Raw genomic sequence first — 57,223 nt, 5'->3', positions numbered from 1 at the left:
GCTACAGGGGGGACGGGACAGCAGCTGGGAAGGATACATTTTGATACATTTGGACCATAAGACGCAGGGACTTTTTCCCCCCACTTCTGGGGGAAAAAAAGTGCGTCTTATGGTCCGAAAAATACGGTATTTACAATTTATTGACTTTGCATGTCCCATTTGCTGTAAATGATTTTTCTTGGGGATTCAAAAGACCTAAATATTATGAAAATTGTTATCCAGGGTAAAAGCAATCAACTTCTAATAATTTTATCTGTGTATTTAATTGTGTGCCTGGGGTTCAGATTGAAGCTTGCACATTTTTTGACTTACTTGTGACTAGTCTGTCTGTTCAGATATCATTATATAGCAGGTGGTATATTTTGCATGAAATTGTATCACCATATTGTAATGCTTAGAAATTAGAGGGTGGAGTTTCTGAGTTAATAGTTTTTTCTATGGCAATACTAACTGCTAAACTGACCCAGACTCTTCTACATCCTCCAAATATATGTTCACTGATTGAAGAAAGACAGATCTCCCAGGGTATGTCACAAATTACTTTTATTGGAAGGTAAAATCACTGGGGCAAAACCATCTAGCAATTAAGTATTTATTCATGCGAAAAGTTATCTGTCCCCTTCTGTCTTTGCCATCGTATCCCAGGAGGCTCCAAGGCAGAACTGCAATGTAATAAATGCACATCTCACATATGTGCAGTAAGATCAGCAGCTTTTTTTTACATTTATAGAAGGAAATGTTACCCAATTTCACGCCTGTGCAGTGTGAGATCAGGTGATGTAGGCAGAAGTGGGGAGATGAAGGAGGAAGATGGAGGAGTCTGGTGGTTCCTCCACGGTGGGATGAAAAAAAGAATCTGGGACAGCATGAGAGCAAATTGAATTCAATTGTGGAGGTATCAAGGGCTCTGCAAAAGTAGCTAAGTGTATTTTTTTTATTTCAATAAAAGTTCCACTCTAAGTGGACAGGGTGGCTGCTTGCTAGATATTCCATGCGAATTCAGCCTTTAATTCATTCAAATGCATGGGGATATGTGCTAGCAATTAACTGAATAATTTAGGTGTGGTTCGTCTATGACTATGATTAGAAGATATATAACATGTTAATTCATTAAATAATTATCTATTACTACTGTAGGCTTCCCCAAACATGTGATGTATTCCAAAATTAATTCAATGGATTACTTAAGTAAGCAATTGCAAATAAATTAAATAGTTATTTCCAGCTCCCAGCTAAAAAAAATATTTATTCCCATTCTATTCAGATTGGGCCATATTGGAAAAACCGGCCCAACCATCCGAGTCGGCTCAGTCCTTCTTGAACTGAACAACAGTGTTTCCAAAGCTAACCACTAATCACTGTGTATGTTAACAATGAGTTTTCATGACTGGTGACTAATGTAAACATCAGGTTGTGTGTGTTGTCAATGTAAATAGCTGTCATGACTTCCATTGGTACATCTTCAGTCACAGTCCAGTCTCCTAATGACCAAAGCCAATGGAAACCCTGCCTGTTTTTTTAATACAAGCCAATATTAACATTGGATGCAAGCAGGGAGGAGGTAAATGTTATTTCCGACAGCACTCATCAGCGTCCTGCTGTGCGTGTAAAGAGTGTTCCTGTGTTGTTTATCTTGCCAACCAAATGGTTTTAAAAGAAAATCATTTCACACTTGGATATTCTGAATCAATATTTTTATTATAGTTCAGCTGAACATATCTTGAACCTCACTGAGACAAACTTGAGCAATATTATTATTATGGTATCAACAGAGCTTTGTGTTCACTTGTGGTTAGAGAGATACTGGTGCAGTCAATGAACCCACAATAAAGGGAATTATAAAGGTAAATAGGAATTTAACTTTGAACCACAGTGATTTCATTTACTTACTTACCTGTTGTGATAAAGGCAGAATTTAACTTGTGTGGCACAGTGAGTTATCACCTCCACATACTGGGACAGAAAGGGATAGTAGGCTTTTGAGCCTTTCTAAAATTTTTTTTGGTTTTTATTTTTGGCACTAATGACCACTTAATAATTTGCCAGGTGAACATATACATTCATGGGTCTTTTTTGTGTGGAAGGTCTTAAAAAATTTGTTCAATGTACATGTATAATATCACTCTTATTTCCTGTTTATGGTAAGCAATCTAGTAAATTTGATATCGAAATGTATTTTTACATTCAGTATATCTCCTGGTGTCATTTTACTCCCAAGAATACTTTACAATCTAATATCCCTACATGCCATTTCAGTGCATTTAATGCAAATTCAAGAAACATTGCAATATAACACATTTTACTACTGTACATGAGAATGGGGTAAAGGGTGACTCTGCAACGCGCTCTACTAACCCATGTCTGCCAACTCACAATCTATGACTAGCCTGTGTTCACGTTTCAAGATTAATATCATAAATAATAAAGTCAGACTTAGAAACACATTATTGAGATTAATTACACTTCATACAGACAGATTTAGAATTCTACTGGCATAACCAATGGGTGAAAAACAGGTTTAACAAAGATACAATCAGAGAAAGGTTGTACAATCTAAGTTTTAGGTATGTGAGCTAAGGATGAGCAAACTGTTAACAAAACTGCACACAATTGAATGAGTATGCAATAAAGGGGGCAGCTTGAACATTTTTTAATCATACATGAGAGTCAATACCTGTTCATAAAACATATTGGGTACAATTACTCACTTTTGGTAACATCCTAGCACAAATAAAACATCCAAAAATGAATTCTAACATAATATCAGGTATTTGACATTTGGGGGTATTTTTGATACGTTTCTTTGCATTAAACATGGAAAACAATCTAATTAAATGTTGTTAGAAGGGTCTAAATATACCTTATTTCAGATAACGGCTTTCCCAAGAAAATAGGTACATTGCTTTGCAATGGAATCAGAAAATTCAAAGCAAATAACCTATTTAGCCCAAAGTGAGCCTGTTCTTACAATAGCAGAAGCAATACCACTATGCAATCAAGTAGTTTACAGCAGGAAGTATTGAAAAATCCCCAAAAGGTGTATATATATATTTTTTTCTTAGACTATAGAATAAGGAGGGGTTAGAGCTGATCACAACCAGTTCCAGGGAAAAACACACACCTTTTCTGTTTCCTGTACAAACATCTCAGGGACAGGAAGTGAGGTAGAAATCTTCCCAGTGGGGTTAAAGGCCACTAGGTACAAAACTGACAACATTTTGGCTGATATTAGGCTGTAAATGAGACCTTGAACTACAAAGCAAGGTTCACCTAATCAGAATAGCTCCATGACCACAAGCTGCACAGAAGTGATTTATATTCATGGGAGCTTTGAATAAATAAAGGTAATTTTAGGGTCTGCTTTACATGCAAATATTTAAATATATCTAAATTAAGAACACCTATGAAATGTATTGGAGTGAACAAGTAAATATAGGTGAAGGCTGCATTGTTGTCATTGTTTCCGAGAAGAATGGAATATGCATTTGAATCTTGTCAGAAATGCAGTATCCATGTTCTAATTTTGTAAATATCAAATTGCATCTCCTCCCATGTAATAGAGATCAATAGGGCAGATCTGTTTGTCCAAGTCCAACCTGGGCACTTTCTTTAGACACAGAACACTAAGTGAGCATAGCCCCCTATAAAATAGGAAGTGTGCTATTTATTTTAGGATTACCAGAATAGAAATGGTAAAAAAGAAAAACTAATGCAGCTATCACATCCTTAGACTGTTAAACTGTAATTTATTAGATTTTTGTTTTCAGCTTTTATTACATGTCACAATCAATGACTTGATGTTACAAAATCTGCCATACAATGGGCTAAATGTTGTAATGAATTTAAAGGAGATTGCATCTATAGTAAGATATTTCATTACAGGTACTGTAGAGAACATGTAGGCTGCCATTACTGACTATCTCCTTCTAATTATAGATACCAGGTTATCCTCAATACTTTGTCACATTATCTAGAGTCCAGAACAAGCATACCAAATGGTGGCTCCCAGTGAAGTTGAAACCCCTGAGCTGCCATTCTGTTCCTGTTCAGCATCTCAGAAGGTCATGTAATCAGTCGATGGGCATGAAAGTCAGGCAACTAGACTCGTTTATAACACAATTCCTATTGATCTCAGAAGTGAAGATAAGACATACAACTTTGCAAAGCTGACAATATGAAATGTACATATGTATACTGTATGCAGTAACAATGACAGAAGTAGAGTTGTTCAACATAGCAGTTCAATTATTACAGAAAACAAGGTATGAGCTGTGTAACATGTATAGGCATACAAATATCCATTCCTAGTAATAATACACATTGGGTCTGCTTTATTAGTGATGAAGATAGACTGATATTATTGAATTTAGGGGATCCAAGGCCAAATCCATTTCAGATTTGACGGATCACCCTGGTTCACCCATGGATGGTGATGTATTCATTTAGTTGTATTGTAAAATCATTATAAGCTTAAAATAGGCTTTCTTGTAGAAATGTTTTAATGTATTTGGGGCTACGTAGGTTCCATTTCCATTGTTGTTAGATGTTGTTATACATTCCTCATAAAGTGGAAACTCCTTTACCTTCCTGCCAAATCCTCTTTCATTTTGTTACCAGTCTTCCTCAACCCCAGATACTGCTGCTCGCAATAGTAGAATTTCAGCAGAGGCAGTATTGTCAATTCATTAAAAACAATAGGAATGACTAGATCTAGACAAGTGCCAATTAACAAGGTATATTCTTACATATTAGCAGTCACAATGCTGATATGAGGCCCCCTAAAACATTTTTACACAGTCTACATGAAAGCAACTCTGTTCTAAATTTAGGAGCAGTGCAATATAATTTCCACCCCATGGCAGTAAGTTGCATTATGTGGACATCACTAGCTGGTTCAATAAGGGCAAGAGAAAACTATACACGAGTGCAGATAAGCCCATATTTAATGCTCTAGAACATTTTTTTTTCAAACTGTTTTTATTAGTTTTCAATTTTACAAATACAGTCAAAACAACAACAACCAATAGGGGAACAAAACACCGAGGGGAAGGGGGGGGGGGGGGGGCCTGGCAGAAATTTTTGGCAAAAAAAAAAAAAAAAAAAAAAAAGGGGGGGGGGGGGGGGGGGGGGGGGGGGGGACACTTATAATCTTTAGGTACACAAAAAAAACAACAACTAGTACAGAATCAGCCATTTAAACTTGTAGCATAACATGTGGACTATTGGCCAGTCATATTTGTGATATACCACGTGGAGTATTGGAACAGATTGAGGATCGATGTGCTTTCCGAGTTTGTAATAGCATAGAGCAAAAATTGGTACCACTGTTGCCAAAAACGAGTTATACAGTCATCACCTTGCAGTTGAGCATCCAACATCTCTCTATGAAACAAAACTTTAAGGGAAGTGAAGACTTGTTCCAAAGTGGGTGGAAGAGGTTGAATCCAGTTGAGCATAATCGTTCGCCTGGCTGCCAAAAGGCAAACATTAGTCCATCGCTGCATAGAAAGTGATATATTGTCCTGGTTTATACCAACCCATGAACCAAACAGGAGCAGGGAAGGGGTATTGGAGATATGATGACCAGTAATATTTGATATTATCATAGTGATTTGACGCCAGAAATTGGTTATATTTGGGCAAAACCAAAAGCGGTGTGATAAAGAGGCATTGGTACAATTGCATTTGGGACATTGAAAATGCCATTGTTTTGGCTGTGGATTAGATGTGGAAGGTCTGAACACCTTATAAGCCCTGTGTAATATCATGAATTGGGATTCCCTCCATACCTCATTCACAACACTCTTCCTAACCGTTAGGTAACCTTGTATAGCAGTATCCACTATGTCTGTGGAAGTCTTTTTGCCACATTTTCACATTGGAAACTGATAGGGGTTTAATAAAAGTAGGCAGCAGATAGGCGTGTATATTAGAGATATTTGGAGGAGACAGCGACAAAAGCTTGTCAAAACCATTGGGACGGAATAACTCAGCATAGTGAAGTACCAATGATTTAAGATAGGACATAGCCTGGTTATAGTACAATGGATGGAGTGCCCATCGAGGAATATCATACTTGACCTGTAAATCCGTTATGGATAGCTTAGACAGATCTTCCTGCCAGAAGAGGTCTCTAAAATATATCAGACCCTTCCGTTTCCATAATTTAAATGCTGCGTGTTCCTGTGCCTGTGGAAACAGAGGGTTACCACAGATGGGCAAATACTGAGACAAACGGACCGGAAGTTTAAACCGTTGTCTAGTCACCTTCCAAGCAACCACTGTATCTCTAATTAATATGTTGTGTCGCAGAAAGGCTGGAAGTATTGAAAATCTGCAATGTAATAGAGCACATAGATCCCAGGGGTAAGACATAGCACTCTCCAGAGGTACATTGGAATAACAGGACGTCCCTTTAAGCCAGTCTACAACATGTCTGGTTAAGCAGGCTAAATTGTAGAGTCTGATATTAGGAAAGCCCACGCCTCCCTCGGTCTTGGGCAAGTGCAATTTCATAAGCGAAATTCTTGGGCCTTTACCAGCCCAAATAAACTTCATAAAAGCCCTATTAAGAGTATTAATATCAGTATGAGTCAGTAGAAGAGGTAATGTTTGCATAGGATAGAGTAATTTTGAGAAAGACATCATCTTTATCAGGTCCTAGAAAGGACAACGGCAAATTTTCCCACATTTTCAATTCCCTTTGTATTTTGGTTACTAAGGGAGGGTAGTTTAATGAGTACAGGGAAGACGGCAAACGTCCAATACGAAGCCCTAGATAGACTATAGAGTGCGGTGCCACTTTAAAAGGTACCTGTGCCCTCCAGCTTTCAACAGCCTCCATAGATCTGGCCAGGGACAAAATCTCACTTTTTGCAAAATTTATTTTCAGCCCTGAGAAATGTTTATAAGTACGAAATGCTGTTTGGATAGTATTACTATCACTTCTGGGGTCAGAGGTAAAGATTAAGATGTCGTCTGCGAAAAAAGCAGTTCGCAGCTCGCTATCTTGTATCGGGATGCCGTGTAAAAAAGGAGTATTATCCAAGTGTCTAACCAGTGGCTCCAGTGCGAGATTGAACAGGAGGGGGGACAAAGGACATCGCTGTCTGGTCCCTCTATGTAGGGTAATGGGACTGGACAAATACCCAGGTGTGTGTATATTGGCTTTTGGAGATGCATACATTGCCTCCAGTAATTTAAGAAATGAGCCCCCAAATCCAATATGATTAAGTACCCTATAAAGCCATGTTATGTTTACCGTATCAAAAGCTTTGTGTGCATCTATTGCAATAATAGCCAAATCTAGGTCGGGTTGTCGTTTTGCAATTTCCAGAGCCACCAATATTTTTCTGATATTAGTTACCACTGCTCTGCCTTGAACAAAACCCACTTGTGAAGGAGAAATAGGAGAGGGCAATATATTTGGCTAGTCTATCTGCAAGAATTTTGGACAGAAGTTTTGCATCCATATTCACCAAGGAAATGGGGCGGTATGATACCGGTTCACAGGGATTCTTCTCTTTTTTCAAAAGGAGCTTTATGTATGCTTACTGACCGGACTGAAAGTATCAGTTTCTGGAAGAGAGTACAAATTTTGAAAATATTGTGCCAGGCACTGGTTCACCTCCTTAGGCGAAGTAACCATAGCGCCCGTGGATGAGCGCAATTTTGGAATATGTGTTGGCTTATAGCCAGTACGTACCAGGTTGGCTAACATTTTGCCTGATTTATTACCATATTTATGAAATTCCAGAGATCTATACTTGGATTTCAACTGTTCATATTGGTAGAGCCATAAGTCAAATTTACGTTTAGATTCATGCCATGTTTGTTTAGTACTCGGGGTGGGGTTGTCTGTTAGTGCCTGTTGCGCTGTTCTGAGCTCCTGCTGAGCTGATAAAAGTGAGATAAAGTCGCCTTTTTCCTTTTAGCCATAAAGGAGATAATTTTACCCCTCAGGAAGGCCTTACCCGCTTCTCAGAAAAGTATCGGTTCATTTCTATGAGCCGCATTGTATTGGACATATTCTAGCCATGCAGATGTCAATGTTCCCTGGAATTCAGGGTTTTTGCACAAATAAGAGGGAAAGCGCCAAGGTATATATTCACCTTTGGGGTATTGATCTCTTAATATAATAGAGACAGGGGAGTGATCTGAAATCCCCATTATATGGATCTCTGGAGATTCAATTCTATCCAAAATGGCGTCTGTACAAAACAGATAGTCCAAGCGAGCTTGCGCTACATGAGCTTGAGAAACAAATGTATACTGTCGTTCCAAGGGATGATACTGTTGCCAAATATCATTTAGAGACATGGCATGGACAAAATCCGACAGCACTGAGTGAGATGTGGGTCTAGCAGTACTTGCACTCGAACCAGAACTTCTGTCTTCAGAGTGCACCATGACTGAATTAAAATCGCCCCCCAGTATTTTATAAGGGGTGGGGTCTTGGGCTACCCAGTTGGATACTTCCTGGAAAAAGGAAGAGGATGGCGAATTTGGTGCATAGATATTGTGTATGGACAGATCATAATCGTGAAATTGAATAAGTATTTTCAGAATACGTCCTGCGGAGTCACTCTGAACTGTCTTAACCTTACCCTGGAGAGACCTATGAATCAGAATCATTGCCCCAGCTTTCCTGTCTGCAGAGGGAGTACCATAAACTTCCCCAACCCATAGTTTTTTTCATTCTATGGAAATCGCTATCACCTAAATGCGTTTCCTGTAACAGCACAATATCTGCCTTCAGCCTTTTCAAATGGCGGAGTACAGACATGCGTTTGTTAGGGGAACGCAGTCCCTTAATATTCCATGAGATTATTCGCATACAATTTGGAGAGAGGGCTTATACATGTAAGAAACAGACCAATTATAATACAGCAGCAACATAATAAGTACATGTGGTAAGTACAAACTCAGTGAAAAGTCATACCCACAAATTATGATGGTAAGTAACATAATCAGCGGACCAAGCCTGCTGTGAATGGCAGGGGTATAACATGCACAATATTTGTAATGGCTGTGTGAACAAATAAAATGAGTGCTTCCAGGAACAACAATAATAAAACGGAGGGGGGTCATCAGGCGAACATGGGGGGGAGAACAGACAATACGTAAAGATGACTTTCCTTTTTTCCTCGCAGAGCAAAAATGAGCAAACCAAGTCAGTGACATTGGCAAAAGCATCACAATATCAATGAAGGCGGGCTCACACCCAGCAAAATGGGAATCATAAAGGTGCAGTTTCAAAAGAAACAAAAAATAAGGCACTTTTAAGTAGAGCAAAACTTGATTCAATTTATCTTGCCTTGGGCAACATCTCAGTACGGTGAGTATCACGAATCCTCTTAGTGGATGGATGTCCCGATTGCTTGGATGATTTTGGAGAATACACCGGGATTAATGAACGCTCAGCCGAGCGTGATGGGGAAGTACCTGAATTTTCTGATGGTGTAGAAGGCAGGTCAGATAACAAAGCGTGCACCAGACTTTCTGCCTCCTTGGCAGATGTGAGCGAGTACTTTCGCCCTTGATTATCAGAGAAATGGAGGACCGCGGGATAGGCCAGAGTAATAAGTAATAAGTGTAGGCTACCAGTACTGGTCTTGGACTAGACCTTTCCGTACGAACCGGACCCAGTCTATGAGCACGTTCTACTTTGCATGACAATTGAAGACCCAGTAACTGAGGTAGTATATTAGAACAAAGTCAAGTAGCTGTGAAGGTTTAATACTCTCTGGAAGACCTACAACGTGCAGATTGTTGCGCCTAGACCTGTTTTCTAGGTCTTCTATTTTATCTTGTAGTGCTTGTGCTTTGGCCTCCAGCATGGAGATAGTAGCTCTGGTGGACATAACATCATCCTCAACCAGAGTGATCCACTGTTCAGTATTATCTAATCTTTGAGACTGTTCCCTTAAATCCTTTCTTAGGGATTGAATACCCTTTTGTACTGCAGCATCAATAGCTTCCTGTAAAGTGGGTTTAAGCAAGGCAGCTACTGCATCTGCGATTTGTGTAGGATGAGAGACATCAGTAAGATCATCAGAGTGTACCTGAGAAGGAGCAACGCTGGAAGCACGTGAAGAGAGAGACGCTGCGGCTATCTTGGAAGGCGTGGCCCGGATTTTATCTTTTTTCCCCATGGATTCCTGGCTGGGTGACATAGAGGAGCGCTCCAAGAACCGGTCCATCCAAGCACCAGTGGGTCAAGCGAGAGCTGCAGGCGGGAGAGAAGTGAAAGTGCCGGTTTTGTAGCGCGGGATCCCGGAGGTGAGCAGGAGCCGATCTCACATGCTGCTGGCTCGCGAGGCGCCGGAACCGGAAGTCCCAGAACATTTTTTTTAATGAGATGCTACCTACCATATTTTCCGGCGTATAAGACGACTTTTTAACCCCAAAAAATCTGTGCCAAAGTCGGGGGTCGTCTTATAAGCCGGTTACTTACCAATCCCCTGAACCGGGAGAAGATCCGAGCTTGGGTTGCCAAGAGTCAGTGTCAGAGAGCTTCGGGGAATGCTGTGAGCCATGCGGTATAGATTTATATGCTTGTTAAAGAATATTGTGATTTACAAATCAGCCACTAGGTGGCGCTGTGCGACTACTTCACATAGAAGGGTAGACAATTCTATTATTTAAAGTAAAAATTTTCTTTGTTACTGTTTTTTTTTAAGTGCAACAAACTCTATATTTTACCTGGAAAAGCTGGGGGTCGTCTTATACGCCCAGTCGTCTTATACGCCGGAAAATACGGTACATATTTTGTTAAGTATACTAACACATTCCAGGCAACTAAACAAACATAGCCACTCGAGAAAGGAAGTTATATATTTTTCTAGTTGTGCATACAAGCAAAGGTTTTTTATAGGTTTAAAGTATGAATGGCATTTGTCACATTATGGTGAGTAATGCGTATCTACATATACCCATTCCAGCATGGGAGTTATACCGTCCCCTCCTCTTAGTAATTGTTCTTCTACTGCTGGCATGCAGGAGAAAGTGATAATCTAATTAGCTATATATTATATTTATAGTTATTAATGTATTCAGTATATGCTTGTATATATGTTTAGACAGGCATTTAACATATATATATATATATATATATATATATATATATATAAAAAAACACCACTGGTATGACTACTGGGCAAGTAACCCTTGCGGCTGCAGGTATTGGTGGGACAGGGGGTCTGTATGGCCTTTTTTTTTCTTGTTTCCATCGTTTTTATTTTTTTTTTATATAACAAGTTTTTTTTTTTTATAATAAGTATAGAAAATGTCCATACATATAAACAAAATAATACAAGTTTCAATTTTCACATCAATTCACTGAACAATATGGGTCAGGGAAAGACAGTGGGGTGGTGTAGGGGAAGATTAGGTAGGATGGGGGAAATATAATACTTCAAAATCAGTTAAATTACTTGAAACAAAACTGTAGATTCAGTTTAAACACAGCTTTTATAAAATAATGTATACAGCAACCAACCTGTGAGAACCAGTTCTATGCAAATTCAACCATGATAACCTTCTAAAGGAGTGAGATATAAACATAGATTCTCTTCACTTTTTTCATCATTTTACCATATGAATATAAAATGTATACCCATTGGTAATTAGGATATAACAGGGAAAGAGGGGTAACCCTGTAGCCCTAGGTTTCATGTTAGGAAGGGAAGTCAGGTTAGGGAAATAAAAGATTACAAAAGGTAGAGGGGTCAAATCCACACCCCCATCACTAAGTAGTGATGTTATCGCTATGCCATGGTGTCTGGTATTGGGATGATTCTTAAACTGATCCCAAGCTGACCATTTCAACAAGCAATTCCATACTCTGTATCTTTTCCAGTACTAAGAACTATTTTCTCATGGAAGGCGCCGTGGTTTGTTGGATAAATCCAACCTGGTCGGGATGTATCAGTGAAGGCATGTATGGGGATAGACGGTTGGCTATTAACTTAGAAAAGATTTTTTCATCTACAATGATTAGCGAAATAGGCCTATAATTTGAGCACATTAAATGGTCCTTACTGGGTTTGGGGAGGACCGCTATGTTTGCTTCAATACTTTGTAAGACTTTTCTGGGAAGAAAGTGTCATCGGCTATGAATGGAAATACCCTTGTCATGAATGGTACAGGGGTAGCTGCATCTAGCTTGTAAAATTTTGGGGTGAACCCATTGGGGCCAGGGCTCTTGCTCGCTGACGTGGTCTTAATGACTGATGACACCTCCTCCTCTGTAAAAGGGGATTCTAGACTGGTAATAACTTGAGTTTAGTTCTGGTGTAGCAGCAGTGGAAGCAATTTAGTCTCGGAGGGGCTGGGTAGGGTTTGATGTAAGTTGGATATTATACAAGTCGGAGTAGTATTGTTGGAACACTTTCAGTATTTCTTGGGGTAAAGCAGTGTTTTCTCTAACCTTGTATTTTGCATGGTCGGGATGTAAGTAGTTGTATTTCTTGGATGAAGCCCCCTCGCTAACAGATGGCCTCAGTTGTCCCCGTATTGATAATATAGTTTGCGATATTTATCTCTGCATTTTTGGTGGGTTTTGTCGTATAGCTGTAATAAGTGTCTCCTGGCTGTAGTAAGTTCAGTAAAAACATCTGAGAACATATTCTGTTTGTGCAGGCGTTCTAACGACCTAATATTGTCTATTATGTTGGCTATGTCCTGTGCTCTGTCCATCGTGCCCCTTGTTGTATCAGCACCCCACGTAGAACTTCCTTAACAACTTTACATTGAGAGATGTAGGGTCTGACTCATGGACCTTAGGAAAATTTTTAATAGTGTCAACCACCACCCCTGCACAGACGGAGGCTTGAAATAAAGAGTCATTGCATTTCCATTTCCACTCTCTGGGACCCAAGTGGCCTATCTAGAGGGTTAATGATACCGTGGCATATTATGACCATGGGCAACTGTCTATAGCAGATTCTGGGTGCCAGTCTAAGGTTCTTTGGCTCATCAGAATAAAGTATCTGCGTAAATACATTTGGTGGGAGTTAGAGTCGGATGTATAGTCTTTTATTTTGGAAAATGGTATTGAGGTCTTTCCAGTAGGTCTATGTGGGGATCCAATAGAAAGTTTAAGACACCTCTGATTATCATGGCCTTTTTTCCATATTATTGCTATACCAATAAAACATTAACCAAAATTAACTAAAGTTATGTTACCATCAGTAACTGTATAAAGCTTCCAAAGGCATTAAAAAGTGCCATAAAAATATGTCTGCCAAAAAAAGGACTTGCTAGATCAGATGACGCTTTGGGCTCCATTTATGAATTAATCCCCTGTCAGTTCACTTTAGATTCATTGATAATTTTTGCTAACACAGAAACTTTTTTCTATTGTGACAGCTGTGCACTTTTGGGATTTGCCACTAGATGGCAGAATGAGTCATTATTTTTAATAGGAATTGAAAGGATCTATTTTACCTAAAGAGATAGGACCATAGAAATGTCAGGGGGAATCATTTATAAATAGAGCCCTTTGACATTGTAATGAGTCATGCTGCTTGGCTTGATGTAAACCATTATCCTCGCCCAGATCTGTTTTGCACAACTGTATTGTAAACCTAAGCAACATTATTTAAAAATGTGACCAGCAGGTCTTTTATTGTAGCAGGGACAAGCAATGTTCTTTCTCCAATAAAATAAACTAACCCACCTGATCTCATGTTTTTAATAGATTAACCTGTCCTTGTTCTGTCATCGGTGCCCCCATTTTCACCTGGTCCTCTTCCAGGTACCGCATCTTTTGCCATCCTAAATGGCCAATGACCTAAAACTCTTATTGCATTAACAAACGCTCCAATCATGCAACTACAGCATATACTGCTTAGTAGAGTTAAAGAACTAGAAATAAAGATTGGTGGAACTGAATGTATTCTCCAAAAAGGAAATTGACAGGAGATATCATCATCCTGTATGAAAGCATAAAAAGCCTACATAGTAAAAATGTTAGTAAATTGATTAATTTAGGCAGCACTATAATGGAATGTTCACTTACACTCTCTGGGCCCTTCCCTAAATCACCTTCTCAAAGAAATGTGTAAAATGTAAGTGAATACATATGAGTTATACTTGCCTTTCCCTATATTCTGTATAATGGACATCACTGTCCTTCTGAAGGGAATGCAGAGCAGGCAAAATCTTGTGAAGAGTGAAGTGCCAAGAATCATAGATGAGTGTAAGGTTAGTAAAATTCTATTTCTTTTAGGTGCAATTGTTCATCTTTGTTTTAAAGCAAGTGGGAGGGTGATTACAGTGGGAACCTGTCTATGCCTAACTACCTCCTGCTTTTACCTGGAAGATATAACAAGGATTCATTGGTATAGATTACTCAGATTCTTAATTCTGTACCATGTAGGATTTAGACAATGGGGCATTAGGCTTGGTACATGTTGTTCACTGTCAAGATTAGCTCACTCAAATGACTTTTCACTCAATTGGAACACCCAAAACTCAGCACTCCCATACAATACTCTACCATTCCAATTGTAGGGGAGGATTGGACAGGACAGAATACAATATATGATTGGCCACCTGTTGAATTCACTTTAAATTTATTTCAGATCATTTATGTTATCTGATCATCTATGAGGATTTGCTGTACTAGTTCTTGCAAACTTTGTAATAACTGGACACAGAAGCACTGGTAGAAAGATTGCTATACATGAGTACATATTGAAGCATGTGGGTGAGCCAACCTAGAAAAATGTGAAAATTTGATGCCAAATTCTTCATTACAAACCCATGAGCATTTATTAGTTTAGTTTTATTTATTTATTTATTTTTAAATATTATTTTTAAGTTTAACAGTGGCAAACAATAATACACATGGAATCAAGTACAACATATTATATAAAATTTGCAAGACACAAAGGACAGTGTAATAATCACAATCCACATTCAGGCACATTTCCGTAAATAATAATGTAGACAAAATAAAGTCTTAAGTGTCATACAGAGAATACAATTTACAAACGATAGTGCGATTTACCAAAATATATCAGTTAACATGTAACTCACATCTTAACATTAGAATATTTAAGTGCTCCTAAGTACCATGTGGTGTGTCAAAAACAATTGTACAGTTTAAGATGGCAAGCACACCAAATATTTAGCAATAACATTTTTGTACATATTAAGGGAGTTGCTGAAACACTAATAATAGTACTCATAGTACTCTTTTTGACTGAAAATTGTTGAAACACTTCTATCCTCCCCTGAGTAAGGGAAGGTACTAATCTTACAAAACCTGAACAGATACAAAGCCAGAGACATCTTGCAATAATATAAACATGAGAACTGGGTATCATATAGGGGCAAGTGGAACCAAGATACTACACTTTGCAAAACAGATTTAATTTTTTTTATTTTCATTTTTAACCCAATTGTTAAAACTGCAAAAGTGAATAAGGACACAGAACATTGACTTCACCTAAACCAAAGTTGTAGAGAAAACCAATCATTTATAATGAAAAGATAGCATGCCTGCCAGACTGCCCCAAGATTTTGTTATCGGATTGTAAATCGGTTCTCAGAACTCACATCATCCCCATGAAAAAAAACAAAAAAACAATGAAACATATTTAGGCTTATGTTCTACTACAGAATGTAAATTGCAGTCCTTTTAAGGTGCATATGGCTAGTTATTATACATTTGCTGTCATCTCTCACTTCTCATTTGTGGTTTTCACTCAGAAAAGTGTGAAAATGATACCAAACCAGCTACTATCAGGAGGTCAACCGAAGACACCTCAAACCTTTGAACTCCTGCAAATTGAAAGTGGAATGTATCTCCTTTAAAATGATTTTCATCAAAGTATTATCTTTAAAGTAAAATTACAGTCATACTTTGTACTTATTTTTGGGTAGAGTTATGAAAGGTTTTAATACCAGGATTCAATATTGTCTGTGTCATGATTGGGAAAATTAGCCTAGCACTAGGTCCCAAAGACACAACAGGAAAATAAGGAATATCTCCCTAAAATGAGGTTCTCATTGAAGGTGAGGAAATGAGGATAAAGCAACCCAATAAGGTCACACATTCAAATTCAGGTAAATAGAAAATTTTATACAGGTAGATTTTTTTACTACAACCTATCTCTTTAAGAATATTGAAATGTTGCTGACAAGAACAATTATGGGCACCCACCGGTCTCTGAATACCTTCATTAAGTTTTAGTTTCTTGCTTCACCCAAACAATAGGTTGTTTATAGTAGCCAAAGCTCCAAAACTTTAAGTTTGTCATACTGATAGCATTATGCAAAGAAACCCCTGGATTTTCATGTATTATAACTAATTTAATATTATTAATATAATATAAAAAATAGTATTGAACATTGTCTATGCTAACGATACCATAAAATGCTGTCACTATAGAAAGCTCACAATTTGTTTAATAATATTCCTTTATAGGAAACCCCTGCCATTCAACAATCCTTTGATAAAACCTTTACTGGCTGCTGAGGTTATGGCATTGGGTGGTGCGTGTTTTGGCATACAATATTAATAGCAGGCAGCATGTGGTGCTTGCTTTATAGCAGGACTGAGGTTATAAATCAAAAAAGAATAATTGGTTCTATTCTTAAAACCAGTAGAGCCATAGCTGGAAACACTCCCAAAAGCTATGGCTAATTAATTTATTTTGTGGGTCTGCAACCCAGTGAGTGTTCCCAACATTCTGCCATCAATAGCAAGACTGTAATAGTTACATCAGTGCTGCTACTTCTGTCAGCCGACGGCCAGGGTGACAACTGTCGAGTAGATGCAGGAGAAAATCTCTTCAAAGTGAGGAAACTTACATTATAGACAGCTGTCACCTGGAACATAAGTTTCCTTTGGAAGACTTTTCCACTCCTGTTCTGGAGTCCAGATGAATCACAGAAGGCAAAAACAAAAAAGATTAACATTAAACTATTCCCCACTTTGTCCAAAACAAAACAATCTTTCTGACTTTCTGACTTTCTTGACTTTGTCACAAGCCTTTGCTGGTCCTGATTTATAACCCGTGGAACTTGATGCACAATCACATATTCTTTCATTTAGATGCCTGCCTTTCACATATCCTACATATCCTGAAGAAGTACTCCTGTGAAACATGTTAGGATTTTAGGATTCCTCCACATCTAAAACTCAGTACATAACCTATGTATTGGTCTATCCTTTGATATATTGATGTATCTTACCTAAAACTTACAGTCAGGTGGAGTTTTGATAGTATCCCACTACAACAATAAAATATTTGTTAATGCATCTTTTATCTGCACACTATAGTATTTATTTACATGCGTATATAATATGACTAATATGAAAAAACTTCTCTCTCCTCCCATTAAAACCTTAATAAGGTCTATGGTTTTCTCTTCCTCACATTTATACACAAGAGGGTTGGAAACAGTGGATTATTTTATGGTACCACCTAGTAATATGCTGCTGTATGCTAATGTTCCATGTTGATTGAAACACAACATACATAGCATTTCATCACTGCCAAAGCTCAGCCATTGTAAATTTATATGAATATGGGGTCTGCTTTTAGGAACAAGAACTGTCCAGGAAGCTGGCACTCTACCCTATTGACCAGCCTGTAATTGTCAGCTTGTAAACCAGTAAAGTTTACGGCTAAATTTTAAACTGAAAACACAAAAATGCAAACAAAGTTATATTTAATGTTTTTATCAAGAGTCATTACCTTTTAAAGTACTTGCAAATACATTAAGGATCAGAGACAACTTTACTTGTTCAAAAATATAAACTACATATTTTGCTGCTTTTGAACCATCAATTTAACTACGTAAACCAGTTGGCATTGCTGTTTCAGTTCTAGCCACATAACTAATAAAGTCTGGATAAACAAGGATGGCTTCTCCTTTTGTTAGTTTGAATGAGTTATCATTCCTTTCAACTTATTTTATTATTTAGCAAAACTCAGCTGGAATTTCTTTAATTGTACATTTACCAGTCATTTTTATGTGTTAAAGCATTGTCACTTTAGTTTTTAAAGTTCAATTTTGTCCAAGTAGGCTTCATAGTCTAGTTCTTCATTTGAAAAGGATGATCACAAGTTACCAGTGCTTAGAGGTTCATCAAGTAGTTAAGGTGTTTCAGGTAGTAATCCCTTCATGCAAACTGCTATGTCATAGAGTGCCTTTTCCCTACAGCAATTTGGTCACCATTCAACAAAATTCGGCTCATTGGATCAACATAAATAGCAGCTAACGAGAACCGATTATCCATTAAAAGACCCTCACTTTTCTTCATTGAAGATACAATTCCATCAGCTAATAACCCCCACTTTTGTTCAGGGAATGATTCAAAGTCTTCCATTCCAAGTAAAATTTGCAAAGTGTTAAATCTTCATATTGCAACCTCCTTGTGGCAGTATAGGGGTGAAAAACACTTTACTTGCACCCAATGACTTTCAGTTAACCATCTGGGCATTTACGCTTAGCCCTGAGCTAATATTACATATATTTATGTATGTAACTATCATGTTATACAAGCACTGCAGTCCTAGTACATTAGATTTCTTATTTCTTCTATTGCACTTAATATGTGTTTCCCTAGTAATTAATTGATTCATCCTAGAAATACAATCCTTCTCCTTAAACCATCTTCCGTCTACCGCGCATGCGCAAACCAGCACGCATGCGCTTCTGTCATTTCCGGACACCAATCTCCACCACTCATTTAAACGACCATGCAGCAACTTTCTCCTTGCTGCTGGCCTTCCACAATAGCACTACCATCAGGCACCTTTTTACAGAAGCTATTGACACCATCTATAGCAGCAGTTGCCAACCTATCTGGTTTCGCGGACCACTAAAATTACCGGCTCCTGACCGCGCATGCGCAGGGAGCCGGTTGTCAATCAAAGGGAAGGAACCTCCCCCATAGTGATATCATAACGTCATAACCCCGCCCACTCTGCAATCGCAGATCTGAGCCTGCGATGGGAGAGTGGGCGGGTTGTGTCATAAAGCAGGCCCACCCACTTCCCTGAGCCAGGGATTTGCACAGGAGACGTGGTCCGCGGCTCTGACCGGTGCATCCTCCGGCGGGGTCTTTCTCCTGACCCTGCTCAGAGGGGGCACCGACCAGAGCAGCAGACCCCTTAAATCTTTGTTGGCGACCGCTGATCTATAGGTAAGGCTTTTTCCTGAGACAGCTGTCCACTTTGCTTTTCTATATTACAGTACTGCATCCCCCTGCAGTTAGATGTATTTACCCTTCTGTTAAATGCATTTTTATTGCAACTATTCCCCGTCTATATATTTGATATTTATATTGTTTTTCAAGTATGCATAAGACCTCTTCATCACTTATATGATATTTCTATGAACACTTTAAGCCTGATTTAACAAAAGAGTATGTGGAAGCTCGGCACGTGTGTTTACACACCTATATACGAGGCGTATTTCCACGAGCCGGAGTCGGAGCCGAGTGCTAGTACAATCGCCTTCACTTGCCAGCCGGATTTCTGCCTTGATAAATGAGCAATAGGGGTGGAGATTACGCCAATTATGGCGATTAGTTTGCAGCTGCGTGATTCAGGAGGATCTGTTAAGCTCTGTCAATGGTGAGGTCAGAGCAATTAATTAGCGCAAACCTGCTCCCTGTTCTGTGTGTATCCACAGTCCATTACAGGTCAATTTGAATCTTTAATGCTTCCTCTTCTTTTGGGCAAGTGCTACAATTTTATGTTACATTATACTCATTCACAAAATTGATTCAGTTATTGTTACATTTGTTTCACTGATTTGTAAACTTTTTGGTTTGCTTTGCAACACTGCAAACTTATTTCTATCAAGCTGTATATATACTAATTAGCACTTTATAATATGTCATCACACAATAGTATGAATGCAAAAAATATCACCAAGCATTTGTGATCTGAATCAAAGTTCATTCTAGTTTGGCTTGATAGAAATCAAATATTTGAAAATAGGATTGTTGCCAAAGATGTTTTAACCACCTGGGCGTTTCACTGATGTCTGGATTTCTGTACCAGAAGTGGTACACTGTTTTTCATGAATTTTTTTTTTTTTAAATTGTAGACCTGTAACTTACAGAAATATGTCCGAACAGAGGTCTAGTAGATATCCTGAATATAATAAAGTTTGAAACACACAATCATGTAAAAAAAAAAAAAAATTAACTTTAATAATAAAATTAAATAAAAAATGTACAGTAGCTTATATAATATATATATAATACAATTATATATATATATTATAAAGATTTCTTTGTATTGGACTCCATACAGCTTTTTTGTATTGAGTTCAATACAAAGATATTTAAATTTCCCGCCTGCACCTACGCTTGCAGCGACGTCACCGGGAAACCCCAGAGATCGTCACTGCACACGCCGGATGAAGACTGAAGAGGACAGACGCCTCCGGAGGAGCTGCGGGGACAAGGTAAGTATTTTTTTTCAGTTGTAATCCGATTGTCATACAATTTTGTATGACAGATTGCATTGTAACGCGTGTTTATATTTTTAGCTACCCTGGTTCAGGGTAACCGATAGTAGCAAGTTTTCTTACCCTGAACCAGGCGCGGGCTAACTACCCAGGTGGTTAATATATATATTAAGAAACATTTAGTGATTTCACTTGTGTGTGTACGTGAAAAAACATTTAAATGCATATAAATACATATGCATTTTCATTATTACTATTTTAACTGGACTGGTTTATATATATATATATTATATATGCTACTGTACAGATATATTACAGGTTTCAGTATTTTTATGCAATCTTATTTTAACAGACTTTTGTATTTTTTTTATATATATAAGTTGTATATATATTTTATATATAAGTTTAATAATAAATTTTAAAATTAAATTTCCATGCAAAACAATGTAACGCTTTTTTCATGAAAATACGGAAAGAATTAGAACGTCAGGGGGGTAATGCAAGTCTATGGAGATGGTTTTGTGGCCAATTTGCCCATAGGAGCTATATGGAGCCTCAAAAACAGACCCATACTTATTCCTTTTACATTTTTTTTTACAAAGCAATTTGAAGCACTTGCAGGCTCTAAAAACTCCTAAAAAACGCTTTCAAACTGAGGTATGAACGAAGCCGAACTTGGAAGGCAAATGTCATCAATTGAAGAAGTGCTACATGGTGCAGCTCTGGATTAGATTGCAGACAATGCAGTTTTTTACATTTTTAACTGTATTAGGCTGCATTTTTTGTAATGGACTTCAACAGCTACCTATATCTACCAGAGATTATGGCTCTCTGTTATATTTCCTAAGGTTAGGGGTCTCACTCACTTTTATATAATTTATTGTAAATTTAAATCCTTACTGAATGACAATTTGCCAAAACTGTTTATGTATATTAGGAGTGTATAAAACAGCATTTTGCCTTCTTTTCCTCTTTTTATTGTGCGTCACAGTGCTGTTGATTCCCTATGTGCTCCTTGCAGTCACTTTCTGTTCTCTCTAATACTCTCTCTGTGGCATGTCGCTGCTCTAAGTGAGCCTCCTGATAGAGACAATGGAGTAACCCGCCTGTGTCAACAAATGGCATGACTTGTAGAAACATAGACCTTAATTTCATAATTACTTGATATTATTTTAATGAATGCTGTAAAATATAAAAGATTAAACTAAACTACATTAATGTGTTATTGCTTATTAGAGATTTTAATGACTGGATTTAAATCTACTTTAAATAATAATACATATAGCCAAAGCCAGCTTGTTTAGGACTGTTCAGCTTTCATTTCAGACATTTCAGGGTTTCTTCTGAGCTGCTTTTAAACTTTCAACTGACTGAACCACTTTTGGGAGTATGCCCGTTTATTTAAGCAAGAGGGAATTCCAGCTGGAAGAGTGAGAACCCCTTCCTCAGGAGTTCTCAGGAGGGTTTTATCCATAAAGTCCCTAAGAGATGTAAAAAAAATGCCAGGTTACTTATTACTGCAATATTAGCCAAATATCACTGTTAGGTGGACAGTACCTTTAAAGTATAAGTCAGGTGCATTTTACATTTACAAGAGGACATACTGAGCGCATAAAATGTGTATTCTAAGTACATGACATTCAGTAAAGGTTTACATCTTCTTTATCAAATCTTGCTTTGTCTATAAACTGTTCCACTCCCCAGCATTTGCCAGCAGCACTCCCAACACTTACACAGACAGGGCACCTGACCCCACCCTTTTATAGAGAGGGGAATGGCTTAGCCAACCATCCTCCTATTGGCCATTCTAAGTCAGCTGAACTAAGGATAGCCTTTGAAGTTAAAAGGTCAGGAAGTGCAGTTCTTTGGTAAAAAAGTAATGTGATGATTTTTTCACAGGAACTTCAAATGATGTGCTTTGTCGAAATTTACCACAAACCCATGGTAGTGGTAAACCTGAGAGCATGTTCAGACTTGCTTCGGGGTCGAGTAATCCGACATGGCCCCTGGCACCGTGCAGGTTGCTCAGTCACATATTGTGGTGCTGATTCCTAAAGGACCAGCATCTGGACATTTGACAGCTGGTGGCAGTGGCACTGATACAACTCACTGCCACCCCATTTATTCTCTGTGTGGGGATCTTTCATGATCATTTCCAGTGACAGGTGAACGCACGAATTTGTATGTTTGATGGATAGGGGCGGATGAGATAAAGGCACCTGCTGTGCTTTCCTCCAATAAAATGCACAGTGGCTATTTCCAATTGGTAATTCATTGATCCGTTGGGACTGATCATTGAACAACATCAGGGGACCATTTTGCACGTCAGTTTTTTACCCCCAAATGTCACCCCATGACAGGAAGTTTGTTATGGGTAGGTTGACCAGGTAAATGGCTTGTTAAAAGGCTAAAGATACGATAGAGATAAAATGGGGGCTGACACTGCTAGTCTCTACTAAAATGCAAGAAACCTGGCTGTCCTGCTGATATACTTTAAATCACTCACCTGAAATATGTATTCAGACTTTTTAAATGCTACAGCAGGTGTGCAGACCCAGGAAACTCAAGCGCAGTCTCTTAAAGATAAGTAAACTTGCCATATAGTTTGAGATCGACCATGCATCGACCATGCATTTTGCAAGGTACCTCTATTTAAAGGACCCCTTTACCTCAACAGAAAATACTAGTACATACACATAAATACAAATCTAGACATTAGGAGATAAAGAAAAAACTTTTTTTTACCTTACACTACAGATTCCAGGTTGCTAAAAGTTTATGATGTCATTCAACCTTGAACTGGTCTACTAGAAAAACTCAGGATGCCAAATCTCACAAGTATGTACTTCTGGACTGTGCAAGAGCACAAATAATACTCAAAGTGAACACAGCTTTATCTACTTTTGCAAGGAAAATACACTTTCTAAAGAAGCAATATTAGGTCTTTGACAAAGATGAATTACCCTAACATATGTTGATTTGTTTGGAATATAAACTGATGTTTGTTTTTAAAGTCTGAGGGAACCCCTTCTACAAACGAATATAGCTTCAGGTAATGGTACATTTTGCATAACCCCTTGGTATTCAATGATAGAAGGGCCCCATACCTGTAGCAGAAATATTTCAAGTTTTTTTAAGGTATTTTTTAGCTTGGCACAGGATATAAAACAGTTATAGTAGAGTATCTGACTTTATGGCAATGCTGCTTCTATAGGGTCTGTGATATTCTACAGTCTTGTAATCACTGGGAGGTTTTAGAATTTGAATTTGAAGTTTTTATGAACCTGTAATACAGTGATGAATATGATGATCAGGTGGAGCTGAGCTGGGAAGGATTTAGTGCATGCTGACATCAGTATTAAAAAGGTCCGGTTAATGGTTCTTGACCATACTTTTGTAGAAGGGGAATTATTTTTTTTATTATTTCAAATCTATTTTTGCTTTGTTCTGTTTTAATTCTCACCTTTAGCATACATATATAAAGTATGCATATACCGGGATACACAAATCACATATATATGATATTTGTAAGTAGCAAAAATCTTACACCTTTTTATTTCAATCAGACCTTGGCCGAACAGTGACTAGTGTTCATTTCTTTTAAAATCAAACCAAGTGACAGATGTTTGAGTAAATTTTGTATTTGTCCCAAATCCAAACAGCAACACTAGTCCCTGCTAAGTAACATCACACACAATAACGTATAAAGCAAAAAGTTTGCTGCTATGTTCCCCAAAAAATACGACTGAGCATTTAACAGCATTTGTTTGACATTTTTCTGTCCAATCTCATACAAATGAAAGACAGCAAAATTATGTTTCACACTGTTACCACAATGAACAGAAATTGGGTATTGTTTATCTTGACATCAACTGTAAACAATACAACACATTTGGAGACAAAGGAAATGGCTTTATATTTTTTTTCCCCACGGTAGCTGACACTATTATCAGGTAACGATTCAGTAGCAGAAACTAATAAAGCTAAATAAATAATAAATCTATCCTCAGTTCTTGATAAACTTATTAGAACTTGTTATTTGTGTGTATGCCCACCTAAAAACTGTTACAGTTTGGCTTTGTTCACACTATAACAGATGTTTGTGATAATGGCCCCATTTATTACATTGAAGGCAGTGCACAAAAATGGACAGAAAAGACAGACCTGGAGCAAAGGGATGGTAGGAGAATAGTGGAAGGCCTGCATAACTGGGGGAGACAGGGAGCAGGCAGTGATAGGTTAATAGGTTAAGGTGGAGTTGTCTTGGAGGAAAGATAGGGGTGGGTTAAGGTGACTAGAAGGGATGGGGGTGAAAAAGGTTTAAAGGGCAAGGAAGAGAGAGGAAGCGATCAGACTGTGAAGGGACAGAGAGAGGGAAAAGTTTTCCCACCCTCTCCTTTTTTTTGGGGTATGTTAGTGGATTGCGGAGAGCTAATCGAAGGAAGTTGGTTTGGGTTGTGGTTTCAGGGGGGTGGGAGATCCACCAATTACATTGTTGTGTTGGAGGATCATGTTTAGAAGGGTTGTGGTTGGGGACTGTGATTAGTGATGATAATGATCCCGAGCCTGGTGATTGTGGCAGGAAGCATACATATCATGGTGCACAGATCCTAAAAAGGGGTTAGTGTGAAGGGGAGACCTTCGAGGACAGGTAACCAAAAAGGAGAATGCTAGGTAGATTGTTATTTAATTGTAACGGGTTATTGATATTACAATGTTCAATTTGTTTTGTTATTGGGAAATTCATTACAATGGTATGTTTATTTAAGAAGTTATTTATTTAATTTAAAAAGGCCTACGGACCATTTAACCAAAGTTGGTGTTTGGGGGGTGGGGGGTGTTTAATAACTCCGGTACTCTGTCATGTATGCAGCAGTGTATTGTAGCAATGCACTGTACTGTACTGCATCCTGTATAATTTCTGTCTGTGCAATGTCTGATGTTCTTGCCTATCAGACACTATGTAAGGGGCAGGGTACCACATTGTTCCAGACACCGAGCCTGGATTTTTTAATCTCTCCAAGACTGGAGAAGATAGACAACACGGGTGAACCTGGGTGATCCAGTAAACCTAGAATCAATTTCTTAAAATCACTTTCTATTGGCTAATGTTTTCAATCCTGGACCAGATACATTGCAGGTTTTCTTGATCACCCATGTTCACGAATGGCTGGCTATCTTCTCCAGCCTTGGAAAGATTTGATAAGTATTATTGTATTATGGTTAGACTTATTGATTAGACTTATTTTCTTATGATGAGGTTAAGTAGCTAAAGGGAGTTAGGCTGTTCACATTGCAAATTGATGTATCCCCTTGCAAGGGATATTTCACTTAACTTAGTTATTTTGATGTTCGTGCGAAAAAAAAAAAAAAAAAAAACCTTCAGTGCCTTTGGGTAATCATTGCAAATGGAAATAACAGTACAATGTGAACAGGAAGTAACAAGTTCACAGGGTTTTTTGACATGATCAACCGATATTTTTTTATATTTGTCAAGCAATATATTTTTTAACAAAACAACCAAAAGGCTGTCAATAAAAGAAGCATATTGTTTGTTGAGTTTGTTGAGTGTTACCAATATATATGCAGCTTAACAAGTGTAATGTAGATATATAGATAATATAGATATAGTTTTTACCTCCTTACTATATAAAACATGCAAAAAGAGTTTTCTTTTTCTCAACAAACCTTAAAATGGGTATTTTAGATCTGAAAACTACCTTAAACCCAAAACATTACATTTTTTCTGAAAGCAATGTTTAAAATATAATTCACCTTGGAAAAATAACTTCAAAAAAGATACTGGTGCAAAATTTCAGGTACTTAAAATTTTTAATTTTTTTTTAGAAATAACTATATTTAATGGCCACCTATTGATTTTTCTGCCATGTGTAACTATATGTCCTAAGCAATTGCCATTTTTTTTAATTAATTTTTAAATTGTTTATGTATTTTTCAATTATTAATATGAATGTCTTGTATCCATGTCGCCTCTGGCAAATCACACCATGCTTCCACTTTTTCACATACACCAAGATCAGTTCCTGGGGAGCCAATTACCTAACTGCATGTTTATAGGATGCAGGGGAAAACTGAAGAGCCTGGAGGAAACCCACATAAACAACATAAACTACGACCAAGGGCTCTGTATTGTAAAGGCAAGAGTGCCACTTGTTATTTTACTTAACTTTTTTACTATTACTTTTTTTTTACTACTTTTATTTTTATTATTATTTTTTTTATTAGTTTTATTTTTTATGTCCCTTTTTTCACTATGAAAAGGGGGGGGGGGGGGACAACAAATCCCTATTTAACAGTATAGTGCAAGAAATTGGTTTCCTAATTTATTTATGTTTTTATGTATTTTATTTTTATTTTTTTTGACAAGCACCTCAGTGACAGTATTGCAGGTGACAGTTCCTCTTTATGGAGACATCAGATAACTATTTTGAAATTGGGGGGGGGGGGCAAGTTCCCATAGGTCTCCCTGATCCCCAATCCCCAGTTGAGAATAACCAAATGTTTGGCAAATATATGCTGGAAACTTTTAATAAAATATGTTATTTTAGAATATTTTGCTTACAGGTGGTAACATTAAATGCTTCTATATTTAAAATTTAAAAATTTCTTTCTTTTAGCTAGTTTCTCCAAGGAGTTTCTTGCGGAGGAGCTACATTAAGGTGAAAAAAGGGGGTGTGTTGGAGGTTGTGGGGTTAGTGGGTGGTGTAGGAGGATTTGGGTCAGTAGGGATGGAGGTTGGAAGGTCCTCAGGGGCAGTCCTGGAGAAAGTGGCATTTTTTTGTGTTGCGGAGTACCACTTTAAGTGAGGTGTCTCCAGTCGTGTAGTAGAAGGTGGCGGAGATATATCTGGTAAGATTGGTAGGGTCTGGCATTGTTCCCAGGCCAGTGGAGTGTGGCTGGGAACAAGAAGGTGCTGGTGGCGGGCTCAAAATGTTTGGCTTGAAAATAATTTAAAGACACTATTCATAAAATATGAAAGGAATAAGTCATGTAAATGAAAAAAGAATATGCATGTGATTTATTTCTAGATTTGTTTTCCTGTTTTGTGGAAATACCTTGATGGGGAAAAAAGTGGATGCAAATTCTTGAATTCAGCACCCCAAAAAACATAACAGCCTGTGTAATGAGACCCTTCCATGTCATAAACCTGGCTGGAAAGTAGATTGTGTATGGAGGAGAAGGCAAATAATATCATTGCTGCTCATACCACTGTTACCTGACTGACAGTAAAGCGTTAAAAGAAAATTCTGGCAATCTTTGAAACCTCCCAAAAAAACTGTATTATACTTTTTGTGTGCTGGTCTTTGCAGTAACATCGTTTCTAAAGCGCTAAAAGAGAAATGTTATTCTTTAACTTAATGTTCCCAGATGCCACAACCACTTTCTGCCAACTTTGCAAAATGAGAATAATTAGGACATGAACTGTTGGCACTCATCCTCTATTTTAGTAATGTTATATAAATAAGAGCAACATGGGCAGAGTTGGTGGAAAGGTCAGAAGGGTATGGGTGGAATTGGCTCAATTAATTGGAGCACAATCAAGCTTCACAAACCTCAAAAGTACAGACATGCCTGACATGTCATAATCATGTTGCTGCTGGCTCTTTACAATCTAAGTAAGTTGAAAATAATATCAACTTGTGGATGACCCAGTATTGGTGAGCTCAAATCACCTCTTCTTCTTCCACCGCTTCCTCCCAAAATCTAATCAGCCAATTTCAGGTGATCCATTACCAGGCCCCTTCTTCTTCCTTCCATACCAAATTCAGCACACTCCCCGATTAAGCCCATAATGAGCATTATGAAGAATGTTTTCAGCATTCCATCTTTAAAAAAAAAAAAAAAGCGATGGAGAGGATGAGGATATTTTATGTCCCAACACCTAACCCCTAATTTCTCCTGAAGAGGAAGAGGAGATGAACCATCCAAAGGAGAACCAGTTAACCTTCCTCAAGCCATATATTAAGAGGGAGAAATGAGGCCTTAGGTAAGATGTGGGTGACTGGAGTGTGTGTGTGTCAACACAGGAAGCCTAATATCTTAAAAGCTTTAAGGTTGTGACCAGTTGCTACCCACATCCTCATTCAGGTGTGAGAAAGAAGCAGTGGACTGCTAAGCAGAGACAAGGTCACAACATGCTGTGCTGTATTACTACAGGTAATGTAAGGCTCTGTCAGGTATCCTAATATTTTTTTTTGTTTTAATTTTTTGCTTTTGCTTTACAGTGTACTTTTACATGTTTAGCCTTAGTGTGATGAGCCCCGACTTCAGAAACTGAGAGAATGAGAACTGAATTATCACTAGCTGTTTGCAACTAATGATTTTAGAAATAGGTATACTGGCAATTTTTCTGCATGCCTTTATACATGTATCATATATGTATATTCTGTAGAGAATCAACATTGCAAGAACCACATTTTTATCTTTGAAAATTATTTGAAATTATTATTGTGCATCACATAACTGCAATGTAGATAATCCAGCACTGCTTGCAATGTTTACCACAACCAAGATGCTACCACAGCTACCACATCATACTGACCCTGACATACTAAAGCTTAAATCTCAAATAAATTTGTTCATACTGAATTTCAGAGTCCTCAGTTTTTAGTTTATTAAAAAGATGAAAGTCACATCTACTTCTCTGAGCTCCACTCTGTAATGTATTTCACCCCCAGGCTTAATTGTAGCTGTAAAACTCAACAGCCCCTCTTAAAGGGAAAGTAAAGTTTACTTTGGGTGCAATTTACCGTATTTTTCGCTCCGGCATATAAGACACCCAATTTTAAAGGAGGAAAATCTAGAAAAAAAAGATTCTGAAAGATTATTCCCCTTCTGATCACCCTGTGCCAATTTAAATTCCCCTTCTGATCACCCTGTGCCAATTTAAATTCCCCTTCTGATCACCCTGTGCCAATTTCGCTGGGTCTGCAGGAAGGCGGAGACACGCGCTGCAGCCAGGAGGAGAGGAGAGAAGACGAGAAGCACGCAGGATCGCGGGATCGCGGTATCGAGTAAGTATGTTACCGGTTTTAATTATTTTTAAAACTTGCATTCGCCGTATAGGACGCACCCACTTTCCCCCCCCAGTTTTAGGGAAGAAAAAGTGCGTCTTATACGCCGAAAAATACGGTAATTTTTATTCTAGTGTTTACCTTTAAAGTAGAAAAAAACCTTTTTAGATTCCCTAGGAGCTGAAAGAATATTTGTAAATTTGCAAAGTGACCACTCCATAGCTGTGATGTCCACAGTTTCATCTTCTCCCCATCTTCGTTCATGTTCAAGAGTCTTTGGTTGTTCTGATTGTGTGGCCAGGCCCGGATGACATAACATTCATGCATGCGCAAAGGGGTTTATTTAAACACCCAGCATCTTCTAGGTGCCAGAGTTGAAAACTGAGCTGTACAAGGATATCCCATGGTGTACATGATTGTGCAGCCGCCCCTTTCTGCCACTGTAGGTAGTCTGACAGATGTGTCTCACTAAGCAAGGTGTTGGGCTATATAATGACATTGTGCCATGCTTCCATATGCTGCTGTTGCAGCATGCCCGTGTGGGGAGAGTGACATTGTGTATACATGGCACCATGCAACTGTGGTCAGATAGATGAAGAAATCAAACTGAACATTCTGAAGTGGATCTGCTTCTTTGATTGGTGTGGTCACTTTTAATCAGGAAACAGAGAACTAGCAGGTACCACATGGTATTTTATGGTAAAAGAGATTGCAGGGACAAAAGAAGATAGCGCCAGATAAAAGATGACATTTCTACTATTTCAGCTTTAAAGTATACATACTCAAGTGAATTGTGTCTGACATTTTTACTTTCTTCCTTTCTTTATTGAATATAAAGATTTGTAGTTTAACAACAGAAGAGAGCAATAACTCAATTTCTTGATCTCCATTAATAAAGTAATTCTTCAAGCTGGACTAGCACCTTGACCACTATGTGTAGTATAGTATTGTTCGGTTATTGTGTAGTACTAAAAAGCAGGAAGCAGCAACTACATATGCAATGGGAATTATGGCTGCCCCAATGTCACTTATACTTACTATACACAAAAATAAAGGTACATAGTTAGTTGGGTTGATAAGTCTATTAACTTCAACCACAAGGAAGATATTGTGTTGATATATGGTCAGAAAAGTTTGAATAACTGACATTTTTGTTACTTTTGCTAATTGCTGGTATGTGATCATTCACAGACCTGTAATAAATCACCTGGAAGTGTTTGCTATAATTTTTCATCCTGTATTTTTAAATTTAGGGATTTGGTGTGGCAGTCAGGATTGGATGCCTACTAACAGTAGGGTTTTATTTAACTACAATATACTATAATTTCTCAACATCATATACTGTGTTTTATTGTAGTGTTTTTTTAGGTTGTGTAAACTAGGATGTCACTTTTGTCTTTTAGTTCTACTCGGTGTGTGGGTGAATGTGGCCTGTGAATCGATTAATATACAACTTACCCCTCAATATCCAGTAATTCAGGGAAATGTCACTCTGAATGTTTCTGGGATAACTGATGGCATTCTTTATTACACCTGGCATAAAGGGTCAAATTCATCACCCCAGAATCAAATTCTTGGCTATTTTCCCGGTTATAGCATACCTGTTGTTCCTGGGCCCCTTAACAACTTCAGAATCACCGCCTTTCCCAGTGGATCATTACAGGTATCTAAACTTCAGTCTACAGACCGGGGAAAGTACATAATAAAAATACAGACACAGAAAAGAGCATTGGAAGGTACTTTATTGCTGGCTATCTATGGTGAGTAACAAAATAGGGTGATCAAGAATAAACTTTGTTATTGAAACTGTACAAAAACACCAATCAATATCTTACAATTTTATACAAACCAAATGATCCTTGAATGTCTCGTAGCAATTTCCTGCTCATTCTATATTTGTTCCCTGATACAAGCAGAAAGAGTGGGGAGAGCAAATTAAGCAGATTATGGAATGAGCCACACATGTACAACACATCTCCTTACCCAAAATATGAGATTTGCAATACTGTGCACAAGTTTTAGGCAGGTGTGAAAAAAGCTGTAAAGTAAGAATGTTTTCATGATTTAAAATTTTAAGTTTATTTCTTAACAATGTACAAAATGAAAAGTGAAGAAAAACCTAAATCTAATCAATATTTGGTGTCACTACCATTTGTAGGCACACTTACACAAAGGGATTTTGCTGGACTAGCCAAACTCAGTTACCAAGGTCACATTTTGGAAGAACGTTTCATTTCACAGGTCAATACTGAAAACCGCAACAAAACACAAGGTAGGTATATTACAGCAAGGTCTCCCCCATGCAAAAATTTCAAAACAGACTGGGGTTTCAAGATGTGCTTTTCAAGCTCTTTTTAAAAAGCACAAAAAATGGGCAACACTGACGTTGCAGTGGTTAACCAAGGAAACTTAGTGTGGCAAGTGGAAGACACATAATGCCTGCTTCCATTTGAAACGAAGATGTACAGCAGAGCCATCTGCCCAGAACTGGCAAAACCCTTTGGGATCGAGGATTAGGAGAAGTCTGGCCAGAAGAGGTCTTCATTTAAAAATTCCGGGCAAAAAAAAACATACTTCTAATGTGGAAACAAGGCTAAGCTCAACTATGCACAAAAACAGAAAAAATGGGATCCAGAAATGGCAGCAGGTGCTTTGCTTTGATAAGTCAAAATTTAAAATATTTTGCTGTAGAAAAAAATAGTTTGGTTGCCTAAGGGCTGGAGAGCAGTACCATGATGAATGTCTGCAGGCAACAGTGAAGCGTGGTGAAGTTGGTTGGAAGTTTTGGGATGCATTTCTGTAAATAGAGTTGAAAATTTGATCAGGATTATTGGTGTCCTCAATGCTGAGAAATACAAGTAATAACTTATCCATCATGCAATACTTTAAAATTGTTTCTGCAGGACAATGCACTCAAACAGCCAATGTCATTGGTAACTATCCCCAGCGTAAAGGAGAACAAGGAGCTCTGGAGGTGATGGTATGACCCACACTGAACCCAGATTCTAACACCATTAAGTGTGTATGAGATTACATGAATAGATAAAAGGATTTGAGGCAGCCTTTATCCTCAGAAGATCTGTTGTTAGGTCTCCATAATGTTTGGAACAACCTACCTGCTGATTTCCTTCAAAACCTTTGTACATGTGTACTTAGAACAGCGGTGACCAACCCGTGGTCTGCAGACCACTGGTGCTACGCGAGAAGATTTTGGGACCAAAAGGTTGGCGACCGCTGACCTAGAAGATGGTGATGGTGTTTTAAAGGCAAAGGGTGGTAACACCAAATATTGATTTCATTTATATTTCTCTTCTGTTCATTTACTTTGTTGTTTGCATTGTAAGGTCATAAAAATAAACCATTAACACTTCTGTTTGTGAAAGCTTGCAGCATTTTTCACAGCTGCCTAAACTTTTGCACAATATTATATTTTCTGATAAGGTATGCATTTCTACAATAAAGTGTTATGCCTATATTAAATTTGTATTAAACAAATTAATGTAGCTCTGTATCTATTAATATAGTCATTTTATTTAGGTGCAGTCAGCATACATACCCTAATCTGAACCAGTATTAGTCTCTTGCAATCTCCTGTAGACCTCAGAAAGGAAAAGAGAGAAACAGCTCAAGGAGAATCAGGTTGCACGTGCGGATAGGTTGCAGTGCTCTAGGTGGTAAGCATAATGATAACAATTTAAATAAACAGTGTGCTGCTTTTTCTATTACTGACACATCACAAAAAAATATATGGAGATGACATGCAAGTAAAACTGCAAAAGAGAAAGACCAAGTTCATTTCCCTGCCAGGTAGAGATGTACCCCTGGGCAGAGCTTTACATATTTTAGCACTGAATGGTAATATATTTTTGGACTCCTTAGTAATTTACATATCTCAGTTAATTCACTTGTTTAAGTCTGTACTAAATGACCTAAGATTAACAGAAGGGGCTACTTTATATTCCCATGCAATGCTATACTAATCTACAGCATATCACATATTTCAGACAAGAGCTGGCAGGTCACGGAATACTGAACTCTACCTGATGTCTCATGACTCATTCCCAGGTCAATATTAAAGTTCTGGCATGTGTCATGTAGCTTCATTATAGTGCTTATATAGCCAACACCTTTATATTAGTGAAAGAAATAGTTAATGCCTGTTCCTGTTTTTTGTTTTTTTTATTTTGTGTTCTGTTTCACTTCCTGTACTGGAAAACCAAAAGTAATTACATGAAACAGAGTGAACACTTGTCCCCCTTTGAAGATTTAGCCTACTTTCTGTTCCACTGGCAACTGTAAACTTTTAGATTGCACCCTGGTGGCATAAGGGATGACCAGCGCAAATAAAAAAGGCTAAAAATTTCCAGTAGGACACAGACAACAGTAAAAACTTAGCAGAGGTTACATTCTTGGTACAGATACATCCATGAGTTCTTGCAAAATTTTTCCCAACACTCATCCAACTTTCATAAAACAGTCATGCATTCTTAACATAAGATTCAATCTACTTCGTTATGGATTGCATGGCATTTCCCAGGAAAGTTTCCTTATGCTAACAACAGTGAACTATGCTTAGGTAATGTGTATATTGCATAGGAAGCCTGTGGGGGCCAAGAGAACAATGCAGAAGCACAGTTGGAAAATAGGGACTAGCACTGTCATCCAGAAAATGGAGTTAGGCTCTTTATGACAGAATCACCAAGTTTTTTTTTAATAAAAGATGCTGATTTTAATGTATTAAAGATGACTTTTGAAATTGTAACACGTTTAAATTTATATGAAAATGTTAAGGATAAAGGTAACATGTACTTCAACCAGCCCTCACATCGTAGCACAAGCCATTTTTTCTAAAAAAATATTATTTTAAATAAACTTGAATATATTACTTTTATTATCACTGATTTAATTTAGTTTTGTTTTTACTTTATAGATCCGGTTTCAAAACCTGCAATCACAGTATCCAATCTTCAGCCACAGGAAAATGATACAATTACCCTTACATGTACCTCTTCTAATGCTCAAAGGTTAATATGGAGTAAAGTGAATGGCAGACTGACATCTGGGGCCATCCTGTCATCAGATAATGGAACTGTTACCTTCTCCAGGACCAATCGGTTAGACACAGGAAACTATCAGTGTGAGGCTGAGAACGTGGCAAGTAAGAAGATCAGTGATCCCTACACACTAATCATATCTTGTGAGTATTAAAAAATGATAGCTTTAAGCATAGAGTAATGTCTCAGATAACAATGGGTAAATATTCTAACAAAACAATTGTACATTTACCAAGATCTGGTTGATAGGTGAACAGATGAGCAGTGAGCGTACATGCCAAAAGACATACAATAAAATCAACTTTTAGTTTTATCATCATAATTTGGCACATTGGGCCCAATTGGGACCCTCATATAGGCATGGGACAATGCTATAGATCCAAAAACATACGTTTTGACAAATTACCAATGGTTGCTTTAGATGATACCATGAATAACTGTAGATTGAGTTTTCCTCCATGTTTTTCCAGACCCATTTCAGATATATAGCACTTTCTGATACAACTATTTATCATACCCAAATGAGAAAGTCAATCCATATTTAGTTTAAAAAGGTATTCTATCAAACGAATCTATCTGTACTCGAGTCCTGCCAATACAAGTAGTTAAAGCTGAAATTAATCTTTAATTTTACCTTCCCTGGTTCTTCCTGTCCAATCAAAATTCTATTTAAATATTGAATACCATTTTGTCCATTTTTTTTCATGCTTGATTTTAGATCCATTGTTGCCACCACTGTAATGCAGGCAGATCAGAAGAATGCTGTACATAGCCTACTGAAATAACTAAGCTTTAATGCCCACATGTGATGCTACACTTCCATGACTGAAAGAGCTGAAATCAAATAAAACGAGCAAGAAGGTAAAAGGTTAGATGATAATGGACATCTATCAATTAAGCAGGCTATATCCCCACAAAATTGGTTCTGTGCCTTTTCCACCACTAACACCAGACTACATCTTACTTGTTATAATTGACAATAAAGCTGCCTCTAGCATGACCCGGATGGTCAAGATGTTTTTGTTTTGTTGATTAGTTAATCTATGTATTAAAGTTGAAGATACTTCAATGTTAAGGTTGACATTTGTAGTAGATTGAAGATGAGTTCTGGGTAGACTGACCTTTTACATAGACACATAATGGACCAACACAGGAAACATAAATGTTCAGGAGTTTTCTGTATTAAATTAATCATGTAACACTTTAACAGATGGTCCGGAAAACATGAAAATCACAGGCTCTACCCAAGTGACTGCTGGTTCTGCCATCTCATTGGTATGTGTAGCGGATTCTGTGCCCAATCCTAACTACAGATGGAGAATTAGTGGAAGTAACAGCACACTCTGTCACAATCACACACTCCTCATTGAAGAAGTCACCCCATTGAATGAAGGGAATTACACATGTGAAGTAAAGAATTTGGTAACAATGCACTCCTCCAGTGCCTCAATATTCATAACCGTAACAGGTAAGCTCAGTGATGAAATGTTCAAGTTACTAAGTGATAACTGTGTTAAGTGTTGTTGGCCAAAGGAAGCATTAGGTGTCTGAAAGCCAAAGTTTTATACTTTACAAATGTATTTGTGTTTATTGTATACCATTGTGTAATATGTTGGTGCTTCATAAATTAAAGAAAATGGTAGTACAATTTTGGGAATACCTAAATAAACAATACATCCTTTACCTTATCTATCTATTACAGGTAAAAGATGTAGAATAAATAATTTATTTTTTATAAGAAAAAAATTGTAATTAAAAAAAAATTTGCTTGGGGTTTCCCTATTTTTAGAACCAGAAACCTTTAATAGACCTGCTATCTATGTGAGTAGGAAATAAGCATATATGCGTGTATTTATTATTTGTGGGAGATCCTTTAAAATTGGAATTACTATAAACAAAAGGGGGAGAATGAAGCTCCTTTTCATTCATCAAAACCAGACACCCGTCTGCCCCCGACAGTGACAAGAGTAATTGTTAGAGGGGAGGCCCTAACTCCCATGATGTGACCCCACTCCCACGACAGCTTCTATATACAATATATAATTATTTCATGGATTTGGATCAGTGGTGGTCAACTTTCTTGACATAATGTGCCTCAAGTTTGGCCACTGACTTCACCAAAGGATAAATACAAGACAAGGAACATATTCATAAACTGCAGAGTTCATACTTTCCCCAGCCCTTAACAAATCAATATTTTTGTTCCCTACAGCCCTACCAAAACATACAAAATTTGATATTACTTTCAGCAAACTTCATAATAATTCAACAGAGGAAAAAGTTTCAGATGGTAAAAAAAGTAAACCAAACCATTTACTACTTTAATTTACTCTCACTGGCCTAAGTAAGCACTGAAATCATCTTTGTCTGCCAGGGTTCTCAGGACCACAATAAGTATGTTGCCTACTAAAGATTTATACTTTTTATCAAAAGGTAGCTTTATCAAAAAATTCAACAACTGTGTATGCTTTGCTGATGCTGGAGCCATTGTAGACCTCACTAGAGGGTACTGTTAGGCAATAGCTCTGCAGTGGTTTAAAGGTATATCTTCTATCCCAATATAGTATTACTATAAAATAAATAGTGCAAATGTTGTCTATATTTGTTTTTTGTCTTTGAACAAATATACAAATGATACGAATACATAAAATATAATATAGTATAGTGGAGTATACTGTGTGTATATGTATGTGTGTGTATATCTATATATATATATATATATATATATATATATATATATATATATATATTTATATATATTATAGTATTTATGTAAATCATTCAATTAAATTTGGGGAAAGTGTAAATCCCCATGCCAACTGGTAAGTACCGAACACTATTATTATTATTACACAGTATTTATATAGCGCCGTCATAATACGCAGCGCTGTACAAAGTCCATAGTCGCGTCACTAACTGTCCCTCAAAGGGGCTCGCAATCTAAAGTCCCTACCATAGTCATATGTCATTTATACAGTCTAAGGTCAATTTAGGTGGGAAGCCAATTAACCTCATTGCATGTTTTTGGGATGTGGGAGGAATCCGGAGTACCCGGAGGTAACCCACGCAGACACGGGGAGAATCTGCAAACTCCATGTATATATATAGTAAAACACTGGTAAATGAGAGGAAAGGGAGGAATTCACATATTCCCTATACTATAAATAACCCAGTTGATGCTACGGGGCAGAAGGACATTAAACAAATCTGTTTTTGTTAACCCATCACTCTTGTCACCACTTTTGAATAGCATAAACAGCTAATTTTTATTTCCTACAGACATATAGCATTTTTGATATTCTATTTAAAATACATTTGTATGTTTTGTATGTAACCATTTCTTCTTTTCTAGAATCCAATCTTAGGGCTATGGTTGGCTTTATCGGTGGCACAGTGGCCTTTGTGGTGATCATCATTGTAATTGTTGTGCAGTGCAAAAAACTTTCTTCCGCAGCAAAGAAAAAAGAGACAGGTATGTATATTGTATTACATTACCCTGTATTGTGCTTTGCACAGACAATGAATATGTTCACTAAACTGCTGCCTTATGTTGCTGCATATAGTAAATTTAGATTTCCTTTTCTTTTATTTGTATTGGCTATTTGGACTAAAGAAAAAAAGACCTGTCCAAAATTCAAGTCACAGCCTAATTACGACCAGTCAACACGTACCAACCTTGTCACAGGTATTCAATTAAAATAACTGAATATGTGCAGCTAGGGGGAATAGAACAAATGGGTCTGTGTATCAATGTTTACCCAAGATTAACACAAATTCCGTCCGAGTTTTACCCACTATTCATTAGATTCAATAACATAAAAATTGGGGAATTTTGTGTGAGTTAACTCGGACTGTTTCCCCAGCATTTAACATGAGGCTTTAAAAGCCCATGTTTTAAATTCAGGCATTCAGGTAAAAGCTTGCCTTTTTACCTAATTTTTGCAGTGCTTTTACAGCACTTTTTACAGCGAATATGTTTTCATGCGTTTATAAATGCGGGAAATCAATGGACCCATTTTCCTGCGTCAACTACGTGTTTTAATTTTTAGTGTTGCAAGAAGCGTTATCTTTACCACTAAAAATGTGCCCCCTGGTGTACATAAGCCCATTGGAATGCATAAGACTTTCAAACATGGGTTTTTAAAGCCTCAGGTTAAACGCTGGGGAAATAGCATTCAACCTGAGGGTCTGAGTAGACCCAACTTAACATTGCAGTTTCCCCTGTATAGTGAGCTCTGCAAGGTCTAGTGTCTACACCAGGTCATCTTTTGACAAAAGGCAACCTGTATATGAACCCTTTTTATACTTACCTTTATGGTGACCCATTTAAGGAAAGGACCTATTTCCTCATTAACCACTGTGGTTTCTACCTCCGGGCTATTTGTACCTGTAACAGCTGGAAAGCAGAAATTTAGTACATTTTGTAAATTGACCTTGTTACTACTTGGTACCAGAAGATGCTGCTGCCTACTAAATACTGCATGTGTTTATTCTATTTTAGTGCATGAGATTGAACCTGAAACATGCTACAAAATCACAGAGGAGGAGTTGTATGCAAATGTGGGAAATAAAGAGGTAATTATCAACAAAAGGCTTAAAAGACAGAAAGGTCTTTTCTCTATTGGGGTGAATACATTTCCAGGCTCAGTTCACAGATAGGTCTAAGGGGTACAAGTAGCAGGAGATGGGGCTGGGATGCACAATGTAAAAATAGGCAGCTCACAAACCACATCCAAACAGGTTCATCTAATAGCTCCCTGGTGAGGTGGGTAACCAAGTCTGTTAAAGTCATAATTTTAAAAGCAATTGTGGGTTCTTGTCTTATAATGAATCCTGTTGTGGGCATCATTTCCTGCAGGGACTTTCCCTGCTCTCCTTCCTGATGACCTAAGATCTCGGATCCCCCAAGAGTTTGGTCAAGGAGCCTTGGGCTTTCTGGTCCCACATACTCCTCATACTAATACTTCTGTTTCTTCTGATACTTATCCTATTTAAAATGCCCACCTCATTGGGTGCTAATTCCAGTAATTCGGCGCAGGTAAAATATTAATCACTGGTAACTGGACCCCTCTCTACCTGATTAGTAACCATAGGGCCACCAATCATTAGCTAGGAGAACCAGAACTCTAAACCAATCACATAAACCTTAGCCTCATTTAGAATATGCAGTCCACTTTTGGACAACAGTTCACAAAAGGTTATTGAGGAAATGGGGAAGTGCAGTGAAGGGCATCTAAACTAAGAGGAGGAATGTAGGAGATCAGCTATGAGGAAAGATTAGCCAAACTAAATCTATTCTCCCTTGAGATTTGAAATTTGAAAAGGGGGGGTGGGATCACCCTATATAAATATATAAATGATCCATATGAAGAACTCGCTTCTCAATGAATAATGAGAATGAAAAGTTTTTTTTAGCTGCCTGCTGGCCAGGTCATGGTCATGTGTGGAGAGAACAAGTAACGAATTGTTACTTCCTGTGACATAGTTATGTGTTACTGGACGTCGGCTCCCTACAGTTTTTGCAGGATTTGTTGTGTCTGCTAGGGTGTAAATAGAGATACTTGTAGATATAATGCACATCAGTAGAGTGACCTGTATTCTCACAGATGGACCAATGACATTATGAGACAGTGTATAAGAGTTGTCATCTGAGAATAGAAAGAAATGTTTACAAAGCAATGAATTGAATGTAATACTGCATCAGAAGTGAAATACATAAAAGCTACAAGTTTTCTCCAGTGGTTGTCAGGGGTCCATGGGCAATCAGCAGTTTGTGCCTCTCAGTTCAGATACCACTAACACCAGTTATCTTTTTGCCCAGCAACACTAATGTCCTGTGAATTGTGGGTATTGTTATTGTTAGGAGATTCCTAAGGAAGATTTCAATCTTCACCTTGTTCTTTATGACATAATACACTTTAAAAATTGTCATTACATGTAAAGTTCAATGTGTGTTTTTACAAAAAGATTATTATTGTTTATAGAAAAATCTAGCAAACACTATTTATTACCTGCATGTGGCTTTACAGGTAGTCCCCAAGTTAAGGACATCTGACATATGGACGAATCCTAGATATGAACGGGGCTTCCTTCTCCCTCGTGTGCAGGACGGAGGCTTGAAGGGGGTAGGGGGTCATTTTCATGACTTGCAGAAGAAGTCTTTTGCCAAACACAGCTAAGGTTGTCGGCGATCTTAGGAGCTCAGATGATCTGTAACACCTTGTAACTCTTTAATAACCAAGATAAACTCTGCAGCGGTTTCTTTTTGCATATCAAAGCACAGCTTGCTCCAGAAGTTAATGAATGTCTAGCCTCCATAAGTTTTTTTTTTGCTTTGTTTGTGATTTGCTCACTGTGAGGATTTTACACAGTAACTGAAACCACGCTGCCTAATAATATGTTGAGACAAACATTCTTTGCTAATTGCATTTAATAAAATAATGTACCTGTTCCGACTTATATACAAATTCAACTTAAGGACAAACTTACAGCCCCTATCTCGTATGTAACCCAGGGACTACCTGTATTTGGCTACAATATGTGGTAGGAACAACTATGATATTGCTTGAAAATTATTTTAATCACTATCCAGAAATAAAATTGCATCATAAAGGTTTGCACATTTTGTATGATTTAAGCTTACTTCTAATGTTTTGTTGCAGGTATTCTACACAAGTAACAGTCTTTACTTGACATCCTGAAGATTTGGTTTTGCATAAAAATGAAATGCGCTAAAAGGGAAAGTATCAAATTAAAGAAGAACTCAACTCAAAAAAAATTGTACTATAAAACACACAGGGGTTAAAGAGGAGGATTACCTTCTTCAAAATATTCATTTTTTTCCCAGCAGCCTTAAATAAAGACACACACAAATTAATATTTACAAATGTATTTACCTAATACAAGTTAAAACATCCATGTAAAAGATATATCAGCTGTTTTTTTTTTATATATATATATATATATATATATATATATATATATATATATATATATATATATATATATTCACTGAGATGGCTAAAGGATCACCACGCCCCAACTCCCACAAAATACTTGTAACCTCAGGTGACTAATCACCTTCTCCATCGCACAACAAGCTGCACAGTTAGCTTCTCTAGTAATCATTTTGATAATTCAGCATAAAAACAGCCATTTCTGGAGCATCCCAGGGCTTGCTAATGCAAAATGAAAGTAAACAATAAACTATGGGTGTCAAGTCACTGTCAAAAGATCTGTGTCAAAAGAAAAAAAAAGTTGTGGGCAGGAAAAAGTCAAGAGATGGGTACGAAAATGTCAACGTCTTTATCAATCCCTAGGAAATTAGTAAAATATAAAATTTAGGAGTGGAAAGAAAAAAAGCATTGTATAAAGGCTAAGATTAAAAAAAATAATAAAGAAAAACATGACTGTCAAATGTATCCCAGATGAATCTCAACTGTAGAAGGTAAAAAGTATAAAATCTGTATATCTATGTGTGATTAGGATGTGTTTGGAGTGTAAATTAAATAAGAAATATTGATGTAAGAGTGCCTAAATATGTGTTAATTATTTCAGAACAGAATGTATATTAACCTAATATTGGGTATTATCATAAGGTGATAGACCATGTATGATCATTAACTGATGTACATAAGCCAGTATGGATATTTCTGATATAACATAACATAAAAGCACCTAGGTTACTGTACCATTGATATATGTAAACCTAATTGCAAATAGTAGTTGTCTTTGAATGTAAAAGAATATAACTTAACTGAGAAACTATGAGATGTTTAAATTTGATATTAGTTTGATTTGAAAGTAAGGATATAACTTAAAATCCCTTTTGATGGGAGTTGCTACAATTAAGGGCTTCAGTATCAATTGTTACTAGAATTGACTTTTCTGGTACTTTAAAGCCATGGACGAACTTGAGTAACTCAATAGTGTCCTTTAGGTGGAATGGCACTTCCATCACTAGTGGCCGAAGGTAGGTATCTACTAACTAACCCATGTTTGATGATATTAAGCATACGCCTGAAATAACACAATGTGACATGAAGTTAGGAAACATTTTCAGGGACACAGACAATACTGAAACTCCAACAAAGTTTAAAAGTTTGTATCACTTTATCCAACAGTAACATAAAATAATTATTTGCAGCTTCACTTTAACACACTTGGGTACACTGTTGGGATTAGGATAATATAACCAGGTATTTAAACTGAGCTGGCAGGCTTTTTTATTTCAGTGCAGAATAGAACTTGTAAGAAATTTTCTAATTTATGGTAAAAATGCTGCATATACTGTGTCAGCTAGTAAGATTTCCTTTCCAGAAATAGGATTCAGTGGCTCTAGGATCCTGTCCGTCATCAGGAAGTACTTGTCTGTTATCAACACAGAGCAGTATATCCTGCAAAGGAAGGCCAAATACAGATGTCATACAGAAGGAAGACAGCAGAAGCAGAAGACGGAGCTATGAGGGGGTCCACAATAACAGGTAATACCGGAGATATTCTATAATCATCACACTGTATTTTCCTTTATAGGGAGGGAGAACCCAACCTTATTACCAAGGTGTCTGAAATTTTTATTGTGCCCAGTAGCCACTCAGAACTCCCAGTCCATTTTACGGAGCAGTGTCTAACTTGTCAGCGTCAGATACGTCCAAGAAAGGTCATTCCTGTTCCTACAATATTGTTTATTATTAGTAGTAATTGTTGTTCTTTAACGAATGGCAAACCATGGTTATTTTACATTTCTCTATCAATAAATCAACTGCCAATCACTAGCATCCACTTCCATGTTTCATTATATTATAATTTATTATGCTTTCTCAAATTTCAATAAAAAACACCCAATAAATCTAAGCAACATACGACTAACACCTTAAATTTTTTGTTGCCTCAACAAAAACAGTTGATGGTAAATTGTGTTTATCTCTCTAAATTTTTAAACTTTGAAAAAGCTGGTTGACAATAGTTAAAATTGGAATTATGGAATTATGTGTGTAGGAAGCATGTATGGGAAAAGGGTTATTTTAATAATCAACTAATTGTCCTAGGTTTACCTAAGTCTGCTAGACAAAAAATACCTTATTTTTCTCAGCTTAGACATATCTGGACCAGGTTTATTAGCAGTGGCGCTTCCTGGTTCTCATACCCCGCTTTAGCGCCTGAACTTTGCATGTGTACAGGGAAGTTCAGCCTCTTGATACAATTAATTCTTATGAATGCCCAGTGCATAAATGCAAAGTCTGGGGTATAAATATTGGAATCGACTGCAAAAAAGGCACAGTGTGTTTTGATAATATTGAAGTCTAGAATGTGGGGGAAGGAGAAATATTGTTGAAAGTACAATTACACTTTAAAGCATATATAAACCCAAAAACAAAAAGTATTAAAATAGAGCTTTTCAATCATTTTTTGTTTTTTACATATATTGCCTGGTAATCCTGCAGTTAACACACTTCCAGTTTCTACACGTCTACACTAATTTATCCACTGTATCTATTGAATACAATATGGTTGTGACCTAGGAAATCTTTTGCATTTGCATTATGCATTTCTACATCTCAGTTACATAAGGGTGAGAGGAAGAGTAATTTACAAAAGGAAGATCACATTTTTGCTTCAGTTTTATCTCAAGGACACTTTCCAGCAAGTAGCAAGTCTTTCTAGCAAGTCTAGCAAGACACTTTATAGCAAGCATGTATTTTCTGTACTTGCTGAAAATGTTATTTGCCTCAGTTATGCTTTAAAAGTCACACAATTTAGTAAGCATTGCTTTGTTTAATATCAGACCAATAATGCTTTGTGATTAGCATAGGGTTGGCTATAGATGCAACTTATTTGACTAATAATCTGCTCTATTAATACATTTAACATGTCAAGATAAATACCCCTACAGGTGACCATTGCTATTCAGCAGAATCCATTGTGATTAAAAAAATACTGTCACAATATTGAACACACAGTAAAGATCCTAATCCCAGTATAAAGTTTTGGAATTACCCCAAGGTGTAAATAGGAAAATCTATCTATCTATCTATCTATCTATCTATCTATCTATCTATCTATCTATACTACTACATAAACTTTATCAATTCCTTCTCACATGTTCCATCAACTTTTTGTTCTGTTAAAAGTACCTGTAGTATTCTGAGAGCCCTTTTGGAAATTCTATCTCACCTTTAAGTCTGGGAAAGATACTGAAGGGTAAACGTAGATTATGTAACTTGCTATAAAATACTAAATTCTGTATCCTCACCTAATTTGTTTTTGTGTTTTATCTTCAGTTCTCAGTGTGTGGATGGCCATGGTCTCTGCAATCAATATTCAGCTGATACCTCAGTATCCAGTGATCCAAAGTTCTGTCACTTTTCGTGTTACTGGAATTAAAGATAATATTTTGACATTCCTTTGGTTTAAAGGACCAGATACAAGTTATAAATATCAAATTCTCACCTATTTACCAAATGATGATCCCCCTATAACTAAAGGACTGAAATATTTTAGCCGGGCTCATGCTTTTGCCAATGGCTCGTTGTCCATTACAAATCTTAATGTCAATGATAGTGGTTTTTACACAGTTAAAATGCAGACACAGAAAGCAGCACAAGCTTCGGTTTTCCTACAAGTAAATGGTACGTACTAATTTATTCATATTACTTTTACTTCATTCCTAAGTGTCACTGTATTATGGGTCACTTTTTCAGCAAGACTGAGAACACCTGACAGTATGGTAATAACCTGAAATAATTAACGCCTTTATAGAAAAATTTAAGTGACTTTACAGCTTTTTTGTGATAATTGTGATGAGGATAGTGTGATAAAGCCCAGCTTTACCATTCTAATAAAGCCCAACTTTACCTTACTCTTTGGTTCTAGGTTAGAGTGGAAAAGGTATCATCTTCATCAAGCTTTTATTGTCCCTACTAAGTTGTAGTAAGTTGTCCATTCAGAATGTTATCACCTGATAGATGTTCTAACTATTTCATTTCTTCCTAAAAATAAAAAGTTGATAATGGACTATTTTGGTGGTGCCATTTTTGACCCCTTCCAAGAATATTCTATTTCTGGCATTCTTTGCTTTCAATACTGAATCAGAAACCGGAAACTAGTTTGCAGATGAGAAAGGTGGAGTGAAGACATGCTTGTTGTACAAATAAAACTAACCCTGAACTGTTTAAGTGTATTTTAAGCAAATTTTTGGCTAGTGTGAAAGGTTTTTGTTGCTGACTGTATTTCTACGGTATAGAATTCGACCACTCTGTTTTTAGGATTTTGGTTGGCAATGAAGAAACTTCTGTTATGCCACAAGAGCTTTAGATAAAGGAAAGGGTGGAAGATTTTCACACATGAATCTTCAGAGCTAAGACCACTCCTGTAACACTGAAAGCTTTCAAGGCTTTACAACTAGCCATTGGAACCAAGCTGTGTCCTGAAACCCTTAGCTATGTGAGGGGGCATCTAACATTTAATTCTATTCCTGCTCACATAAAAACTGTCCTTTACCTCTAGTGTCACAGCTAAATCCAGGAAAAATCACGGATCATTCTGCATGGATCCAACCTCTCCTTCTGGGGGCGTAGAACCTGAAAGAGATCCTAAATCCTTTGTTGTGAATAGTTTCCTTACTACACTTACATGCCAGTCTTCCATTTCCCTTACCAGTACTTTGTTTCCCAGTACACAGTTTTTTTTTTGGATGACGACAATGGACAACCTTGTTTGCATGCTTAGGAGTTGTTACTGAAGACTCCTCAAAAGCAAATCCATATAACATTTTGATCCTCAGATCAGGTACTCATGTCAATGACAATAAAGTTACTTAAAATTAGTAGGTGCACTTCCTTGCTGTTTAACAGCCCTGCTCACTGAAATCTCTCCTTACTTTTACATACAAGTCCCTAGGAGAACACCGCTTACCTAGTATTTCTCCGACCATCAGTAATCAATGATTGACTGACTCTGTATAATGACCTTCACACCCATGGCCAATCTTCTAAATAGGCCAGCCAGACCATGGCCCAATGCAGCATAGCCCCTAAGGGATGCACGCAGATCTTCCAACTGCAGTGTTTTGGCAGGTACAGACTGCTAGATCTCTTTATCAACTGGAAGCTGCTGTACTTGCTCAAACTATACCAGCTCTGCCATGCTCCCTGGGGAGCCAACAGGTTGGATGTCAGTCTCAGTCTTCCCCTTCTTACTGCCGGGAGAGTTACGATTTCCTGCACTGGTACCAGAGCTGATTCTCACTCTCTCATACCCTCTGAGGGCCCTCTGTCTATTCTCTCCCCCCAGGTTGCCTGGCACCTAGGGTACCATTGTAATGCATTTTACTTTTCCTATTCCTTGTATGTTTGTAAATCAGAACAAAACTCAGATCTAAAGCATTTGAATTTAAACTGATTTTATGATGTCTTTTATTTGCAGAGCTGGTCAGTAAACCTATAATCACAGCGACACACTCTCACATTCAAGAATTAGATGCCTTTAACCTGACATGTTCTGCAGCCAATGCTGACAAAATATTATGGAAAAAGGATGATGCCAGCCTTCAAGATGACATAAGATTATCTGCAGATAACACAACCATAACCTTCTTCAAGGTGAATCGCACCGATGCTGGGGCATATCAGTGTGAGGCTCACAATTTAGCCAGCAGGAGCACCAGTGACGTCTTCATTCTAAATATCTCCTGTGAGCAATAACCTTTTACTACACTAAGGTAAATCCAGACAAAACTTATATTTCATTGTGGGGTGATGACAATTCTGGCAGACTGCGTTATCTACTGGCTTTTCACAACATTTGTAAAGTCAAGGGAGATGTTCCAGATATCTAGATTCCCAATTTCACCCAACTACATACCTATTCTGAGTGGGTTTTATCCTTTCCATGGGGGAGATCTCACCACAGGTTCCCAGAATCAACCCCAAAACTGCAATATAAGTTTTGGATGGATTTCAATATTTTTAATAATGTTTTGTAAAAAAAAAATACAGTTATTTTGGAAATATCTATAGCCCAGAGCTTCTGCTAGCATAGGCTTCTGCTATTTGTTTATGTGGTTAGCTTATTTTACTATGAATTTACAAACCTTAGAAAAAAATCAGACTTCACATTTTGTGTGTTAAGCAAATACACCACACATTGGGCTGATTTATTAAAGCTCTTCAAGGCTGCAGAGAATACACTTTTATCAGTGAAGCTGGGTGATCCAGCACACCTGGAATAGATTTCTGTTTGAAGTGTTTTGCTATTTGCTAGCCCCCCTTGCGTTATAATTCTGTCCGTATTTTCATGCAAAAAGCGTTACATTGTTTTGTTTTCCATGGAAATTTATTTTACATTGTAGGCTTAGGCATCACTCACTGAAATATGTCAAATATTTAATAAATTTATTAACAAACTTTAAATAAAAAATCTGTTAAAAAAAGGTGCATAAAAATAGTGAAACCCGTAAGATAACTGTACAGTAGCATGTATTATACTTCATGTGTGTGTATATATCTATCTCTATATATATATATATATATATATATATATATATATATATATATGTATATAAAATATAATATAAAGATTTCTATTGGACTCAATACAGTTATTTTGTATTGAATCCAATTCAAAATTATTTGAATTTCCCGCTGCGCCTCCCGCACCACCCAACGTCACCGCGAAACCCCGGAGGACGTCAGTGCAGTCGCCAGGAGAGGATCGAAGAAGGAGGACGCCGCCCAATGACCTGGACAGACAAGCAGGACGCCAGAGGACGCCAAAGGAACAAGGTAAGTGGGGTTTTTTATTGTTTTTAGAGACCTCCAGTGTAATTCAGGATTACTGTTCTGTTATCCTTCTTCGCTTCCTTTATGCCAGGTGCCGCCATCTTTTTTCCTCTTCTTCCTGTTTCTGCCTACGTAACTTGAACTCGCACTGAGCAGGTGTGAAATTGGCCAATGTAGCTTGCGGCAAATGGGGAAAAAAAGAGTGCTGATATCACTGCGCATATGGCACTTGAGATCAGCACTTTTTTTCCTAATGAAGAACATGCTGCAATAGAGAAATTTTTTTAAGGTTTGTCTAACCATTTATGTAAAGTAAAAATTTTAGTTTAGGTCTACTTTAACCAAGGGTTGGAGAAAGAGGTCATGGGGTACAATTGTATCTTGTCTTGCTTATGATGTGCTTTGAGCTTCTTTTAAGCTGACAAGCTTGTTCATCATTAAAAATCTACTTATGAAGTTCTTTGCTTGCTTTGGAGTTGCTTTTTGCTATTTAATTAAAAACTATGTATACATAAGAAGAAGTTACAGTTCAGAGACACGCAAATGCTAAGGATACAAACAATACCAATGTGTAGGGGTTAAGAAAAAGAATAGCAGACTACTTTTTAAAAATACTTTTTCAGGTGTTACACTTATTTTTAAAATGTATTTCTGCACTAATAAATATAATATTTGTGGCAAAAATACTCCCATGATTAAAACAAATCTCAATTACCTAAGTATCATTGTCAAAATTAAATGTTAAGTGCTTGGTTTGTTTGCTAATTCATATAAGGAATAGTCTTACATGTAATATTATAGTCTTTTACAGATCACAAATTGCAGATTTCTCAAGTAAATAAAAGTGTGAAAAAGGAATTCTTAGATAGGCTATGCCTGCTGATCTGATGCTGACAACTAATAATTTCCTGTAGGCAATCATCAATGATTTTTCTTTTCTCTAGTTTTTATGTTCAAACATCAGGATACTCTTGTTTTGTGTATATATAGCAACATGTGTTCTATTTTCTTAGATGACACAGAATGCTCAACATGTAATACAAACATGGCTATAATCTCAGGAGTTGCTTGTGCAGTGGCCCTCATTATTGCAGTACTGATTGGCATTTGCTTCCTCCTCTACAAGAAATGTGCCCATCCTGTACATGAATATACAGGTATGTACAGAAACAAAAGTGAGAGAAAAAAAGATTGAAATCTATCCATGTAAATTTTCTATTGTAAAATTAGTTTATTTTATTTATGTTTTTAATACAGCCGTCCTGATTTATCAAAGCTCTGCAAGACTGAAGAAAATAGACTATATTCACGTTGGTGGTATAGTATGATGAGCCCGATCATGTTATACCACCAATGTGAATTATATAAACTGCTACTGGTTAGCATCTTTCATTCACCATCAAGACATATACAAACACTTATTCTCCAATACCCCCACTAAACAACGGAAATAAAAAGGTTTTCTCATTTGTTTCCCTTTCTCACCTTTGTTATTCACGGCTTGTCATTACAATTACCAACAACAATATATTCTTAAAGGTTCTCAAAATTTAAAACCTTTCAAATCGTTAAGGGACAAATGTCTGAAACGCTCACAACTATTTGAGAGACTAAAACTGGCACGTGCATCAAACCCTACTTTCTTGATGGTTATTACAGTAAAAAACACCATACAACATATAATAAAAATAAAAGTACACATTTCATTGCACCAAACATCATTGCCCAGTGCCCTGATTTACATTTTGCCCACTATGATCCCTGACCTTTTGACATTTTTTGATAAATTACATTGTTTTGGTCCATTATTTCTTATAATTAATATTTATAATTATTTATTATATTTTAATTTATGATTTTAATATAATAAATAAATATAGTTATCATACCCGGGAGTTAATCCTAAGAATTACAGGCCAACAATATAAACAAAAATTTATATGCAAAAAAATTAGGATCACTTTTTGCATAAAAAAACTGACAGAATTAGAACGCTAGGGGGTTAAAATAAAAAGAATTGTTAGCAGGTGGGGATTTCAGGTATACCTGGCTTAGTAACTTTCTTTTGCCAGAAAAATGAAAACTACTGCCAGGACAATGTACTAGTGTTCAAGCCCAATGGTAGAAATAAAGGAAGAAGAGATAAAGATAGGAATATTAATAATACCAAAGAAGAGTACGCTACTGAGCAAGATGACCTTAAAAGTCAAATAAAGACTCTGTTTATATAGGCTAAAAACACCTAATTTACATCAAAACAAAACAAAACAACAGCTTGTTTTCTTTTGGGAGAAGCCATGGCATTAGTAGTAAGCATAATATCGGGAAGGACACTTGGTTTGGCTATGTTCAGATTCACAAGCACCTTGCCAGGCTGAACCACCCTGCCATTTCACAGCAGTTGGCAGGGAGGGGTGCTGAATTGCTCATTGCCACCCCTTTCATTCTCTTTTAAGATGCCACAGGTGAAAGGCTACATGTAGCCTCTAATCTGGGGAAGTGGTTCAGTTACATGAGGAAGCAGTAACTGAACCACAACCTCACCGCGGTGCCTAGATGGAGGTAGGGGAGAGTAAACTGTCCAGCAAATAGTGCAGTTGGTGAAGGAGAACAAAAGTGTGTTAAAGCAATCTACACTGTGACATAAAGTTTGATATGTACAGTAAGTCTAAGAAGTTTTTTCTTTTCCATTTAATATTCTTCATTTAGGATCACCTTATGAACAAGAAGACCCCTGTGCTATATATGACAATGTGCTGGAGCTGATGCCAGTAAGTAACATCTAAATACAATCAGCCTTTTTCAGTAGATGTTTGCTAAATGTTAAATTGCTAAATTGTATGTAAACCCTAACAATATACCTGTCCCACCTATTTCTTTTTCGTATATGGTACATTCATAGTACATAGTAGGTTCGGTTGAAAAAAGACAGTCCATCAAGTTCAACCATTAGGGAAATAAACGTATCCCTGATATAAGACCCTATAAGACATAGTTAGTCCAGAGGAAGACAAAAAAAACCCTGGTACAATTTGCTTCATCAAGGGAAAAAATCCTTCCTGATTCCATGAGGCATTTGGATGTTCCCTGGATCAACAGTCACTGTTATTTTTACTTTAAATCTTTAATCCCCAGTTATATTCTGTGCTTCTAGAAAACATCCAGCTTTTTCTATCTACAGTAGTTACTATATAGTAGTTGCTGAAACTATTTTCTGAGGGAGCCAATTCCACATTTTCACAGACCTTACAGTGAAAAATCCCTTCCTTATCCGGAGCTTAAACTTCTTTTCCTCCAGACGCAAAGTCTGTCAAATATACTAATAAATAATATTATTTAAGCTTTTAGCTTTATCTGGTAAATACGTGGCAGAGCTCGCTGTGATCACTGCCTGTGTAATCTGAAGCGGCCTTCCTGGGTTTTATCCTATCAATTATTCCTTTGCTGTGGTTATAATGAATAGGATTCAGTAGTTTATCAATAAATTGGCAGGACTGACACCAAGCTTGGCATTATTTGCTTTTAAAAGAGCAAATGGGATCTCATTCCCAAGAGGCTATTACTTACTGACCACATATCTGGCAGAAAAACTAGTATTTTTCTGTACCTGCAGGGTACACTACAGAATGTTTTGGTGGTCCGCGGCACTCCCGAGTAGGGTCAGAAGAAGGACCCCGCTTGCGTGGGCGCACCGGCCAGAGCTGCGGACCATGTCCCATGTATGGGTCGCAGGCTCAGGGCAGTGGGCGGGTTGTGTCTCTGGACTGGATCAGACCTGCGATGGGAGAGTAAATGGGTTCTGGCATCGTGTTGTCACTATGAGGGAGGTTTTTTTCCCTTTGAGTGACACCCTGCTCTCCGTGCATGCATGGTCCGGTAAATTTAGTGGTCCGTGGGCCTGAAAAGGTTGGCAACTACTGGTGTAAACTACATAAGATTTTTTTTTTATTTTTGCCCTGACATGCACTTGGACAGAATGCTAAACACTAAGGCCAAATTTACTAATAACTGACTAGCTGATGGCCTCCTCCTTGGTACCCTAGCAGCAAGAGCTCATTCATTCAGGGTATTAGAACTTACCACTTACCATACACAGGGGTAATGTGATAGAGCCTCCACCTGTAAGCCAGTCTGTAACAGTTTTCTGTGATGCTGGCCCTAATACTAGCCAAACATGGCAATATGTAGGCTAATTCATTAATTTCCAACCAGCTGCCAATGCCCAACACATAGGTTATTTCAAGATGTTCAAAAAAACTCTTTGGGTTAGGTTGTTTCCATTGGTTTATGGTTGGTAAAATTGTCTTAAAATGATCATGCATGTGTTAGATATATTCAGTATGTTTAATCTAAGTAAAATGTTAAATACATTTATTTGTTAACATTTTAGGCTCAGACGTCGAGAGAGGAACATGCGTACATGGTAAGGTTATCATAAATGCAAACACTGCTCGAAACAAAACTATAATTATATCACACCAACTTGTGGAGCAGTTAACATTTAGAAATTATATTTCAGTTTATATTAATTTAAGATTAAACCACAAAAAAAAGATTCTTATTGTTTAAAAGTACAGGGCAGTGGTAATTGCAAAAGTGAATGCAATGACATCAATCATTTCCTTTTACATATCTTATCAAACACATCGCTAATTGCGGTTATCAGGAGCTATACCACCCCTAAAAATCATCAAGCAATGGGAATATTGATCTAATGCAAAAAGCAGGCAGCCAAATAATTTGCTACCCAATATTTAACTAGGATTAGGTTCCCATTAAAGCCTGTTCTATGGTTTGCCTAAATTGATTTGAACAAATGGTCATTTACCTGTAGTGAACAGCACAATGCTTATCACTAATCCACTTTCAAAAAAATGATAGTGTGAAGTTTCACCTTTTATAATAGATTCTAATTAAACTTAACCTTAGGCTGATTCTAGCATTAAATCGGCTCTAGAGGACATCAGCATGTAAACATGTTAGGGATTTGGAGTCTATTTTAAGGTGAATCCAGTTGAACAGCATGGCAGGAGCACAGTAAAGGAGAGTATAAGCAGATTGCGGCTGTGAATAGGCAAAATGACAAAGTCTATTAACGAGTATATTATCTGTTAAAACTAAATAAATGTTAGTTCCAAACCATTACTGTTTTTCATATGCTCATATAGTTTATTTAGACCAGGCATGGGCAAACTACAGCCCGCGGGCCGTATACAACCCAATACGGTTGTTTCTCTGGCCCTTTGGGTGTTCTGCGGCTCTGGCCAGTGCACCCTGAGCAGGGTCAGGAGAAGGACCCCGCTGGGGGGGCATACCGGCAAGAGCTGCAGAACACATCCCCTATTGGTATCCTAGCTTGTTGAGGTGGGCAGGCTTTGTCCCTGCACACAACCCGTCCACTCTCCCATCACAGGCTCAGATCAGCGATGGGAGAGAGGGCGGGGTTATGCTATCATGACATCACGTTCAGTGGCGTCATGATGGCATAACCCCACCCACTCTCCCATCGGCCCGGCTCCTCTTTCAAATTTTATATTGTGGCCCCTGACTAAAGTTTACCCCTGATTTAGACTGTACTCCAACATTTCCCACATGTTTACTCTTATACGATTCTCCATTCTACAATTGGATTTAGCATTTGCTTTATGCATTTCTCCTGAGGCATCTGCGTTCATTTTATTCTGATGGGAAATCATAGATAAACCCATGTAAATAAAACAGATGCACAGCAAATTTTGTCACAGGCAGGAAATGTGGAGTGCGAGGTATTAAAACAATATATTTAGCTCACAGAGCAATTATTGGAAATGTGTTGGTGTAATTATGGGAAGACCCAATGCATTTCATTATACTGATTCATTTTTCATAGCTATGTTTGTTGCTGGTAATTTATTTTATTTAATTTCATTTTATATCTTGTTCCTCTTACAGGTTCTTCAGTATGTGCCAGAAAGCCCTTACAATGAACTAAATAGATGAAAGCACCTGATGTATTTTGCTGCTGAGGAGCCACAGTGCAGCAATCATAAGGATAATAACTGTGGGGGCAAATTTCCCCAATGACAAAATTCTCAATAAAAACTAGACAGAAAGTTTTGACTCTTACATACTCATTTAAATTCAAATAAAAAGAAATAGGTTTTTGCACTTATGGCTCTATATATAAAACCGGGAATTTGACATACCCTCAAACATTTCTTGGTGGCAATCAATTATTAAAATACATGTACGTGGAGGATTCCCTCGAGGGAATAGTTGAGGGAATGTCTGATTCCTTGTTTTATTAATAGAGCCCTAAGAGTCTATTTAGATTGTTTATGTTGTGGTGACTCACTATAAGGCCGACAGAAATAGAAACTAAAGGTCCTTGTGATTTTTTTAGTGCTTGTTAGTGTGCGTAGGAACCCCAATTATTCACAATATAAAAAATCAAATGAAGCAGAGGAAAAACCCCAGGACACATATAACTGACGGACCAAAGTATGTCTTCGACATAGTGAACCTAGCACCAGATATATTTTTGTTAAAGGATATCCAAACACAGGAACAAACACTTTTAATACATTAGTGGTGCACTAGTTTTCATTTTTCAGGCACATTCAAGAACATTTTTGATAAAGCAAGAAATAAAGTGTCCTTGTCCCTTCAGCTGCACTGGAAAAATAATGTTATCATCAGCCTTCTATAAAGTGCTTCTCCTGCACCCCCAACTCCATTCACCATATAATGAAGCTGAAGAAGGGGAGACATTTAAATTTCTCCTAATAGATAATGTGGAGAGTACATAGACACCCAGGAACTGGCAGTATGGTATTTAATTATAATTTTTATTAGTAATGGAAAAAAAGCCTTAAAATAGAAAACTAATGCAGCAACGTAATCTAAGAAATGGCTAACTACATTTTTTTGTTTAGATATGCTTTAGGATCATGGGTTCTACATAATATACTGTATATGTTTTTATCTTCTTGATAGAGATCACAGTAATGCCCCTGTCAATGCTTTCATCTGCTTTTCTCTGCAGATCGAAGAGCAATCTTTATTCAGGTCAGCATCTATTCTGGATTGAGATGCTGGCTTGGAGATTACACCGTCATGACTTTTGATATTGTTTCTGTATACTGTGTGACACTTCATGAATTTATTCAGGTAGACTTGTACATATAGTGAAAGGTTCACTTTAGGAATGATGATTCTACCTGACCATGTTTTTCTTGATATAATTTTAAATACTAATGTAAATACTGATGTATAATGATATTGTACTGTATCTGCATGTTCAGATGTAAATATCTATCTGGATATAAATGCAAATTAAACATAGATTGGTACATTGTTATGGGTTTTGCACAAGTAAAGAGGAGCATTCAAGCTGGAAAGATAAATCAGCCTCTGTCTTCTTCTATTTTGTGGGCACAGTAAGACATCCCTGCCCAATTTCCAATTCTGTTCCTCTACCTCAGGGATTGGGTGTTGTACCATTTTGTTGCTTCTATTTTTTTTAGTGTCTCCCTGCAAGTAGAAAAAAAATAAAAAATAAAAAGCAGTTTAGAATGCAACATTTTAAAGTGTGAGTAAACCAAACAAAACAAACTCACCTTAACCTTTGCAGATCTGTTGATCCATCCAGGGGTTTCCTGGATTAGGTCCCGGATCATCCCGGTATCCTCCTTCGTTCCAGTGCGATATAAGCGCTGGCGCCACCATCTTCTTTGGCCTTCTTCCTACTTTAGCAGGTGACATAGATGGAAAAAAATCTCTCCATTGAAGAAAAGCAGCCAGAAGCCTCCCGGTATTCTCAACATAGGTATCCCTGGAGGGTCTGCACTCCCATTCTGCCACAGCGATCAAGACAGAAAGGGGAAGGGCTTTTAAAAAAAAAAAAAAGGTTTAAAACCCTTCCCCCAAAAAGGAGTGTCATTTTTCCCATAATGTAATAAATATATATAAATATAAAAGGTTTGTCTACCCTTTTAGGTAAGATAAAAATTTTAGTTTAGGTCCACTTTAATCAAGGCTGCAGTGCAGTGCTCTCTCTTCACCACAAGATGTCCTCAGTCTTCTGGGCGATGCCCAGCATCACTCAATTCAGAAAACTAAGGTAGGTTGTCATGGACCGGCCCCCAAGAGGCTGTAAGCACAGGGGCCTAAACACCTCAGTGAAGGAACACAGAGGATAGCTTTAATGTCATGATATAAGACATGCTAGCATTAAAGGACAATCACATGTGAAATCATGCAATTGTCATGAGAATTGCAAAAAAGGTATACAAGCTATACTAAGAAATTATCCTGAAATACTGCTGGGGGGTGGGGAACAGGAAGCAGGTAAAGGGTACTGAACCAGCAACTGGCTAACAGTGTCCATTAGATTGGGACCCCTTGATGCCCATGATTTAATTATAAAATGCAACATGACAGACTGTATTACATTGAATTGTTTTTACACATGTATTTTATTTTGTTGTATGATAACAATGACATTTTGCTGCAAAATGCAGACTGTTAGCCCCATTCTACAGCCATTGTCCACCTCATTGCTAAGAGAAGCAGTTTGCCTATTGATGGAGTTCAGCAGTGAAGGTTGATCCAGGGATTGAACTCTGTTGTATCTATTCTGTGTCGATGTTTTATTGTATAATATTTATTCTCAGCTATTTATGTAATGTTAAATTGCCAGAAGTTGTGATACAAAGATGGAACTACTTTACTGGCAGTGTACTTCAGATGTAAAGCTGTGCCAGTCTGCAGGGTTTGTACTTGTCTACAATAAACAGCCATTTAAGCTAAACATCATCTGTGTATAAATGTAACAGTTTTGTGGTTTTTTTTTTAAAAAGCTAATACAACTTGTTTTGGCAGTGTTTCTCAACCTTTTAGGCTTAGTGTACACGGACGTTTTCCCCAGCGT

At 37.4% G+C, this 57,223-nt stretch overlaps 2 protein-coding genes across 4 annotated transcripts; both read left to right on the top strand.

Moving 5' to 3' along the window:
• The first annotated feature begins 27,145 nt into the window (after window positions 1-27,145).
• Window positions 27,146-41,464, top strand: LOC140341076 (cell adhesion molecule CEACAM7-like). 2 transcript variants are annotated; one of them, XM_072426609.1, is made up of 8 exons: window positions 27,146-28,623; window positions 30,884-31,240; window positions 34,411-34,677; window positions 35,745-36,002; window positions 37,887-38,006; window positions 38,148-38,219; window positions 39,036-39,109; window positions 41,197-41,464. In XM_072426609.1, exons 1-8 carry the CDS (start codon window positions 28,602-28,604, stop codon window positions 41,233-41,235), a joined length of 1,209 nt encoding a protein of 402 aa, XP_072282710.1. In that variant the 5' UTR covers window positions 27,146-28,601; the 3' UTR covers window positions 41,236-41,464. The 2 variants fall into 2 exon arrangements, with proteins under 2 accessions (XP_072282710.1, XP_072282709.1); XM_072426608.1 differs by lacking the exon at window positions 41,197-41,464 and adding an exon at window positions 40,564-41,150.
• Window positions 41,465-41,575: 111 nt separating this feature from the next.
• CEACAM19 (CEA cell adhesion molecule 19) lies at window positions 41,576-56,480 on the top strand. Of its 2 annotated transcripts, none has more exons than XM_072425771.1 (7): window positions 41,576-43,017; window positions 44,815-45,162; window positions 46,958-47,224; window positions 49,326-49,469; window positions 51,022-51,083; window positions 52,703-52,735; window positions 54,244-56,480. In XM_072425771.1, the coding sequence occupies exons 1-7, from the start codon at window positions 42,954-42,956 to the stop codon at window positions 54,289-54,291; spliced, it is 966 nt and encodes a 321-aa protein (XP_072281872.1). In that variant the 5' UTR covers window positions 41,576-42,953; the 3' UTR covers window positions 54,292-56,480. The 2 variants fall into 2 exon arrangements, with proteins under 2 accessions (XP_072281872.1, XP_072281873.1); XM_072425772.1 differs by lacking the exon at window positions 41,576-43,017 and adding an exon at window positions 43,067-43,193.
• The last annotated feature ends 743 nt before the right edge of the window (window positions 56,481-57,223 follow it).

Source organism: Pyxicephalus adspersus, chromosome 11 (assembly GCF_032062135.1).
Source record: "Pyxicephalus adspersus chromosome 11, UCB_Pads_2.0, whole genome shotgun sequence".
Classification (NCBI taxonomy): domain Eukaryota; kingdom Metazoa; phylum Chordata; class Amphibia; order Anura; family Pyxicephalidae; genus Pyxicephalus; species Pyxicephalus adspersus.
This window is presented reverse-complemented; position numbering and strand designations above follow the sequence as displayed.

What these genes read in the sequence shown, in the direction of transcription:
- CEACAM19 (XM_072425771.1), top strand. Translation starts at nt 42,954, where the DNA reads ATGTCATACAGAAGGAAGACAGCAGAAGCAGAAGACGGAGCTATGAGG. An exon ending in GAGGGGGTCCACAATAACAG is followed by an intron (nt 43,018 to 44,814) that starts GTAATACCGGAG and finishes TTTTATCTTCAG; the next exon opens with TTCTCAGTGTGTGGATGGCC. An exon ending in GAGAGGAACATGCGTACATG is followed by an intron (nt 52,736 to 54,243) that starts GTAAGGTTATCA and finishes TTCCTCTTACAG; the next exon opens with GTTCTTCAGTATGTGCCAGA.
- LOC140341076 (XM_072426608.1), top strand. Translation starts at nt 28,602, where the DNA reads ATGCTGTGCTGTATTACTACAG. An exon ending in GCTGTGCTGTATTACTACAG is followed by an intron (nt 28,624 to 30,883) that starts GTAATGTAAGGC and finishes TTTGTCTTTTAG; the next exon opens with TTCTACTCGGTGTGTGGGTG. An exon ending in CTACACACTAATCATATCTT is followed by an intron (nt 34,678 to 35,744) that starts GTGAGTATTAAA and finishes ACACTTTAACAG; the next exon opens with ATGGTCCGGAAAACATGAAA.